The following is a 72,089-nucleotide window of genomic DNA, read 5'->3' as shown; positions in this document are numbered from 1 at the left end:
ATTTATTTCCCTTTCTCAATATTATTAAATGTAATAAAAAATAGATCTTAGAAGCATGTTAAATTCATTTTTAACAGCATTCATAGATCTGTATTGCTCAAAATAAGTATAGACAGTTCTTCTAATTGCTTAAAAATTAACTTGACACAATTTCAATTTGCAAAATTAATAATGAATATCTGGAATATTTTGGTTTGAGGGATATTTTTATGCTGAGATTGATTTACATTGATAGGTACTGTGATAGGTAGAGGAAGAGAGATGTTGCCATGGGTTTTATGGAAGGGAATGTATTTTCATGATTAACTTGGGTTTGGTGGGTGGATGGGCAGGAGGATTCGCTTGCAAATAACTTTGAAGTAAATAACTGAACTGTATATAAGACTACGCAAGAAATACATAAATACGTAGCTAGTGTTATAAAGCAGTTGCTTTCCTATTCTTCCTAACCTATATAACTAAAAAGCGAGAATGCTGAATGCTTAGAGAATGCTGTTGTTGGTTGTTTTTTTAAAAAAAAACATCTCTACATTTTTCTGCCACTACTCCACTTTCTGATCTGTAAAACCTTCATGGAGAAAGTTTCTCTCCTGATATCTTCTCTTGGGAAGTAGGATCTATGACTACTGCTGGGGCTGGAAAAAATAGAACAAGTGAAGGAAACGCTTGGAGACATGTCAGCAGGAAATCCTGCCAGATGATTGAGACCTTAGTAGATCCCATGGGTACCAGGAGTTGGTTCTAGCCAAGATGACTGGATTGACTTAGCATTTGTTGGATGGGAGATATAAAACTAATTTTCTTCAAAATTCCTAACTCATTTTCATGTCATTTTTTTTTCTGCGATTAATGAAGAAAGCCCATTATCTTCAGGAAAATGCATATTTAATTTCAAAATAACCATGTAGATGGGCAAAGAACCACAACCGAATCTTCATGATCTCCTCCCGACCTCTTTTAGATATGAAAACAAAAAGAAATCCTGCACAGGCAGGGCATATAAAGAAAATACATCCATTTGGGTTCCTCCCAAACTGCTCTCTTATCTTTGAAGGAAGTAATGCAAGTTTGAGTAAATGGTCTGTACTGAGAAGATTCTGCTCCCCTGTTACTATCAAAAGGAATTCTGTTCTGTTCTGGGTCACACAAGATCAGTTTGGTCTTTGCCTAAAGAATGCATGGAATATAAAAGAAAGGGTTAACGCGCAATATATTCGACATACATATAAATGCTAATTCAAACCATGATTGTTCTGAAAGACACATTGCTCCAAAGAAAAGAGAAGAAAAAGGAGCCTTTGAATTCAAACCAGGCTTTGTGAAAGTTTGAACTACAATGAAAGCCCAGAGCAATTAAAATGTCTTTATCATCATAGGACAGGAAAGCATTTGTCAGCTACATAGCTCCAGCAAAAATGGTTGTGCCCATGCCGTTGGCTCCACGCAAAATATTTCCAAGAACATTCATTTGGAGTCAGGTCTTAACACAGTGTATGCTTCTAATAGACCAGAGACAATGTGGGACTTGAACAAATGTCTTCCTGATAATATCATTGACAAGTCAACTAGCAGAGATAAATTAGTCTGGCATCAATCCACCAAAAATGTGTGTGTGTGTGTGTGTGTGTGTGTGTGTGTGTGTGTGTGTTTCCAATGGAGTTATTCATTCATTATGGAAATTACTCAATAAAAGTATTAAATGCCATGTGTAAGGCAGATACACTCTGCATCCTCCAAAGTGAGTACTCATAAAGGAAGAAGAAAACTTCCCGTACTGGCCTCAGGATGCTGTGGGTCTTCTTGATTCAGACTTAACTGGCTTGGCTCCTTCTCCAAAGCAAATGTTGCAACCACCGTTTTGCAGACTTTCTCTGAAATTGCAGGGTGGGGAGCTTCGTCCCTGAGATTCCTGGCAGAAGCCAACCAACTCTTTCTCAGCCTTTTTCTTCTGAATAGAGGAGTGCCTTGTTGTCTCACTGACAGTAGCAAGCATTGTTTCTTTTTATTTGAAAAAGCTAATGCTGGAAAGCAAAGAATAGAGCGGAGAAAGACAGTATTGGTTGTTTCCTGTTTTTAGCATCCTTCTCCCCATCCTCATGCTGACAAAGCACTAACCAGTATAGGATGAGGAACTAGGGAACCCCGTTGGAGCATGTGGTAAGGGGTCTTGGACTTGGGATGGTTCAACCGATCTGGTAGAAAACCATTTTTATTTATTTTATTTTATTAATTTATTTTATTAGTTTGTCAAACAAGATAGCAGATGAAGATAACAAGATGAATATGAACATGGACATGAACGAGGGAAATGAATACAAATAAATGAGGACAGTAGGACAGGGACAGTAGGCACGCTGGTGCGCTTATGTACGCCCCCTTTACCAACCTCTTAGGAATGGGGTGAGGTCCATGGTAGACAGTTTAAGGTTGAAGCTGTGAGGGTTTGAGGCTGTAACAACAGAGTTTGGGTAGAGCATTCCAGGATTGACCACTCTGTCGCTGAAGTCCTGTTTTCTGCAGTCGAGTTTGGAGCGGTTTACCTTGAGATTTTATTAACAAAACAATTTTTAGAACTAAACCACTGGACCAATAGGTGAAGTAGTATTTACAACGTGTTAATGTTACAAAGCTCCTTTTTTTCACTGTGTTATATTTTTAGGTTGCTCTGCTATGTCAGCCTCTTAACTTTATTTCTCTATCTTTCCTTGCTGTGTTTGTATACTGTCTTTCATTGCTTTTTGCCAACTCGCTAAGCAGCTTCTCTGTGTAGCAATTAATCCACTGAATGGGAACCTAATCCCTTAGTTGTTAGGCAGTTCTGGTTAATCTGCTTCCCCTTTTCTCTCTCCCTTGTCAGTAAAGACTTCTAGATAATTTTCATTAACAATTTCCATTTCCTATTGCTAGGTGGAATCTATCTTTAAACTTTTTAAAATATCTGGCAGGCTCAATGTGCAAAAAACTACTGTGTGGTTCAGATACATCAGGACAATGGCTACATCCACCTGATCCACTGTGCATTTTATGTGCATCACATGTGTAACACATACATACAAAGAAAGGGAATTTCACATTATTGCAGCCATCTTGACTTCTTTTTTTTTACCAACACAGACAATTTGTAGAACCTTTGGTGTTCTCTTTATACATGTACATAAATAAATACAAAAGTGTGTAAATAAGTACACTAGTATAAGTGATGCTAGGAAGCTAATATCTACCACTTTTGGTCTGCAGCCTTGGTGGATTCTACTTTATTATAATAGTCTTTTCACTCAAATGAGCACCCTTCGTAAGAATTCACAAAATGCTAACTGATGATTAAAAGCGTCAGCCAAAATATGCATTTGATTATGTTTTTGGCACTGTGTGTATTATGTTTGCAGGAAAACTAAACTTAGATGCATTATTTTTTAAATTAAAAAAAATTACACACTTTCTCATTTTATATGTTCTCTGCTTTGGCCGCCATGCCTTCCATAATTAAAAAATGATGAGGCAGAGGAAGAAAACAACCAAAATGATCATTTAAAGTCTGGCAATCATAGAAAAACAAAATTCTAAGATTTGTGGCATGAGAAAAATAATTTATTGACCAAGTTCTCAATATAAACCAACATTGCTAGTTTATTGTTTCTAAATTTTTAAGCTTTTCTTTCATAATTGTTTCAAGTAGCCTTAGCAGTTACACAAACACTGTAGAGGTAGTATTCAGCAGGTTTTGACCAGTTCTGGAGAACCGGTAGTGGAAATTTTGAGTAGTTCGGAGAACCTGTAAATACCACCTCTGACTGGCACCACCCCCATCTATTCTCTGCCTCCCGAGTCCCAACTGATTGGGAGGAAATGGGCATTTTGCAGTAACTTTCCACTGGAGTGGGGAAAGAATGGAGATTTTGCAGTAGCCTTCCACTGCCATGCCCACCAAGCCATACCCATAGAACAGGTAGTAAAAAAATTTGAATCCCACCAATGAAACACTGAGTATGATGCTGTCAGTGATTATAGCACTTCATAGAGTAGAAATATAGAGACATGTAGAAATTATAGCAGCTATAAATAATTCTGTACAAAGATTCTAAAACAGGACTGTGATCAAAGAGAAGGTTTTCCAATGCAGAAGTTAGGATAAATATAGATGACCAGAGACAGTACTTCCTTACAAAAATAAAACAAACCTTGGACTGAGATAATCCCTTCAATTTTGAATTTTGAATTTCAGGATAATTTAGCTTATTATTTATGTATTAACTCAACCTAGACCAGTTTAGCTCAAATGACCCATTTGCTTTATTTGCACACCTTACCATTTAGTGTTCTATTATATTAAGATTTGGCTTTACTTCAACTTTGGTGCAATGTTTACCTACTAAATTTGAAGGGGAAAACATTTTGCACACCTTACCATTTAGTGTTCTATTATATTAAGATTTGGCTTTACTTCAACTTTGGTGCAATGTTTACCTACTAAATTCGAAGGGGAAAACATTTTGCTAAGGAGTTAATTATCAGCAGGAACAATTTAATTGTCTTAAAAGTTCCCCATGTAAAATAAGGTCATCTTTCATTACGAGACTAAATGCAACTAATCAAATGAGTCTAATTATGTATAGTTTGGTCATTATTTTCTGCCAGGAATTAATTTGTCACTAGTTTAGTGTGCACATATAACATATGTTCAATATATTTTGATCTTCTAAATAATTTACCAGAGAATATTCAACCATAGAAAAAGTTAGACAATCTATGAAGTGGTGAGAATTAACTTTCCACCTATCTATAAATAAGTACAGTAACATGAATCTCATGTATACACCCGTAATGTTTTCATACACCTTTCACACTCCAGTAGTTTTAGTACCACACTGGACAGCATGCAGATATAATAGTAAAGTTTCAAATTCAGGCATCTCTCACCATTTCAGAGCCAATAGCCTCCTTCTGAATTCAAACTGCAAGGAAATACATCAGATCTGTCCTAATGAATCTTAATTATAATGGAAACCACAATTTTTCTTGATTACACTTTAACAGCAAATATCAGGGGAATATTTATATACTCCAAAGAGCCATCTGGGAAAGATACCATACAAAACTAACCCTTTTCAACCTATCCTTCACTGGAAAAAGAAAAGTGCAAAGGTAGAGTTTCAGCTTATGCAACTGTCCATTCATGATAATATAAAATGGGTATTGAGGATGACATTTTCTCCAGTGGAGAGATTCAGCTCAGGAATCCAGTACTTATTTCAGTCCCGTTGCAATTTATTTACTTGAATAGGATAAGACATATGGGATGGTTAGCTCCCCATAATGGTACTGTGCATTAGGAATCTTTAGAAAAAAAGATTCCTTTGATTACTTGCAAGTCTCCTTGAATATTATGGAAATGGGGTGGACTTGGGGGATTTAAACTTGGGGACATTAAATTGCTTTTTAGGAGTTGCAGATGTGACTTTAAAGCCTGATGTTAGGTTGCAGGGAAATTGCTTCCTCTCTGCTGCCCACCCCCTTCTGGCAGATTTCAAGCTGCACAAATACAATATTTGTAGGTTAGACAATTGGAACTTTATATGAATGAACTTGGCTTGCGAACTCTCCCCTCTTTGTTCCACTGCAGTAATAGGATGAAAAAAGCATCATTTTCCATGGAATGCCAGAGGACTTTCCTGACGAAAATCCCTTTTGCTGATCAGTAGTTTCACCAAAGGGCTTCCCAGTTAAGGATTGGAAGTGCTCGGCAAAGTCCTCTCTTTCAAGAGCCTGCAGCTTTACTGCCAACAATGACAGTCTTTTATCCCTCTCTGTTGCCACATGGGAGCCAGTTTTTTTTGCCTAAAGGCTTCTAGTTATGCATCTTTAATACATATTATGCACACCTTGTTCTTATTAGAAACTTCCTTTACCAATGCACGCTTGTATTATCTTCAGTACAAATAAATTATTCTCTCAAGAAGTCCATAATGCTAAGCAAAGTGGAAGAGAAGGGAACAGGATGACCAGAAGCAAGATGGATAGGCTCATTACGGTGGCAATGGGGGCACCTAAAGAATGAGATTATACCTGGATATCTGTGTGACCACTAAGAGTCAACACTGACTTGATGAACTATATTTAATCAATAAGTTATATAAATAGAAGAAAATTATTTAATCAAACTGCTATGGTTGCCCCAGACATCTCCATGTTTATTGGAAAGAATCATTTATTTTTGTTAATTTATTTATTTAGGCCATTTATTCCCAAAAAAAGTGGGTGGAAATGTCTATTTTATACAGCGAATGTTGCCGAAGCCCCCCACCCCCCCCACCCCCCCATCCTTTGGTCTCTGCCTCCCAGCAATTTGCCTCCTTGCAGCAAACAATAAACAGCCTGGTCAGCTTCAGCACAGCCTCATTTAGCATGAGCAGCTGATTGGCGGTTGGATCTGCCTCCTGGAATACCGCCTATCAGCTTTTCCAGGCTGTGGGGATCACCACCACCCATCACCGCTACCTATCACTGCCTCTGCACATCCCATTTTTGGCCTTCGCGCGCCCCACTTTTGACCTGTTCCAGGTGGTGGGGATCATTGCCGCCACCTATCCCCGCCGCCTGCAACGGGCCGAAAATGGGGCACGTAGAGGCGACAATAGGTAGCAGTGGTGATAGGTAGCAGCGGCGATGGGCAGTGATGGTGGCAATGGGCAGTGGCGATCCCCACAGCCTGGAACAGCTGATTGGCGGTATTCTGGGAGGCCGATCCAACTGCCAGTCAGCTGCTCGTGCTAAATCAGGCTGTGCTGAAGCTGACCAGGCTGTTTGCTGTTTGCTGCAAGGAGACAAATTGCTGGGAGGCAGAGACAGATTTTTTTTCTTGTTTTCCTTCCCAAAAGCTAGGTGCATCTTATAGTCCTTAGCATCTTATAGTATGAAAAATATGGTATACTGTCCCATGGTGCTTTACAGCAGAGTTTGGGCAGAGTTTGCTTGCAATATTGCATTTTAACCATTGCACTAGGGCTCTTATACATGCAACACCTATAAAGATGGACTGATGCTTCAAGTACCTGGTTGGACCCATCACCTCGACTTTTATGACCTCCTTTGAGGTCTAGCTGTTGTAGCTGCTATTACATTTTCTCTCCCACTTTAATGTTCTCCTCTTAAAGTTAAAAATTCCCAGTTCCTTCAGTGTCTCTACTAGAATTTAATTCTAACCTCTGATCATCCCTTAACTCTTTTCTGTTCAAGCTTAGAGGCTTAAATTTTAACACTATATCTCAAGCTGAGGGCCTAATAAATGCAAAATAAAATGGAGCTGTTACTTCCATTACTATTTGGAAAGAATACTTCTTTTAGGGCAACATAAAATTCATTTGAGTTTTTGCAGCCATATCACACCAATTGTTTTTATTCATTTTATACTCAAGTATTATTCAAAGATCTTGTTCATATTGTCAGCCCTAGGATTCTCTATTCTGTCCCTGTGCTTTGATTCCTCTTTCTTGGGTGAAAAGAATTTCATTTGTCCTTATCAAATTTATTTTGTTTTTTGAAGCTTCTTTCACTAATTCATAAGATGGTTTTGAATTTTATTTCTGCCTTCTAGATTAGTCATATTATTCATTTTATGACATTTACATATTTGCCATCTCTGCCTCAGAGCCATTATTATTTTTAAATAAAATTATAGAACCCAGGATTCAAGCTTAAGGCACCCTATGAGATGTGTCAGTTCATTATGATGAGGAATTATTGATGATCACTTCCAATTAAAAGTTAGACTTCTTACTGGCGTCCAATAATTACCCTTTGTTTTCAAGATTCTCAAAATTAGAGCTTGGTCAGTAACGAGTCCATAGTTAATTTTTGCAAATCATTTATTTTTGAAGACTGTTTACTTATTTAGGAAAGTATTGGTTCCACAGAATAAGTAAATCTTATATAAATTTACTTATACTTTATATATATATTTTTCTAAACTATTTTTTTTTATTTAGTCCTTTTCTATAACTGGATTTTCTGCAACTGATACCGCTTTGCACTACTTTTTAATTAGGTATGTTGAGTAGGCTGTAAACCTTAGAAAAGGGGCTTCATTTGTAATATAAATATAAATAGGTTCACAAAATTGTAAGCAATGTTTTTCAAACTAATAAGATTAGCAATGAGCAGGGGTGAAATCCAGCAGGTTCTGACAGGTTCTGGAGAACCAGAAGCGGAAATTTTGAGTAGTTCGGAGAACCGGCAAATACCACCTCTGGCTGGTCCCCGAGTGGGGTGGGAATGGAGATTTTGCAGTATCCTTCCTCTGCCACGCCCACCAAGCCACACCATGCCCACCAAGCCACGCCCACAGAACCGGTAGTAAAAAAATTTAGATTTCACCACTGGCAATGAGCAGCGATCTGCATTTTTGGTTTGGCCATTCCGTTTAATGCTCTGCAATTTGCATCACTTATTACTAAGAGGCAAATCTTCCAGATGCACATCACTGTAATGGAGGCACACAAAACAGTAAACTTAAGGCAATCGGGAAATTATGCCATTTTGATGACAAAGTAGGAAACCATGGTATTTTTCTTACCAATTTTCTGGCAAAACTGAGATCACAGAGACATAAATCATTATTTATTTTCTCTGCTTTTAATTGTGCATATAATAGTATTTACCATTTGAATCCTCCAGACTTGTTTTAATAGCTTTAATTGTTTGCAACAATTCCAGATCTGTTCCTACCGAACAATCCAGGCAGTAAAATTCAGAGTCCCAGACCCAAGCCAAGTTCTTTAGTCTTCATTCACAGAAAAAAAATGTCTACATGTCAGTTCAGGACTTCGATTTTGAGTGTGTATAGCTTTAAGAGGAATTGTTTAGCAATTCCATTGTGCTAACAGGGCTATATTAGGACAGAGTTCTCAAATGTGATCCTGTGACCCCAAAATAAATGAATTTGGGTGACCTACCCCATAGATACAAATGGCAGGTTGCAAACTGGCAGGAATCCTGATGACTGCAAAAATAATGCGGGTCTATCAAAGTAAGGCCTGGCAATTTTATTGGAGGAACAATAAACAGGCATCTTCCACTTCCTGTTCCTTAGGGTAGCTCCTTCTCCACTAGTGTAGCAGCCATTTAACAGAATAACAGAGTCTTCTGGAGGTCTTCTAGTCCAAATTCAAGCAAGAAAAACCCTATATCTCTACATGGGGCTCCCCTTGAGGAGCACCCGGAGGCTCCAACTGGCGCAGAGTGCGGCCGCGTGGATGGTAATAGGAGCGTCATGGCGCTCCCATGTGACACCTCTCCTGCGCGAGCTGCACTGGCTCCCGGTGGTCTTCCGGGTGCGCTTCAAGGTTTTGGTTACCACCTTTAAAGCGCTCCATGGCTTAGGACCTGGTTATCTATGGGACCGCCTACTACCACCAATAGCCTCCCACCGGCCAGTACGCTCTCATAGAGAGGGACTCCTCCGGGTGCCGTCAGCCAAACAGTGTCGGCTGGCGGCCCCTAGGGGGAGAGCCTTCTCTGTGGGGGCACCTACCGTCTGGACTGAGCCCCCCCCAGAGATACGGAGGATCCCGGATCTGCGCACCTTCCGCCGCGCTGTGAAGACCTTTTTATTCCATCAAGCGGGCTTGGCCTAATCTCCTCCGTCTTTTAATATGTAAATTTTAATCTGTTTTTAAATTATTGGGGTGTTTTAATCTGTCCGGGCCAAAATGATTTAATTTGATTTTATCTGGTTTTTAAATTTTGTGTATTTATGTATTTTATTGCTTGGCTGTTCACCGCCCTGAGTCCTTTGGGAGTAGGGCGGTATACAAATCAAATAAACTAAACTAAACTAAACTATGTATTTCAGACAAATGGTTGTTCAATCTCTTTTTAAAACGTCCAGTGTTGGAGCACCCACAACTTCTGAAGGCAATTAATTGTTCCACTGATTAATGATTCTAACTGTTAGGAAATTTCAACTTAGTTCTAGGTTGGTTCTCTTCTGGATTAGTTTCCATCCTTTGTTTCTTGTTCTGCCTGTTGTACCCTCCCTCAGGCTCCTCCTGGTCATCTCCTACACATGCCTTTTTTATTACCTGGAGATTGTTCCCAATGTTTTTATCAGCTTAGAATTTAGAATAAGAGTTGGAAGGGACCTTGGAGGTCTTCTAGTCCAACCCCCTGCTTAGGCAGGAAACCCTGCACCCCTTGAGACAAATAGTTATCCAACATCTTCTTAAAAACTTCCTGTTTTTGGAGTGTTGGAGCATTCACAACTTCTGGAGGCAAGTTGTTCCATTGGTTAATTGTTCTAACTGTCAGGAAATTTCACCTTAGTTCTAAGTTGCTTCTCTCGATTAGTTTCCACCTATTGCTTCTTGTTCTACCCTCAGGTGCTTTGGAGAATAGCTTTACTCCCTCTTCTTTGTGGCAGCCCTGAGATATTGGAACACTGCTATCATATTTCCCCTAATCCTTCTTTTCATTAAACGAGACCAGAGGTCTTCAGACTTGGCAGCTTTAAGACTTGTGGACTTCAACTCCCAGAATTCTCCAGCCAGCTATGCTGAAGTCCACAAGTTAAAGTCCACAAGTCTTAAAGCTGCCAAGTTTGAAGACCTTTGAACTAGACATACCCAGTTCCTGCAACTGTTCTTCATATGTTTTAGCTGGGAGATATCATACTAGATCAAATTTACATTTGTGGTCAGATATTGTCACAAATTATGATTCAACTGCAGGTTTTCTAATGCATAGTCTTAACCAAAATACTATCTTTTCACAAATGAGTATGTTGTTTTTTTCCATATTGACTTGCCCATTGGGTTATTGCCTAATTTTAACTATGATTGATCCCTTTTTCTTCAATGTTGTACTAACATTGAATTATGGCTATTTTTGCCCATATAGGTAGTCCTCGACTTACAACCATTCATTTAATGATTTCCAAATTATCATAGTGTTGAAAAAAAAGTGTCTTACGACCAGCTCCCACACTTAAAATTATCACAAAATTCTAATGGTCACAATCAAAATTTGGGGGCTTTGCAACTGGCATATATTTATGATGGTTGCAGTGTGATGGGGTCACCTGATCACCATTTACCACCTTCCCAGGGGGTTTCCAACAGGGGAAGCCAGATTTGCTTAATGACCCTGTGATTCATTTAATCCTGACAAAAAGACCATTAAATTGGGCATCACTCACTTAACATTACAATGGAAGTTCTGGTCTCACAAGGTAATTGTAAATCATGGACTGTATAATTTTAAGTAGATGGATTAAAAAAAGTCCTTAGGATTCTGTGTATGTGTGTGAAATAGCAGATACATGGAGGGAAGTTCTTGATGCTTGTTTGCTCTTATTATTTTTTCTTCACCTATAATTGCAATGTTCTTGGCTAACAAGCTTACATAATCCAAATTACTGTTATGAGTATTTGCAAACTCCTTTTTATAGAAGCAAATTATTCGTCTATCTAATTCTGTGTTGGTTGTCTCGATAGACCAGCGTTTCTTAATCTCGGCAAGTTTAATGTATGTAGACATCAAGTCCAACAATTCCCCAGCTAACTCTTTCCAGGGTTGGAAACAAATGTTTTTAGTCCCTCTAACTCAGGGGTCTGCAACCTTAAATACTCAAAAAGCCATTTGGACCCGTTTCCCACAGAAAACACTGGGAGCCACAAAACCTGAATAGGGTGGCCAACTCGATGTCACTCACTTCCACCAGTCACATGACCCCCCCCAGCCACGCCTAACCAGCCGGTCATTAGGGCAGGGAACCAGTTGTTAAAAAACACTGGTAACTACAAAATCCTTTTGACATATCTCTCTGTCCCCTCCCTCCCTCTCTCCCCCCCTCTCCCTCTGTATCTCTCTCTCTCTCTCTCTCTCTCTCTCTCTCCCCCTCTCTCTGTACCTTTCTGTCTATGCCCTGGCCATTTCTCCCATCGTCCGCCGTAGCCCTTACTTTCTCAGGCCAGGCAAGGAGTGACTGGGAAGGAAGGGTGAGGGGCGGGCCAGCCAGTGTTGGGATCACCTGACAGGGAGTCACAGCAGAGGGCCCAAAGAGCCGCATGTGGCTCCGGAGCCACAGGTTGCTGACCCCCTGCTCTAACTGGAGAAATCAAGAACTGAGTCTGGAACCTTCTTGCATGCTTTGCTATAGAATGTGCTCTTATACAAACTTTCACCTTATTTTTAAGGCATGGATACTTTAAGGACACAAACTGTATAGTATCTAAACAAAGCAGAAATGGTACCTAGCCAGAAGTCAAGATTCACATGTACAGCTTCTACAATAACAAGGCTGTTTTATGTTAATTGTTAGTTTGCAGCTCCCAAATATTGAAATGTCAAAGGATCAAAGCAGGCACTTTTGAAGCAGACAAATATCTTTTTACCGAAGCTTTCCTTTCTCCAGAAGGGCAAACCTTTGTGTTTAATTAGGAGCTAATCCACTGAGCTAAATGAGACTGGAGCTTAAAGAATAATCGTATCAACCAAAATAATTTTAAAAGAGCACTATATTGAGCAGAAAAGTTTAAAACAAAAGTTTGAAAGACAGCAATAATGTTACAACCACCAGAAACATATGAAAAAAAATTAGTGATCCATATAATCAGGATGCCCTCTTGTATTTCCCATAATTTTTTACATGATTAAGAAAAAGCTAGGCAAAAATAAAAATCACAAATTTATCAAATAACGTTTAATTTCCCATACAAGGTTACTTTGGAGATTCCATATAAGAACCTCAAAGTCCAGACTGCAAAGTACAAGTGTAGTACACTAAAAGCTATTTTATGATGATCAAATTCAACACCTCTTTCTAGCTCATGTAATCAGATTATAATAGCTATTCCTTAAATTATAAAACACAGCACTGGAATTCCATTACATAAAGTGAAAAGAAAAAAAGTAAGTTTCAGCATCCCAGAAAAGTGCAGGTCAAATACAAAGACTAAATAGAATATTAAAAAAACATAAAGAGAATACATTAAAAAAAAAGTTTGTTAGCAATATGTAACAAAACATGTAAGAAAAGCAAAGAATGTTTCTTAAGGAAGATATTTAGGAAAAGTTTTCTTGTCGGAAGCTGCAACAAAGCAGCATCACTGAGTGGTCCCTTGTCTTGTTAATAAATCAAGTGTCAAAGGTTGATCTGCAATTGATAAGAGCAACTTAAACTTTTTCCAAGGATTGGTAATACTCTGTCAGCACAGTCCACGCTTTAGGAGCCATAAAACCTTCAGGAGGATTTTGACCTTCTCGAGCCAGTTTGCGCATGCGAGTTCCTGAAATGAATTCAAAATCTTCATGGCTAAAATCAAAAGAAAAGAAACCTTTTAGAAGGAATATGCAGTGAGTTTCAATTGAAGCTTGTTTGCATTTAAAGTAATACAGGCTGTCCTCAACTTACGACCACAACTGAAACCAGAATTTCTGTTGCTAAGAAAAGATGTTTTTCAGCAAGTCGTGCCTTTTTTGCCGCGCTTGTTAAAAGAGAATCACTGAGGTTGTTAAATGAATCACACGGTTATAAAACGAATCCCATTCCCCCCCCATTGACTTTGCTTTTTGGAAACTGCCTCGGAAAACTGCAAATGGTGATCACATGACCCAGGGACCCTGCAACCGTCATAAATATGCGCCAATTTTCAAGCACTTGGATTTTGATCACATGAGTGAGGGAATGCTGCAACGGTCTTAAGTACAAATGACTTTTTTTTCAGTGGCGGCGTAATGAATAGTTGCTAAATGAATTGTTGTAGATCAAGGACTACCTATATTGTAAGTCAAATGAGCATCTTACAATCATGAAGGATCACACTAGCAGTAAGAGGCACTGGCACTGCACAGCTGTGGGAAATATGTCATTTGACAACATTGGGATGAATGGGATGTCAGGAAAAAGGGGAGATAAGATTTTACAATTTGCTCTTAGCATGCCAAATGTGCTTACAACACAAAAGAACTATTTGGAAATCCCGCAGAAAGCATTTTATTTTGCACATTCAAAAATATTATAAAAGTAAAGGTAAACGTTCCCCTCGCACATATGTGCTAGTCGTTCCCGACGCTAGGGGCGGTGCACATCTCCGTTTCAAAGCCAAAGAGCCAGCGTTGTCCAAAGACGTCTGTGATCATGTGGCCAGCATGACTAAATGCCAAAGGTGCACGGAACACTGTTACCTTCCCACCAAAGATGGCCCCTATTTTTCTATTTGCATTTTTTACGGGCTTTCGAACTGCTAGGTTGGCAGAAGCTGGGACAAGTAACGGGAGCTCACCCCGTTACACGGCACTAGGGATTCGAACCGCTGAACTGCTGACCTTTTGATCGACAAGCTCAGCATTTTAGCCACTGAGCCACCTCATCCCATATAAAAATATTATACACAAGTAAAATCTGCCACAGAACTGCAGTGTGGCATGATCTGATTCAGTTTCTGGTCAGTCTTGCCATGCCTTGCTGAAGATATGCTTTTCTATGTTATTGCTTCTTCCTTCCTACTCCATATTCTGTGCTTCCAAAAACACCGGACACCCTATGATTTCTTTAAAACAAATTCTGTTGTGTTTCTGTGAATTTAGATGGTTTTCATCTTCCAGAAGCTGCCGATATTTACCTTCTTCTATGTGGATATTCTGCTTCCATAAACATTCTTTCTCAGAAAACAAAATGAATTATTTGTTCGTAAGATACCACCCATTTACTTATGTTACAGCATAAATTAATTAGTAAAGACCACTTTTCCCAGAAAATAAAGTATTTGCATTCAGTCGACAGCATGACACAAATTGTCAAATGGATACATAAGAGAGAAAAACAAAATCAATGAGCCATGAGATAACACTATTTACCTAGGTTTTTATTAAGCAATTTAAAAACACGCAGCCTCAAAAAGTACAAACGCAACACACACAGTTTTCAAGTCTCCGAAGCAAGAGTGATATATATCAATAATAAAAAGAAATGTTTTTACTTGCTCTTTTACTTGCTCTTTTACTTGCTCAGCCTGTTCCATCTATGTTTTAGTCATTTTCAATTGATCCATCTTAAATATAAGCTGAATGCTGACTTCAGTTGGATATGGCTCAAGGCAGAAGAAAATGTGAAGCAAATGTATTTGGGGCTAATTTGCTTGTCTGAATGTTAAGCTATACGTATTACTTAGCAAATGAAGAACAAGTCTTCTCACTGTACATGCAAAAACTTAGCAACATAATCTTTGAACTGGATGGGTACAAATTTGCAAGGATCGCTGCAATTCTCAGAAATTATCTCAGGATTTCTGTGCAATAAACTACTAACTGTTAATAGTAGTGCAAAATATTATTAACAATTTAGAGTTGGCAAGCTACTGGTCCACCCATTTTGAAAAATCTGTGCTGCCAAGTAATATCTTATTCCAAATACTGGATAACAGTTCTGATCTTAAAATCATTAGAAGATGTATAGTGGCCAAAATTCTGGAAACTTTTTGGGAAAAGTGTATTTTCTAAAACTAGCTAATAACACCACTTTTTTTTTGGAGTAGTACCATAAAATTATAATACAATGGAAAGATAATTTAATCAAGAATGTAATGCAATAACTTTTATGAAGGATTTGCTATTAGAATAGCAGTTACAGTATAAAGAAGAAAAGTGAAACATGTAGAAAAAATGAGATATACAAAATTTATCACGTCAGTTAATACTTAGTTGGGTAACCTTTAGCATAAATTACGGCCTTACAACATCTTCCCATGGAGTGAACCAAGTCTTTTAGTTCTGCAGCTGTTATGTGAAACCAAGATTGAATGATTGCTTCTATTAACTGGGTTTTATTGCTGGGTCACTTCTGACTAACAAGCTTCTTTAGTCGGCTCCATAGATTTTCAATTGGGTTAAGGTCTGGGCTATTCTCAGGCCATTCCAGCAGTGGAATATGATTATCTTGAAACTCCCCAAAAAAGTGATGTTATTAGCCATTAAACTTCAAAAATACACTTTTCCCAAAAGATTTCCATAATTTTGGCCACTACTCTATATGGAACTGATCCCCTCCCCAGCTCTAGATAATTTCTATGTCTTGGGCATATTGGATCTGGGGCCCAAAACACCAGGAAAGCATTAGGTTGCCCTCCTCTGAAGCTCCAATCGTGGTGGATGCCAGTAAGTGTATGTCACATTTAAACATCTAACAACTCATGCATCATGTCTGATGCAATCCAGGGACTCTGAAATGTTACCCTGGGTGAGTTAACAGAATAACAGTGTTGGAAGGGACCTTGGAGATCTTCTAGTCCAATCCCCTGCTCAAGCAGGAGACCCTATACAATTTCAGACAAATGGTTGTCCAATCTCTTCTTAAAAGCCTCCACTGATGGAGCACCCACAATTTCTGAAGGCAAGTTGTTCCACGGATTGATTGGGCTAACTGTCAGGAAATTTCTCTTTAGTTCTAGGTTGGTTGTCTCCTTGATTAGTTCCCACCCATTGCTTCCTGTCCTGCCCTCAGGTGCTTTGGAGAATAGCTTGACTCCCTCTTCTTTGTGGCAGCCCCTTAGATATTGGAACCCTGCTATCATGTCACCCCTACTCCTTCTTTTCATTAGTTCCCCATCCAAGATTAAACTTTCTATTCTACTATGCTTTTGGCATCTTGTTCTTAGCCGCTTAATAACTGGTTACTTTTTAATAGTTTTATTTTTTTATGAATTCTCCTTGGTCATATTTAAAGCTTTGTAGAATCTTTTTTGACTTTGAGCCTGACAATTTTTTAAAAAGAACATGAAATAAGAACAAATCTTATTGCAATAGTACTTTCATATATTCAGATTATGATTGATCATGCCATTCCTTGTCTGTTTATATTTATTATTTATGAACATTTATTTGTTATATTTCTGTTCCACCACAGCTGGCCAATCTTGGCAGACTTCAAAATGCCAAGTTGGGTTATTTGGATTTAACATCTAGATGGGAAATCAAAAATGGGAAAGCTGGGGGATATAAACTAGAGAGAGAAGTAGAAAGCACATGCTTCAAAAAGATAATCAAACACTTTTTTCATATTGTTGCTCTGAAAAAAACATGGAAGAAGTGAAGTTCTAATCAAAGAACTTACTACTTGTCCAGTAATTGTAGCTGTCTGATGCAGCTGCAAAATAATTATTTCAAACAAAAAGGTAAATATAATAATATAAATTTTAATAGAAAATTTGTGTGCTTTAAAGTTTAGGGGGAAAAATACAGTATTTGTTGAGGATAAATGTCATTAGTCAGTGTGAAAGAAATCTCTTGAACTTTTGTCAAAGGTTGATATATAGGTACCAACTATATTTCTCTTGTGAGAACATTCCGCAAGCAAGACCTCACACAGTGATTTTCAGTATTATTTTTTTGTTTTATATTCCTTGCTTGCCCTGCTCACTTGCCAGAAATATCTCAAAACACATTTAGGCCAAGCTGAATTTTATATTTCGGTCCTTACCTATTCCTTTCTTTTATTTCCTATAGGTAAAGGTTCCCCTGTCCATTGTTTCCAACCCTAAGGGGCAGCACTTGTCTCTGTTTCTTAGCCAAGGGAGCCAGCAATGTCCGAAGATATTTCCATGGTCACGTGGCCACCATGACTATACACTGAAATGCACAGAACACTGTTACCTTCGTACTGAAATGATACCTATTTATCTACTCGCATTTGCATGTTTTTGAACTGCTGGGTGGGCAGGAGCTGGGGCAAGTAACCAGAGCTCACCCTGTTGTGAGGAGCTCGAATCTTGAACCCAGGCTGTCATCCTTCTAGCTGACTAGCTCAGAGTCTTTAACTGCTGAGGCACTATGTCCCCAAAATTATTCCCTATAGTTTATTAAATTCTAAACCTCAAAGCAATAATACTTTTAGGAGTTTTTCGACTTAAAACCTATCAAAAGGTCTCTCTTCTATATTGCATTTATTATAGCAAAGCAAAAATAAATACATTTTTCCTAGGAATCAAACAACACATGCCATTTTAAAAAATAATATCATGACCATTATATCTCTTACGTTCACTGCCAACTCAAAATAGGAAATTTTGAAATGTTGTGATATATTTGTGATATAATTGGACAATGCTACACCCACAGGTTTGTCACACAGGAGACCTAGTTTATATACTTAATGTTAACTGGTGTTCTATGTTCTAATTGTATTGTTGTATGGAATTTCAACACTGAACTTTTGCATATATTCTACCATCTGTATTCTATAGCTCCTCATTCCTAGGGCTGTTTTCTTCTTACTATTCTTATTAAGCAAGAAACAAATTGAGAAAGGAGTTTTTGCCTAAGTAATGAACTCACAATGGGGCAGAATTATATGTGGTTAGTTTTAAGCCATGCCATTTTATACTAACATTTGTACTGGATAATAATTGTGAATAAATTCAGCTCTCTAAAGAAGAAAGATTACAGGGGCCTTTCAAAAAAGAAAAAGAAAAAAAGCCAACACACGCTTCATAATAAGTATTAATGAGAAACAGTTTATTTTCCATTTAATCTGGCATTCAAAATGTATTTCAGTTTGGGGAATAAACTATACTGAGTTACTCAAAAGAAGTTTAATGGAAGATCTGAACTAGGAATAAACAGTGCAAATTAGAGACATTTCCTAATTGAATCAAGTGCCGAAAGATACTGTTAATGTGTTTTTTATCAAGCATTTCTGTATAACAGACGCAACAGCAGCTAGGGACAATCTGTGTCATTAAAACAAGTGAACAAATGTCTGAATATTCCGCACAAACATAGAGCTCTCTGACAATTTCTCAAATTACAAATCAGTTTTATGTAGCTTCGGGGTAAAGAAATAGGATGGCACAATATGATAGATAAAATCTTTGTTACTAGATGGGAGAAACTGTAGAACTGTATAACTTGGTATCATGAATATTAAATATATAAATAAAACTCCTTAATGGATTAAAGGGAAATTATAGAGGTATTGCAACAGGCTGTGCCCACACAGTAATTCATAATATTATGTATTTTATGACTGAAGTAAGAACTGTAGAATAAATTACCTCTCTATTATCCTGGATTGGGTCCTTTTAATGGCCAGGTTATCACAATGCCAAACAAAGTACATTGCCAAATAAAATAATAAGCATCTCCATATTTCTAAAGCTACTATTCTTCTACATGATGTTAGAGCCATCAACTCTATTTATTTTGGAAAAATCAAAAGAATTGTTTTCAGACAGAGGATTTTTTTATTTTCTCTATTTGCTCCTTTTAAATGGAGGCATCAAGGCTTAAAATTTCCAAAGCTTACACTCTACCAGTGAAGAGCAAATCCCATTATGAAAGAACATACATTTTACTCACATTGACCTACAGACTGTTCCAGAATATATGCAATTACAAATACATGCTGGCTACTATTGTATAAAACCTGTCTAATAGATTAGGAAAACACAGGCATTCTGTCAAGAAACAGAATTTTCCAGAGTTTTTATTCTAAAAAACTTCATTAATTTACAAATCTGTACATTTTGTTTATAATTATAATAATAATAATAATAATCCCAAACTGCTATCACCATTGCTTTTAAGAACAAGCCTCAAGAGTAACCAAATGTGAAACAAACAAAATGTTAAAAAGTTATATTATTTATGGAGTTACTTACCAAACACATCTAAATTATATTAAAGTAAGCAAAATACCTTTACAATTCCCAAGGCACCCCTAATGTTTGGATATTAGCTGAAAAATTGACACGCCCTAGATTGTGCCAGATTTCTGTGAGAATCAATATAATATTTAGGCTATTGTAGTTGGGGAGTTTCTTTGAGTCATTTTATTTTTTGATTCCTGAAAACTGCCTGGAGTATTCCCTGCAATTTTAAGGGGCAAGGCTTCAAATGAGGTTCACCATTGCCTCTTTCTTCCTAGGGCCAAACAAGAGTGAATATCACAAGATCACCTGCTACCTTTGTGTGTAAGGTAGGGCTAGAACTCACTGTCTCCCAGTTTATATTCTGATACCTAAACCACTACACCTAACTGGCTCTCTTTTCATTTGGAACAGCTGACAAAACACAATACTGAAAATAGGGAATAGACTGGTAATCTGTCAGTACAGTATTCCAACACTGGAAAGGGAGACCGGTATGTTGTCATGTAATTTATCTTCTCCCACTCCCAAACTGTGACAGAGGGGAGATCCAAGAGCATTCTAATATTCTTGCCACTCCTACAGTTCTAACCATGGGAGGTCCAGCATGGCTTAACTGGACTAACATCACTCATCATTACAGGCAACAAATAGTCAAACATTCTACTTCATTTGACTTTCAAGCCACTATGCATGTATTTATATAGAAAATCTGGCCTGCTATTTGGCAAGAGACATGAAATAATAAAAAGCCCATCAGTTTGTTCGGTGCTTTTTGATTAAAAGAAAAAAGGCAGACCTATTAAAACCTTACATTCTCCCACAGCGCCAAGTTGTGTGCATTGAATCCAGGCGGCTGTTATGCCTTCCCTTTGAAGGGGGATTTCAAGAGCGGCTCCCCAGGCACCTTCTCCTAAGAACATTTCGCCCTACATCTGGGCTGCATGCTACAGACACCATCCCAAATGGGAGTTCTGCTTTCACATGTTGCCAGCCATCCTTACTCCAATCCAACTACAGTAAACACATCTTTTCGCTCTAATTAATTAGGAAGATTGGAAGAGTTCGCTCAACTTAATGCTTTTCCACACGGTCTCTCATGATGGTGATGGCAGAATACATGGGGACTGAATTCTATGGCAAGGCGATGTACAGGTTAGGCTTGCAAAAATGTGCTACCCATGATCTACAGCAGGGGGGGTCAAACTCACGTCATCACAGCAGCATCAATTGATGTATCGGGACGTTTTTCCCCTTCGTCAGAGTGTGACTCATCCGGCCCGCAGGCAGGAATTTGACAGCCCTGATCTACAGTAAGCTCGTTTTGGTAACTCTTGGAAGGTTCATACACTGTAAGGGTGCTGTCTCCTTGCAATAAAAATGAAAACCCATGTTTTAATAAAGGACAAATGCTTTATTATTATTATAAACTTATTATTATTATTATTATTATAAACTTTTATTCATTAAACACAAAACTCAGTCAACTTTTGAAAATGTATCACAAATATTACTGACTGGCGCTGATGGTTGATACGTGTTGCTGCCAGAATCTTAGATATTGACCAAGTACCTTCTTAAGATGTACAATGTTCCGAGTAGCGGTTCTTTGCAGTTCTGCTGGTGTTATTGCAGGAAGATGCAATTTATTGATGTATTTTGTAAAATTCTTGGACATGGTACCAAGTGCCCAATGACAATGGATATCATTGTTACATGTTTCATCCATAATCACGTAGTTTTGCTGGCCAGTTCGCAATATTTCGTGATTTTTTCCAGTTCTTTTTCTTCAACTCTGGCGTCTCCTGGTACAGCGACATCAATAAATTGTATGCTTTGGTTTTCGATAACTGTGATATCTGGCGTGTTGTGTTCCAAATGACGATTTGTCTGTATTCGAAAGTCCCACAAGATCTTCACCTTCTCATTTTTGACAACTTTTTCCACTTTATGTTCCCATGACTTTTTGGATACAGGTAAATCATATTTTTTACATAATGACCAGTGGATTAATTTAGCAACTCGGTCATGTCTAGTTTTGTAATCAGTTTGGGTGATTTTGCTGCACTCACGTATTAAATGTGAAACAGTTTCAAGTTTGTCATTGCAAAGTCGGCAGTTTAGATTGTCGGTGGATTTTTGTATCTTAGCTTTCATGGCATTAGTTTGTAGTGCTTGTTCTTGAGCAGCAAATATTAAACCTTCTGTTTCTTTCTTGATGATTCTCATTTTAAGCCATGCCCATGTCAAGTTGTTATCACAGTTTCCTTCAATATTTTTCAAGTGCTATCCATGTAAAACTTTGGTTTTCAATCCATTTAATCTGTCATTCAGCTGTTTTTCCTTATATTCTGCCTTTTTTTTTAAATAATGTTCTCCATTTACACAGCCTGTCGCAACTTTTATTTTTATCTCTTTTATTCATTAAACATGAAACTCAGTCAACTGGACATTTAAAAATGTGTTACAAATACCATTGATTGGTGCTAATGGCTGATAACGGGTTGCTGTCAGAGTCCTAGATATCAACAAAGTATCTTCTTAAAATATATGATGTTACGAGTAGCACAGTTTTTTGCAGTTCTGTTGGTGTTATTGCAGGAAACTGCAACTTCTTGATGTGTTTTGCAAAATTCTTGGACATGGTACCAAGTGCCCCAATGACAATGGGTATCACTGTTACATGTTTCATCCATAGCCGTGTAGTTTCAATGGCCAGGACACGAGAATTCGTGATTTTTTCCAGTTCTTTTTCTTCTACTCTGGCATCTCCTGGTACAGGGATATCAATAAACTGTACACTTCAGCCCTCGATAACCGTGATTTATTTTTAATAACTGTGATTTATATAATAATTTTTGTTATTATTATTATTTGCTATCAGCTTTTCCCAGGTGCTGTTGCTAGCAGCGCCTTATTCACACAACACAAACAGCCACACACAAAAGAAATAAAGCAGGTATTGTATAACTATACTCAAATTCTTTGTTGTCATGAACATGTCTAAAGGGATCTTAGCTATTACAGTCTGGATTGGGACATTTTTTGTCCTTCATCTGCCTAGGCCTACCCACTTGGCTTCAATGTAAGACACTGGACTTTGAAGAAGCAGGACAGAAAGAATACTGACACTTTTGAACTTTGGTGTTGGAGCAGCCCTCCTGAGCAGCCCTTCTTGGACAACCAAGAAAAGAAATAAATGGAACAATTTGCAAAAATAATTTTTGCAAAATTCTTAAATAATATATTGTTTCATTGTATGAAACATGTCTTTCATACCATTATGGTACACAAATAGCAGCCAAGATTAAATTATTAGTTTTTATTAAAACTTAAATAAATCAAAATCTATATTTCTTTAGATTACCTCAAGTAAAAATGAGTATCTCATGTAAATCATGAAAATGGCACTATTGAACTGACCATAGCTGATGAGCTACTTGCTCGTTTTATTTGATTCATTTTAGTCAGGATTTGTTTTAATTTACTTTGCTTAGCTGACTTTGATTATTTTTGTTGCTCCCTGAAGAGAACTAAGTAGTCAAAACTTATCAAGGAGAGAGAGTTTGGTGCAGTGATTAAAATACCAGACCGAAAATCAGGACGCCACTACTTTTCCCACCTTTGACACAGAACCAGTTGCGTTAACTTAGGCCAGTCACTTTTTCTCAACTATAGGAAGGAAGCAATGGCAAATCACTTCCGAAAATCTTGCCAAGAAAACTGGAGGGACTAGTCCAAGCAGTTGCCAGGAACAATGACTTAAAGGCACGCACACAAAACAAAAACACAAATACATCCTGAGTGTCTTAGAATTTAATCCAAACCCCTCAAGAAAGGAAAATGGAACAGAGATAATAAAAAAGGGTAACAGAATGAGTCCAAGGTCTCAGAATCTACCCAGATTTGTAAAAACGATGATTATATATCAGACAAGAAATGTTTAAGTAAAATTAACTCTATGCGTGTATATGTAATTAGTAATTATTCACATGCTTCTCAGCACAACTTCAGTTATTTTCATATGGTTTTAATTAACAGCTGCCTTTATTTCATATGACATCCTGCTTCCTAACCACAAAAACCCTAATTCTCTGTTTGGTTTACTCTGTGCAATTTTGTTTTGTTTGAGATGCTGAGCATAAAAAGGTTTTGAGAATTAAGACCCCTAATACCTTTCACTTAGACATGTGAGCTACACTCACTAGAACTAAAGGACAGCAAATGACAATATATTGATTTTTAAGACTCTGGGATGAGTCTTAAAACAGATTTCTGCTGGATATTTTTCTTGATGAGTCTCATCAACAGATTTTCAAGAATCAATGAGATACTGTTTGATGTCAATACCATCAATGCTATTTACCACTATGCTTAAAAGTCACAGGTCTTCCCCATCCCTTGATCTAGAAGTACAGGGCTCCCAAGAATTAAACTTTTGAATCAATTAAACAGGACTGGCGGTTACTATGGTATCCCCATGGTTATGCTCGTTTAATTTAGGAGGTAGAATGATCTGGACTCTGACTGAATTTTGCTTTAAGTACTAAAGCAGAACATGCACTAGACTGCCAATCAAAGATCCAAGTCAATTTGATTAGCACTGAATTAAGGGCTGGCTTTTCTAATTGTTCTTTCCTGTATTTATTGTGTACATATGAAGTTAACATACAAATAAGAAATATAACTCCTTAAAGCTAGTTTCTGTTACAAACATAAAACCTGCAATAGTGAGAATGTTTATTGGACTGCTCATCTATACTTATCCTACACCGAGGAAGAAAAATCACAACACAAAATGCTTCATTTTTTTAAAAAAAAAATTCTTATTGCTAAAATACTTAACACTTTTTAGTAGCAAATACTTTTTTTCTGATGATACTTTCAGACAGTCACATATGATAATGATTGAAGTTTCCATTTGGATCTAGTAAATTGGAAAGTGAAACCGTGAGGCAAAAAGGGATTAGTGAGTGGATTATGTAAACCATCCCATGACTTCCCTCATGGTTTTATGATATGACCAAAGTTAGGGGGTTTATTGTGAAATATTACTTATTATATTAAAAACACAACCCAGGCAAGCTCTGGAATGGCCAGAATAAAAAACAATATCCTGATGTAACAGTAAGAAACTATGGATAATGTAACAGACTCACAGAATGCAATACGGGACTGCCAGACTATAATTATTTTAAAAGGTTGTATTAATAAAGTTGCAGATTTAAGCTCTGAGAAAATGTTGTTTCATCTCCCCTTCTATATAATGCCTTAACAGAGTTAAACTTATGGAGGAATTAATTACTTAAACCACTTTGCTACACACACACAATGGGGCAAACTGATGATCAGTGCAATCCACTTCCAGGATTATGTTAATATTTTAAAGCTGTTCTTAAAGTGTTAAAGTAACTTTCTAATGCAGAGATGGAAGATTTTTTGCAGCTACATTTTGCAACTGTTTTTTTTTTTAAACAATTGTAAACTGACTTCTGTTTTCTGCACTGGTAATGGTTTTCAATCAAGTTTTTCTCCAGTATTGAATTTATCACCCAGTTTTGGAAAGACGAGTTGCATCACTCTGATTTTTAAAGTGTTTTCTTAAAGAAACAAAATGGAGGTTGTTACATAATTGAGAGAAGAGGGGCAACAATTTAATTCCTTAACTGGTTGTAAAAAATAAAAAGCTGAAAATCCTCCCCCCCCCTCCCAAATTAACACAATTCAATCAGTCATGTAAAAACTGTCCCCTTCTTCAGCTATGAAAAATGTGTTGCAGTACATTAAATGACAAGAAGTTTGTTAAAAGGATACATTTCAAATTACCAGACTCTATTCTCTCATCAAAAATAGTGGTGTTAAAATCCATGCAATAGACAATCAAACCCTTGTATAAAAACAGCAGCACTGCAAAAAATATATACTACAAGAAAGCATTATTTATATAGGAAAAAAATAGACAAATTTGTAGTTGTCATAGATGAGAAAACGTCTGTAATAATAAACATGCTAAACTTTAAATATGTACTTCAAAGCTTGTTGAATGGTTCAATGGTATCAAAAAGAACTTTATTCCCAAATGGAGAGATTAAAAATAAAAAAAATGCAATATGATCTACAGTATCATGACAACCAAAATTTTCCATTATAAATGTGAGAACAATCTTTGGGCCAATTCCAGGCCACCCAGAATAGTAAAACAACTATAGATTATTGGAGGTTCAAGCTTTTTAAAATTAATTTAAACATAGGTCACAGTATATAAAAAGTTAAAATGTATGGTATGATTTCAGATTATAGGTTTCTAAATTATACAGAAAATTAACTGAATATAAGGCTTGAGAAATGAGTATTTATTTGGAAAGTAAGCAATTTATGGTGAGATATAAGGGCATATAAAGCCAAATCCCATACCCAAAATATAATGTGGGACATTCATTTTTAACTCCACCTCCCCTAAAACTTACTGTTCTGAGTCGTAGTAATCCATGCACTTCTTTTTCTTATTATACGCTGCCACTCTGAAAGGTACAATTTCCAATGTTATCAATCCTGGTGCCATAGTCAAGACTTTGGCACCATGGGTTGGATCATAGAGGTCTTTCCCAGTCTCAGGATGCGGCATTCCAGCTGGGTCTCGGCCCACGATATAGAAGTTTGCTCCAGCCACCATTCTCGCCCTGCAATGCCACTGAACCTAGAATAAGATTCAAGATATTAGCAAAAAGCAGAACTTGAAAAGAAGGTGCAACTGACATAAAAGATTATCTCTAATAGATAAAAGAAAAGCAGGTGTCCTCTAGGCTCATACATTGTCCAAGGGCACATCTGCTATGATTGTCACCAACTTAGAGATAGAGACCATCAAAAATTCTAATGCACAACATTGCATGGCAGTTTGTACAGCAGCTTTACAAACAAACAAAAGGATGCCACTTATCATTCCAGAGAATCGCACTGGAAGAAACTCTCAAAAATTTCAGTGTTAACACATGTACCCATAAAAGGAAAAAAAGAGGGTGTCAAACTACTAGATAGCCTTGCTCCAATGGAAGCAGAATTCCAGAGAATAGCTTTCTATGTAACAGAGTCCTTTTTAAAAAACTAGTTAAAATGCCTTTTAAAGTTAAAAGAACAATAAGGGGAGGGAGGAACTTATTACTTTCTCAAAGGTGCTTTTGTCAAAAGTCAACTGGACGATGTTTTTTTCTGAAGCAAGAAATGTTTTTTTTTCTCCTTGAAAAAGAAGATGTTTTGCTTCTCATCCACAAAGTTTCATCCGGTCAGAACTGATGAAGCTTCTTGGATAAGAAGTAAAACTTCTTCCACCTCGAAAGAAAAAAAAAATCCATTTCTTCCTCAAGAAAAAAACATAGTCCAGTTGCCTTTAAAAAAAAAAAAAAAGGATCTTTGACACAATCATGACCTGGATGACTATGAATCTCTAATATTCACTCTAATATTAATAAATTAATATTTATTAATTATTTATATGTTAATCAAGAAAAAAATAGCACCTGGGAAACTATGTATTTTCCAGGCTGAGTTTTTGCATGTTTCTTTCAAACTGAGAATATATATTTCACATGGATGCATTTACATGTACGCTAACAAACAGGTTTGTCATTTTTTTGGCAATGCAGTTTCTCCGCATAAGGAACAGACAAAACTTGCAAGACAAACCATACATATGTTTTGTTTAATAAAGGGGGAAATATAGAATTCATAATGAGAAAAGGTGGTAAAAAAGAATAAGAGATGCAAAGTAATAACAGTGGCTTAAACCTCTTGACAAGGGCTGTCATCAAATTAAACATCTGTTAAATGATATGCATAAATTCAATGAAAGTCAAGACAGTTCTGAGTGCGCACATCGCATACTTCTTTCCATTTTAGATTATGCGTATCTATCAGAACACGTATCATCCTAAAAGAATGGTGGTGTTTTCCATGTGTGAAATGGAAATGCTTCTTAGTATATACAGTACTTGTATTTTAAAAAAAACACATTATATAATTCATTAAATATTTTTAGAGATAGGCAATAGATTTTTAAGATGAATAAACATATTGAATATTATAAATTGTGTTATGAGATTTTGTTCTCATTAATATAATATATTGAACATTGCAAATTTACTTGAGAGATGAGGAATAATTAAGGATACACTTGAGGAGCTAAATTTTTTAGATAGTTGCAAGGAAAATGCAAGAAAGTTGACAATTTCTTTTACAATAAGCATTCAGACCCTGTGTGGGAAAGTACAAGTTTGAAATGTATACAAACTTGGTTGTTATCATATATGCATTCATCTTCCCCATGAATTCTAACGAATTTGTTTTTCTAAAGAAATTACTGGTTTTTCGGTACCTTTTGCAGCCATACTGAAAAAGAGCCTATCTGCTGCAAATATAATTTCCTAATTTATTTGATGACATGTCATACTTTATAGAAAGGGTTTTTTTTTTAAAGAGGAGAGAAAGAAAAATGTGACATGTTTAGATTTAGTCCTACGAAACATCACCATTAAATCTTTACTGACGGCAAAGCATGTCCCAACACTCGATAACTATATTGGTTAAGCAGCTGTCTGTTGTTCTGCAATTCATTTGCATTACCGAAACAAATCTGGTACCAATGTCTTCTAAATGACCTAAACAAAATGATTAAAGGAAAAGTCATCTTTTATTAGTTGGCTAAAACACAATATTGGCAAACGGTTTTCTTGAGGTCATTGGAAAACACGGCATAAATTGAAGAATGTTTCTTATTTTATTTGCAATCATGACTTAGGACTACAAGTGCAGCTTTTCTTCATCTCCTTGCTTCCATGCCCTCCAAACATAGGAAAGAATACCCACATACATGGCATGGATTATTTTCAGTAGCCACAATAAAAATGAGAAATACACAAAGAACATGAATGAAAGGAAAGATTCCAATGAAGTTATAATTGGTTTACATCCAGATTAGAGTCCAAAGGGTGAATAATTAACAAAAAAAATATTATTTTGAAATAAGCCATCATTTTAGACATGTAAAACAGAAATAGGATTAATTATTTCCATGCATTCCCCTCTCAAATATTATCTCAAGTCTCCTACAAATGTTCTACCTTATTCCAATAGAAATAGGCTCCTCAAAACTTACAGCCTTGAGGAACTGAGATTCAGGGGTGAAATGCTCCCGGTTCAGACCAGTTTGGACAAACCGGTAGCGATGGTGGCGCGAGGCTCCAGCCACCCGCCTGCCCAGCGCAAGGCTCCACCCACCCGCCCGTCATTACTTCCTGGTTTTAACCAGGAAGTAACCTGGTTTTTACCCTCTGTGCATGCGCAGAAGGGTTTGCGCATGCACAGAGGGTCTGCGCGCTCACGTGATGTGCACTTCTGAAGTGCGTGCATGCACTTCCAAACCGGTTGGGAAGATAAGTAGATTTCACCCCTGTTGCTATTAATAATCTACCTTTCTTCAAAATGTTCAAGGCAGAGTACATTATATTCCCCCTCCAATGTACTTTGTCATACAATAAGCTTTATGGCTGAATGGAAAGTTTAGTCATTATATCATACTGGTATTTTCACTGATTGCATGAAGGAACCAAAAATGCATGCAGCAACCATAACAACAGACACAGCTCTGATCTTTCTCTACTGTAATTATACAACAGAATAGGATAGGATAGGATAGGATAGGATAGGATAGGATAGGATAGGGTAGGGTAGGGTAGGGTAGGGTAGGGTAGGGTAGGGTAGGATAGGATAGGATAGGATAGGATAGGATAGGATAGGATAGGATATCATTATAATAGAATAAGACCTAGAATTATTTCAAGTTAGTATTCACCCTCAGGATGAATGTTTTTAATATCATGTTTTGCTAACTCTGCCAGCAATTGTTGGATCAATAAGCATTATTTTTCATGTCAGAATTATGGAGGAGTATCAGATTTTTATCAGATAGCTTATTCCACCACTGTACTTCCAACCACTGAAAACTGTATCCCATTGTTGAACTCTAAGATTGTGATAAGTAAGTTGTGCACAACTGGAATTCATGTGTCTATTTTGGAGTAGCCTATTAAGAGAAAAACACTTCTGCCAACTAGAGGGAATGATAAGGTAAAAGGTAAAGGTTCCCCTCGCACGTATGTACTAGTTGTTCCCGACTCTAGGGTTCGGTTCTCATCTCCGTTTCAAAGCCGAAGAGCCAGCGCTGTCCGAAGATGTCTCTGTGGTCATGTGGCCAGCATGACTAAACGCCAAAGGCGCACAGAACGCTGTTACCTTCCTGCCAAAAGTGGTCCCTATTTTTCTACTTGCATTTTTTACATGCTTTCGAACTGCTAGGTTGGCAGAAGCTGGGACAAGTAATGGGAGCTCACCCCATTAAGCGGCACTAGGGATTCGAACCGCTGAACTGCCAACCTTTCGATCGACAAGCTCAGCGTCTTAGCCACTAAGCCACTGCATCCCTTTTAGAAGGAATGATAGATTTCTCAAATTTAATATTCTCTCAAAGTACCAGATTTGTCAATCATAATTTCCAGACTACCAAACCAATTTGAGCTGTCTTTCCGCACTCCCAAGTAACAAAGCTACAGCAAGAAACATAGAAAAAAGACAGAAGTATATCAAAAAGAGGTTTGAGCTGTTTTCAGTATACAGAAGTCTGAAACCTACTTGGCAAATTGAAGGTTAGCATGATGTATACGGTGAAGTCCCAGGGTTGTAGTAGTTCACATAAGCTTTCCATGAGTTATCTAGAAACCATCTAATTGTTTTCAATTAATTTTACTTTATGATGTAATGCAAGTAGAACTTTATTATTGAGGAATGACCGTTTTAATTATTTTGAATGTACAGTATGTCATTCCAATTTTAATTCAATTACTGTGTAAATTAAATCAAATTTAGCTTTGTCCTGATTTCACCTATATTGGAGTGTAATACCTGGCACACCCCTAATGGCTATTCTGGCCCATAGTTTGAGAAAGAGTGGAATCATGTGGTGCTGCCATGTTTTCCCTGCCTAGCAAATAGTATTGTATTGCTTCAACCGCTGGCATCAGCAGGAGGAAGCAACAGGATAGGATTAACATCTGAGCAAATTAAGTAAATATCTCATGCTGTCTGGCTGATTTCGACGTGACCTTGTCTCAAGCCTCTGGCTATTCCAAATGTCAGCAAAAGGTAACAATAGCAATGAGGGGGGGAAAAGCTAAAGAACAGCAATATTTTACGTTTGGAACACAATTATATTTCTATTCCAACCGATGATTAAGTTTTTCAGTTGCAAGTTTTTCCTTCATATACATCTATTAACACCTCAAGTTTTAACAAATCCATGCAGTGAATTGCTTTCTTGGCATAATTACGTACAGATTGGAACAACTCTGAAAACAATTCATTTTCATTTCTGGACTAAGGCAGAAGTGAGATGATTTGTTTTCTTAGCAAATCATCTTCCTTCCTTCCTGAGTTTGTTCTGCAAGATAAATGGTAGATTTTAAACCTGAACTGTTTTTATTAAGTATAATATCAGAAAAATTAGATAAGAAAAGTATGTGTTTCATATTACATGTCGTAACAGCAATATTCACACAACATTGGAAAAAGGAATGAACACCGTGAGATGAAGAGATAATTAAGAAGATACGAGACTGTGCAGAAATGGATAGATTGACATTGAACAGAAAGACAACACAGAATACTATCAAACATGGAATCTATTTTATCAGTGGTTGGAAAAAAGGGGTGGAGATTAAGAATGTAACCAGTATTGTTAAGCAAATTATATACCCAGACAACACAATGTTTATTAAGCACTAAGAAATGTAATTAATAAAAATCATTTTTTTAAAAAAAAGATAAATGGTTTGAAGACAATTTAAACACAGAAAGAGAGGAATAGAAGCGACCTTGGTGGATAGGAAGCAAAGCGACAGGCACATGTATAGAATAGTAATGGTAGAGAATTTCAATATCACAAGTACCACCAAAAATTCCAAATAAGATCTGGAAAAAGAGGACAATAATTTAAGCTTTTATGCCATTTCTTCACTCAGTGTGCTTTCAATTGTTTACTCACACTTGTCTCAACTCCACATACAGATCTGAAAGAAAACACTAAAATGAAGAGGAGTTGGGAACCAGCTGTTCAATTCTGGCTATGGTTCAGTATGTTAAGAACACTGTAGAAATGAAAAGATGAAGAAATAGAGTAAGGAGCTTGTCTGTAAACAAGAAACTTCTGAAGATCAACACAACAGGACCTTCCCATTAGGGCTTCTAAACCAAATTTTATAAACAAGTCATGGCAGAAGAATTCTGGAGAACCATGAATCATACGAGGGTCTTGCGGTGAAACAGCGGTGCCTAGGGGAGAGCGTATTGATAAATCAACTCAGGAAATCAGTTGAAAGGAACAAAACAAATGGACGAAGGAATTAGCAAGCTGTGGTATATGACGCCGTACCTCAGTTGGTCCAGCATACATCATAGGAGAGGGAAATATAGCCACAACAGTTGTTTCTGGATTCAATATTCCTTCCTCTAGCACTGCTGCATGTTGCTTCATTCGCCACATCAAAGGAACATCATCATCCTTTGTCCAGCCACCCAGAGGATGCAAAAGCAGAACTGGGCGCCTGTAACCTCGATCCAGAAGCTGCTTATGAGTATCCTGCATCAACAGGGCATGCCCATTGTGCACAGGGTTACGCAACTGGAAAGCAAAGACAGCATCTGAAGAAAGAAGGGAGAGATGTCAACAATTCTAGAAGTAACAAATCAACAATTCTAGTAGCCAATGGCAAGTGGGCACCAATGTTTTATTCAACTGTTTGGCTTGTAATATACAAAAATTTTGAGAAGGATAGCAATAGCAATAGCATTTAGACTTATATACAGTGCTTTACAGCCCTTGCTAAGCGGTTTACTGTATCAGCATATTGTCCCCAACTATCTGGGTCCTCATTTTACCCAGATAGTTAATACTTGGAAGGATGAGTCAACCTTGGATTCCAAGAAACTCAAATTTTCTTTAGATAATGGCTGAGTCAACCTTGAGCCTGGTGAGATTTGATCTGCCAAATTGCAGGCAGGCAGCAGAAATAGCCTGCAGTACTGCACTCTAACCACTGTGCCACCATGGCTCATGGTCAGAGATAGCCAGTTGCAGAGAGATGTGTCAGTGGTTCATCCTCCTAATTATGGCTAATGTTTGGAAGATCAGAATGCAACTTATAGTGTTGAACGCTGCTGTGATGAACTATAATTCTTCAGGTGGTCATCAAAATCCTATAGTCAAGAATATTTGGCTTTCATTTCCCTCAAAGAGGACATTCTATCAATGCTATGTCATCCCTGTTTCATGCGAAAAAACTATCAATCCACTGCACATAAAGTACCTTGACACTGCCTACTAATATAAGCTGTGGGGGGGGATAGTACCAGCAGGAATGTTTAAATAGCTGCCAAGAAAAGTGCAAGCTAGCACTAAGGACATGAAAGCTATCCAGCCACTTAATGTATTTTCTTTGATCAACGTGATTTTTGTACATCTTAAACTCAAACTGAACTGAATCCCACAGCTAAAGCAACAGGATTTCCCATCTACCCTCCCCACTACCAAAAGCAAACAAACAAAAACCCCAAATGAGGGTTATCACCTCTTTATCAAAATGAAGAGGGGAAACATATATGTAAATAAGTGAAATATGGTGATGGCAACATATTCAAAAGCTATTTCTCCATCCCCTGCGGCTGGCCATGGTAGGCCAAGTCTACTATAAGCAGAGGGAAAAATATCTGTACACATGGACTGTTGATGCTGGAACAGGGCCATATTCTTCAACAAAATTATAAACTTGTTTATATTTTGCATGCATCCATAATTGTTTGCAAGTTATTGCTCATATTTACTATGGACAACTTCAACAGTTTTGTTCTGATTTCATGCTTGATTTTTTTTTTGCCCTGTAAGCATTCAAGCTATGCAAACGTGGTTGTTTAATTTTAGACAACGAACTGCTTCTTTAAATTAATTTAGCATCCAGTTTCTATACAATAACTACTTTATCAATTTTAAATAAAGTAAATACTGCCAAGACCTCAATTCCAATACATCCCAGACGTGAGTTTTGAGATTGTGAACCCAAATGCTAATTATTTGAAGGAAATATTTGGAGCCAAAATTCCAAGGGAAAAAATGCACACTTTAAACAGAGTTTGAGATTGAGACTGGCAGTTGTTTTTTTTCCCAGCTGAGAGATGGAGTGGAGGAGGGAAAGCATATGATGATGATGATGTTCCTTGAGGCCAACAAAAGTTATAAAATATAGCCATCTGTAAAGATTTCAAAAGTCTTCATTAAGCACGATACTTAAAAATTTAGGAGGAAAAAACATAGAAGGGAAACGTGGCTACGTTTTAAGCCATATCTGCACCACATTAGCTATTAAAATGTTGCAATAGTTGCAGTCATAAAACTGGGCTCTTGCAGATCCAGAACAAATAACTTTATTTATGTTTCTATTTTAAAGTAGCAACTCTAACTTCAAACTCTCTTACCCACAATTTTTGAGTATTAATCTAGACACTGGTCCTGTTTTCCCCAGCTATGACAGCAGAGAAAAAGCAATCTATCAGGTTGCTGTTGATCTGTTTCTTATTTTGCCAGCATAATACAAACTGGAAAATGCTACAGTGCAAACAAACTGACTATACCATGGTCTTCTTCATTACTAGGTTATAAGCCTAGAAAAGTCTTTCCAAAAATATTTTTCTGAAACACTTTAAAACCATTTATCACCCCTAAGCATAATAATCCTATGTTTTGTTTCCATACGATGGCTGTTCCTTAGGAAGTGAGGGACAAAAATAAAGATAGCTAAAAGATGCTACATAACATACTACAAAAATAAACCAAAATCTATCCAGATTACTAGTCAGCCATTATGGAACAGGAAAGTATTGTGCAGGCAGTCAAAAAGATTTGGAAATTAGGGTTAGTGTATTGTTTTGGAATACTAAATCAGCCAGTTCAGAATGCAGTCAGAAAAAGTAAAAAAAAAAAAAGGGGAGGGGGCAAAACTTATTATGGCTGTGTGTGTGCTTCTCCCCCTTTACAGTTATTGGTTTTTAGGATCGCAACCAGTGTTCTGATGAAAATAAAGATCAGATTCTATAGCAAGGGTGGGCAACTGATTCTCCCAAGGAGTCACATCAGAAACTGGGATTGTTGTGGAGAACCGATACACTACAGCCAATGCTGCCCCACTCCTGAGTTTCCTCTCCCTACCCTGCCTCATCTATGCCACTGCTCTGACCCGATGTCAGCGTTCCAAATTATGATCTCCTCCAGCACTGACATGAATGAGAGAGGGAGAAGCTTTGCTTTAATGCTGAGATGAACTTTTACCTAGTTCCCTGCTCTTTAGTAGATAGCGTTACCTGGGTGACAGAGGGAGGGGGGAAATTCCTGTGAAAAGAAAGTGCTTGGGACGAAGAGATGGATCTGCACGATGGCCAATGAGACATTGGGGTTGAAGAACGGAAAGGGAGGGGTTTGGAAGGAGGTGCCAGTTTTGGCTGCACAAAGAGTTCAGGGATGTCGTTCTTTCTATTCTTAAATAAAAAAAAAAGATTCATTAGAGACCTTGCGTTTGAGAATGAAGTTTATTTAAGATAGCAACGAAACCTGACACCCTACTGATATTACCTGCCCTGCCAATGTTGCGGTCCCCTGCTGACAATCCCTGGCAATGCCCCACCCCTGCTGATGCCCCCACCCCCACCAACATCACGGACTATTCAGGGACAGCTGAAAAGCCATAAAATGCCCCCCAGCATTGTTCAGAGCAAATTTCTGGAAAGAGGCAGCTAGATTTTCTTCTTTATTACCAATTGTTGTTTAAGAACTCACCAGCATTCATATCTTTGAACTTCTGCTTTAAGTCAGCCGGTGTGAGACGGTACTGGTCAAGACCATCGTTCCAATAAATTCGATCCAGGACTTGGAGATCACCACCCACAAGCCAATCCCCTTGTTCCATAACCATCTAGGAAACGTAAGAAAGCAAACAGAATCAATAGCAATATAAATAGGACGAGAGAATGGAATGGAATGGAATGGAATGGAATGGAATGGAATGGAATAGAATAGAATAGAATAGAATAGAATAGAATAGAATAGAATAGAATAGAATAGAATAGAATAGGAGTTGGAAGGGACCTTGGAGGTCTTCTACTCCAACCCCCTGCTTAGGCCGGAAACGCTATACCAATTCATACAAATGGTTATCCAATATCTTCCTAAAAACATCCAGTGTTGGAGAATTCACAACTTCTGGAGGCAAGTTGTTCCACTGATTAATTGTTCTGTCAGGAAATTTCTCCTTAGTTCTAAATTGCTTCTCTCCTTGATTAGTTTCCACCCATTGCTTCTTATCCTACCCTCAGGTATTTTGGAGAATAGCTTGACTCCCTTTTCTTTGTGGCAGCCCCTGAGATATTGGAACACTACTATCATGTGTCCCCTAGTCCTTCTTTTCATTAAACTAGACATACCCAGTTCCTGCAGCCGTTCTTCATGTTTTAGCCTCCAGTCCCCTAATCATCTTTGTTGTTCCTCTCTGCACTCTTTCTAGAGTCTCAACATGTTTTTTACATCGAGGCGACCAAAACTGAATGCAGTATTCCAAGTGTGGCCTTACCAAGGCATTATAAAGTAGTATTAACACTTCACGTGATCCTGATTCTATCCCTCTGATAACTTATGTGAACATGGCTCTGAGCATCCTAAAAGAGACCAAGTTAATCCCAATATCTGATATTGTTGTAACAACCTTTGTGTTGTTTTGTGCCATGAATTACTCACATGCACTGACATACTAAATTGTCCTCAACTTATAACCGGGCGCTTAGCGACTATTCATGTCACAATCTACCTGAAAAAGGGGACCTACGACCCGGAACCAAAGTTCTGACAGTCCCTGCCCATGGTCACATGACCACATTTCAAGTACTCGCCAACATGTTTATGATCATTTGCAATGTCCTGCAATCCTGTCACCACATTGTATGATGGTTTTACCACTTACTTCTGGTTTTGGGCAAAACTACACCATAGCAAACAATGGATTCAAGTTAATGACCATAGTATTTGCATTTACAATTACTGTGCTTGCTAAGTAACTGCTGCAAAAAATGTCATAAAAATCAGGTCAGTCACGTAACCAACCATTTTATGACATGTTACAACTTATGACTGTATTGTGCTCCATTATAGTTGTAACTCAAGGACTACCAGTATTAGAATTTCTTATTAACTTTCCCCAACAATTTCACATTTCCTCAAAATTTAGGTTAGCATGTTATGCTATGGTTTTCCTACAAACTCTTATGTTTTGCATTACGGTACATTGATTTATCCTATTGAAACCTGAAAAATAATCAGGAAAATATGTCTTTATACCTCTTCAAAAGCTATGAGGCCATTATGTCTTTGAGAAGACATGATGGGGTATGGATAATTACTATAGATAAGCCTATTGAGTATTGAGTATGATCAAGAAAAAACAGGAATTATTTCACTGATCCTGCTATAAATTAGCTTGAATCTAAATTTAGGTTCATCGTTACTATTAAGAGACCAGCTTAATGGATAATTTAAACTGCTTGTCAAAATAAAAGATGAATTGAAGTCTGGGCTCTGTTATTTTAATCTGGTGGAGGCCTGAGGCAGAAAGGGCAGATGTTTTTTCTGTCATTACTGCTGAATAATTCATTTCAGAGTGTTTCCTCTAGGATCACAAATCTATATTTATAAGCCAGAGGACAGAAATTGCTGTCCAGTTCAGTGACAATCTATGAGGTTTACATGAATTTCTTTGTACCCAAAGATATGCAATCACTGTAGACTTACTTCAACAGGCTAAGCATGAAAAGACTGTAGAGAAATGATTAATGTAACAAGAGGGTTATCTAAAAATCTAGGTAAAAAGGTTTGTACCAATTTAGGGCGTGTCAAATTTTTCAACTTTCAATTTCCAAACTTTTAGGGGTACTCAAAAGTTATGACATGCCTTGGGGGTTGTAAAGATATTTTGGTTACTTTAATATAATTTAGATGTGCTTGGTAAGTAACTACATCAATATCATAACTTTTTAACATTTTGTTTGTTTCATAATAGGGCACAGGTAGTGGTGCCGTGGCCTAGAGGTGGACTTCTCACGTCACAATCAGGAGACTGTGAGTTCGATCCTAGGTAGCGGCAAATCTCTCTGGGAACAAGGTAAAGATCAGCTGCGAACTCTGCATTGGTGATAGGAAGGGCATCCGGCCAGTAACACTCAGCTCCACTCAGTTGCCCTGATTTCGCCCCACAAAGGATTACGGGGTCATTGAAAGAAAAAAAAAAAAAATAGAGCAGAGGTTCCCAACCTTTCTGGTTCCACAGATCAGCAACAGCGGTGGTGGGTGAGGGGATGGTTTTGTGCGTGCAACTTAATTCTGCACATGCACAAATGAAGCATGGTATGCTCACCCAGTACCGGTCCGAGATCCAGGAGTTGGGGACCCCTGCCATAGGGAACATACTGCAAGCACTCCAATAATCTTATTCACCAAACTTATTTATAACCATATTTACATTATAGAGGACTCCAGATTAATGATAAAATTAGCTTGAAAACATTACCTTGATATATGGGTGCTCTTTGCACGTTGTTCCCCACTGTCTGGCACAACGTTCTTCTTTTCGGTGTTCGTAGAACTCCGGATTGCGAACAATAGCTACGCGCTGATCATCATATAGCAAGGCGAAAGCTGTGCATCCATCCAGTCTCTCCTTGTCCTCTTCTGTAACTGCCAACACTATAGGCACTGATAAATTAATGACTCCACCTTAAAGAAAAGTAGTAACAGGCATTTAAATTACAAGGATCTTCAATTCCCGGGGGGGGGGGGGGAATTAAAATTAAGAATTGGCAAACCAGAACAATCAATTCCAAAAATTCAGAACAATGTACATTTCTTCTTGTGCAATTCATTTCTGGAATCAAAGAACATGACCCAAACCTTCAGATCAGTTGGTTCTGAAGGAGGAATGGAACATTTCAGAGAATAATGGAACATTTCAGGAGCAGACCATATTTTCTGCACACAATTATTCTAAATTACAGTGTTCTGACAATATATCATGCTTTGATGATGAATAGATGAAATCCGTTGCTGGTTCTATTCTTGAGGTATAGACCTGCTTAGCAGTTTCTGGATTTTCATTCCTCACCAATATGATCAGAGTAACAAATAATAAACTACAGTTCTTACTACTCTAGGACAGCAAATGAGAGATTCCTTTCTCTGCATTGCAGAGTATCTTTCATTCCAACATTTCATTTTCTCTAAAAAAGCAAATTGCAGCTGTTGGTCAAATCCTTTGTTTCAGCATTGGTTTGCTGCTGCAATCTTTTCAGGGTTCTGGAGCAGTTGCAATATCACTGAACCCAACAGAAAAAAGATCACATGAAAAGATAGATTACCCATATTCCTGACTCGTGAAGATACAAGCATTCAAGATTGGGTATTCAAGAGTCATTTTACCATACAAAAATGAAGAATGTGATCTTTGAATTCAAATCACAGGCATTTTCCAATCATATATTTCCGTATTATAAAATTGATACAATAGCAGGCTTGGCTTCATGAAATCTTTTATTTATGGAATAGAATTATAGAATTCTTTATTGGCCAAGTGTGATTGGACACACAAGGAACTTGTCTTCGGTGCATAAGCTCTCAGTGTACATAAAAAACACAGTCATCAAGAGTCATAAGTTACAATACTTAGTGATAGTCATAGGATACTAAATAAGCAATCAAAATCATAGGAACCTAAATAAAACAATATAAATTGTAAAGATACAAGCAACAAGGTTATAGTCACAAGTAAAAGGAGATAGGTAATAGAAAGGATGAGAAGAATAATAGTAATACAGTCTTAGTAAATATTTGAAAGTAAACGTAAGAGAAATATTACAAATACACTGATTTATTAATATGGTAAAGCTAATATTCAAGAAATCCATCAATGTTAATATTACGTCAATTATAATACAGGGGTTTTACTCTAAACTGATCAATGTTATTAACAGTTCATCATTATTCCAAAATATGGGTTTACCATAATGATGAAAAAATATGTTTCAGCCCAATAGTTTAAACATATATTAATAAATAAAATTCTCATCAAACCCAGCGCGCATGGCCAATGGTAATGTCCAAAACATCTGGAAGCTACCAACTTGCCTACTCTTGAGTTGAACCTTTACTACTCCCTGTTTACTACTTCAAGTTTCAACAATTGCCAAATTTCACTTTTTTCATGCTTCCAAGATGTCTTTACCTAAAATTCTAAAACCGGCATTAGTTTCCTAGCCTAACATGTATTGTTAAAATACTGGATATTGTATCCAGTATTGATGGTGACCTATGCTTTTAAGACATCAACTCTTTCCTTATAGCTTTGGGGTGGGGGGTTTGTGAAGCTCATAAAGAAGCCTCTTCTCTATAACTCTTTCTTTCAATGAACTTTCCATGTAAACCAAAACAATGAAAAGATATAGTCAGAACACAGGGTCATTGAATAAGAACAGGAATACCAATTTATATTTTGAGGGAAAGGACAAGATGAGAAAAACAGAAAACCAAGACCAAGTTCAGTAAGACAAAGCTAAAAAAAAAACCCCACATGAGACCATAGCCTGATGAATAAGCCTATCTATTATGGTTTGCAAATTATGGATGGACTAGGGCTTAGCCATAGAATTTTGCTGAAACTATTTCTGGATCTAAACCCTATTGCTCTATCAGAAGCATGTCAAAGACTCATTCTCTAAAATTTGTGGGTATCGCCAGAACAAAATTTTTAAAAATGTTTTACATATTTAATTAAAACTGAATATAACCAACATGATTACTCACCAGATGTATACTCAATAATGTCCCACTTCTGTCACATTCAACTTGTAATTTTGTTTTGAAGTCTCCCAGGGCCAAATATAGCCCAGGACCTTGAGTTTCAAATAAACAAAGGCTTGATAAAATATAATGGCCCAGCTCCGAAAGAATGAGGATATTTTCACATTTCTAAGTTGGAGTCTAACCTAATTTTTTCACATACACAACTGATTATTATTAAGTGCAAATGGGAGAATTATATACAGTTTCTCTGCAAGATTAATGGACTGTGTGGCCAATTTGAAATGTCTTACCATCCAGTAGACAGTCAAAATGAAGGCACTGAAGATATTCTCTTTCTCTCATAAAGCCATTAAGTGGGGTTGCCCATCCCTCCGCAAGAACTTGAACCCACTGCATATCAACCTGTAAATACACATTTCATAAGTCCTAGATTTAATGCAAAGTCTGTGCACCATCAGAATAAAAGCATTCATTTAGAAAGACAATATGTGAACAATTTGGTGAGTTATGATTCTTAGTTCATCCATGTCAGGGTGCTAATTAATCCCATTCTGCTTTTGGGTAATCGCACCTTGATTTAGAGACGTGGATCGTGGCGTTTTCCTTGTGTATACGTTAAGAAAATAAACCCTGAAGATATTTTTTCTAAGAAAAACTCATGTATTTGTTATAAAGAAAATAAAACATCTCACTATCTAAATAATTACATTTTGGCAACATTCCTGCCGGCCACCCCTCTATGGCCGGACCTCTCCTGGCAGGAGAACAAAGAAAGTGTGAAGTAGAAAGAAAGGAATGCGGACATGCGTAGTGGATCAGAGATAAGGACTTGGCAAGCTACGGAAAGTCTGAATGTCCAAAAATATGAGCTCATCTGGTAAATACAAAAAGCAGTGACAATCCATATATAGATCATATCAAAACAATACATGAGCAGTGTTTCACAACTTTGGCAGCTTAAAAATGTGTGAACTTCAGCGAGCTGGGGAATTCTGAAGGTTGAAGTCCACACATTTTCAAGGTGCTCAGGTTGAGAAACACTTCATAAGAGGGTTGTGACATGTTTAAATTACCATGTTTTCCCCAAAATAAGTCCCTGTCTTATATTTTGAACCCCAAAATAAGTGCTTGGCCTTATTTTTGAGGATGTCTTATTACTTTGGGGAGCAAGATGGGCTCCTCTTACTGTCTTACCTGATTTCCAGTGTCTTCCTAACCCTAACCAGAGGAAATGGCGAGGACTGGCTGCGCCTGTGTTTAAATATTTTTGGGGAAGGCTTATTTTTGGGGAGGGCTTATTTTCAGCAGGGGCTTATTTTAGCGCATTATCGGGGGATGCCTTATTTTAGGGGAAACAGGGTATTCATCATTACGGAGAATAAGAAAGCAAAACAACTTTCTATGTGTAAGCTGCTTATAGAAATGATCTCGTTCAAGATTTGTTCATATTTGATTGTGTTCATTAAAAATGTTCATTTTAAGTTTTGGGTGTCCACTCAGATATGTATGTAGGAAACACAAGAGAGTAATTAAATTGCATGGGTAGTTTAGTGAGTTATAAAGGCTATAGAAAGGAAGCATCAATCAAATGAATTTGTAAATCTAAAAATACAAATCAATAAGATAGTAGAAATTAAACTAATCGAAGATTTAAAAAACAGGTTAAAAAAACACAGTGAAAGTAACAAATAGCTTGATGGAATTAAGGGAACAAATGCTGCAAATGCAGGAAAGATGCCATAGTAGAAAATATGGAAACACTATGTGATTGGTTAGCAAAATTAAATAGGCCAATCTAATAATGCCAGTGATATCAATACTTATTAAGAAACAGACGTTTTCCAGAATCATTGGCACTTAGGCAAATTAGATGAATTTGAGGGTGGAAAACAATTATCTCTTTTTTATGTGTGTTAAGCCAGGCTCGTAAATAATTATCTGATTCACTCATATAAACAAAGTATTTCTGGCAGTAGAACAAGTGTTTTTGCAATCTGGGATGACTGGGACAGTTTTTCTTTGTAGCATAAAATATGACAAAAGTTTATAGGTAAAAAAAGATGTGTGGCACAAATAACTAAGTCGAGGTATATGTGAACAAATGAGGTATTACTTGTGTAAACTTATTTGCAAGTTCCCCATTACCTTATTTATTTCCAAAGTTGGCAATGTTTCTGCATCTGTTTTGGCCAGTTTAAGCTTATTTTCAGGCACATATAGTTCTTTCACCTCATAAGAGGCATCTACTGGTACAATATCCTATGAGAAAAAAAATGGATGAACAAAAGTTATTTAAGCATCTTTGATGCTAAAAAGCAATTTTCTCATCAGTTGGATTTGTGCTATTAGTTTAGTACTTGAAAGTTCTGAAGAAAACATTGTTTTGGCAGTGCTATTTCTGGAAAATGTAGCACCCCAGAGAATTCTAAGGGATATTAATAAATATATTTGGTACAGATATAGTCTTCGACTTACTACAGTTCGTTTAGTGACCGTTGAAAATTATAAGAGCACTGAAAAAAGAGATTTACAGCCATTTTTCAAATTTATGACCATTGCAGAACCCCCATGGTCATGTGATCAAAATTAAGATGCTTGGCAACTGACTCATATTTATGACAGTTCCAGTGTTCCATTTCTTTTGGATGAGAAGCGAAATGCCTTCAAAGAAAAGTCCAGTTGCTTCTTGAAAAAAGCGCCTTTGGGACAACCATGTCCTGGATGACTGAGAATCTCCACAGAATCTCCCAGGAAAATACATGCAAGCAAGAAAAGACAATTTTCTCCTCCTTCACTTTTAAGGGAACTGGGCCAGGGAGGACTGGGTTTATGTTGCTTCCTTCAGAGAAAGTGCAAAAACCGTTTGTTCCCTCTCAACCCACTAAGTCATATTGCATAAAGTGCTGCTCAAATTGCAGCCACGCCAGGGCTCTCCAACCTTGGCAACTTTAAGACTTGTGGACTTCAACTCCCAGAATTCCTCAGTCAGAAAAGCCAGTTGAAGTCCACAAGTCTTAAAGTTGCCAAAGTTGGAGACCCCTGAGCTATGCAGTCTTTTATTCCTCATCTGCTTTCTCTGGACATTGAAAATGGGCAATAGTCCAGTGAGAAATACAAGTGTGAAGATGAAGCCGTTGCTCCCCAAACCCCTGGCTTGTAGACAATGCCATTGCCTCTCTTTCAAGAGAACGTATTTTGGATTAAACCAGGACCATACAACATAACATTTGCTGAACAGCACATAGAAGTATGCAGACAACCAGAACAACACTCAAGTGGGAAAGGAACATGATGGAGTCACCACAAAGTTAATTTCTCGCCGATGACACATCCCCAAAATTATTTATAACTAAAAACAGTTTTAAAATTTGGTGCCTACGCAGCCTCTGCTCTCATCCCAAATAAGAGCTATATAATCTTTACAAAGCTGTCGGGTTTGCTTTGATTTTGAAGCTGGAAAAAATACCCTGCAGTTTCCTAAAATAATGCAGTTGTTCACAAGTCATAACAAACGTTGTCTGGTCTTTAGTTCTTCCATTTACTGCAAGTAATATGAAGCTGGAATATCTTCAGCGGAATATTCTCAAGAGATACAGGAACTAGATGAGCTGGGAATCCTCTATCTAAGCCTAATTAGTATAGTTTGAGTAAACAGCTTAATAGGATACAGTGGGTACATCAATGAGAAATTAATAAGGGAAAGGGTTCTCAGAGGGAACAGCGACTGTTGTCCTATGAAGCCAGATTGTTTATAAGCAAAAACTGATTATTGGAAAAACATCCATCAAAGCATTTAGAAATCTGCCACAAAGGTTTGTGCTTATAACATCTGGGCAACTGCCATTTGGTCCTCTGAAAATGCACATGACTACCCACTGACAGATGCAAAGACAAAAACTACTGGTTTCAAAAAGAACTGGAGCCTCCTTTTATACATTGTTATTGAATAAAAACTGTTAAGCAACATTGTTAGAAAATTTGGGACAAAATAATATTCCGGCCTGGTTTCAATCTTGAAACAGCTAAAAATGTAGAGCAGGTTCTATCACATTTGTGCAAAAACTAAAGTTAATTTGTATCAAACAAACAAGTCTAAAATAGACTGATATCAGCATCAATTAGGCAGTCATGACATTCATCCATTTGATTTTCAGTATATGAAAAGATGTGAAATAAATATGGCTTCTACTTGCCTTAAAAAGAAGGCAATTAGACTGATACCGTACAAGGTACTCAATGAATGCACAAATTCCATTTCCCAATAATAGAAAATGCAATTGTTTCCTTGCAATATTTTGTAACTATTTAACAGTAAATATTATTTCTTTAACTGACAACTGTAAAAATCGTTTCTGTATCATAATAGGCTCATACCTCTAAAGCAGTGTTTCTCAACCTTGGAAGCTTGAAGATGGGTGGGCTTCAACTCCCAGAATCTGGGAGTTGAAGTCCACCCATCTTCAAGCTACCAAGGTTGAGAAACACTGCTCTAAAGTGAGACTTGAAAGTTACATGACATTATAATTAACAATTTCAGAAACTATTCACATCATTAAACTAATGAAATGATTTATTTACAGAACTTCAATTTTGTACTGGATACAAATTACTTATAAACATATGCCAAAAATTATTATTTATTAAAAGCAAAATACCATGTTAATGTTTTTTATCAAACACAGAAATTAGAGTTGTATAAAGAGAAACATTTAAATGTATATTGTTTTATTTTGAAAAAAATGTGTTCTAAAGAATCTCTTACCAAACTAATAACAATGGGAGATTTTTAGAAACAACTTTATGGGTTAAAATATTTGCTTTTACATAACAAGCTATATTTTTTCTACTTTGTTTCTGGTTTGCTTCAATGTAATTTGCTCTAAGCAAAGAATCAATCATGTCATAAGATTCTTATCAATTCTACTAGTTCAAACATGTGAGCCAATGCATATATTACAGTAATTTGCATTTCAGCAATGCACCATAAAGGTAAACATTGGTATATCAACAAAATTAGGCTGAGAAATGAAATTCGTTCATTTATTCTAAATTTTGAAATATTTAAAGATTTAACACATGCACACATATATAATATATATATTTATTAAATGTAATGTACCTGGTACATATATACATAGTTATTAAATACTAGTTTAGATTAGAAATAAATCCTCAGCTAATACTTCGGAACTGCTCTGTGGAAACACTATCTTAGAAGGCCCTCTAGTGACAATTTGAAAATTGTGCTGATTTGAGAATGAATGTTACTTAAAAAAAATACCCCAAGATAATAACTAAAATACCCATTGCTCCTAATTTCAATGTCCTTGTCATAAGGCACTGATTTTGACATAGGTACAAATGCACTAAACTCATATTATCTTAATTTACCCAGCTAACAATGTTAGGTAGTACAGGTAGTCCTCGACTTACAACAGTCCATTTAATGACCATTCAAAGTTACAATGGCACTGAAAAAAGTGACTTATGACTGTTTTTCACACTTACAACCATTGCAGCATCCCCAAGATCACGTGATCAAAATTCAGATGCTTGGCAACTGACTCATATTTATGACCTTTGCAGTGTCCTGGGGTCATGTGATCAGCTTTTGTGACCTCCTGACAAGCAGAGTCAATCGGAAAGCCTGATTCACTTAAAAACCGTCTTACTAATTTAACTGCAGTGATTCATTTAACAACTGTGGCAAAAATGGTCATAAAATGGGGCAAAGTTCACTTAACAACTGCCTCTCTTAGCAACAGAAATTTTGGGCTCAACTGTTGTCATAAACTGAGGATTATTTATAGTCATTGACAATTGGATAAAAACTGTATACTTTCTAAGGAATTGTATCTGTTATGAAATCCATGCCAGCAAATTTACTCTGCAAGTGCCTAATAACAATCTCACAGCAAGCTTTTGAAGATTCCAGCATCACTGCCCAAACTAATAAGCTTTTGATTAGTAAAAAACACAAAAAGGAAGCTGTATGCTGGATAGTTCATGAGGATGCAGTAGGGCTAGATATTACATATATAAAGTCTGAAGGGGGTTAGAAAATGATTTTTAACTGTCTATAGTTTCTGTATAAAGATTAACTTTAAGACATGCAAAACTAATTATGAATCTCTATCAGCCTGCAGAGTGGAAATATTTTTAGCCTTAGCTTTGTATTTTCTTTTCAATGAACTGGTTGTGACTTGTTATTCTTTGACATTCTCCACCAACAATGCTGATTTTGAAAATATTGCAGGGATGTTGTTTCCAGCTGTTTTTACCTGCATAGTTGAGCGCGTAAGCTGAAGTTGGAAAATGACTAGTATGTGAAGATGTAGAGTGGACTGATCTATAGAATACAGCAAAGCTTACTTGAATAAAAGCCAATTATGGGACTCTAAGAAGTGCATCATTTATATTAGAAAACAGATTTCCCCAAAATCTGATAGTCTGAATAAACCAGTAAAGGACAACTAGCAAAGGACAAATTCTCCTTAATCACAGAACAGAAAATAGTAAAACAAAAGCCAACCATATTTATAATTGATAAGAACATTTCATTCAGGTCTGTTTTCTCTCCTTTGAAATACACTGTTTCCTCTCCTTTGATTCTAAATTGTAGTTTCCCCACTGAAAACAATTTTTCCCATGACTGTATAGACCCGTGATGGCGAACCTATGGCACGTGTGCCACAGGTGGCACACGGAGCCATATTAGTGGGCATGCCAGCTCAGCTCTGGGGCGCATGCGCACGCCGGCCAGCTGATTTTCGGGCCTTCTGGGCCCCCCAGAAGTAGGGAAACAGGCTGTTTCCTGCCTCTGGAGGGCCTGGAGTGGGGGGAAGGCCCGTTTTTCTTTCTTACCTGGCTCCAGATCCTTTCTATGCATCTGGGAAAGGCGAAAACAGCCATTCCCACTCCCTTGGAGACCCTACGGAGGCTGAAAGGGCCCATTTCCCGACTCCCGGTGGGACAGGAAGTGACTTTTTTCCTGGCCCCAACCTCCAGAGACTCCTAGAGAGGTTCCTAGAGACTCCTAGAGAGACTCCTAGAGAGGTTCTGTAGGCTGGGGACAGCAAAAAATGTCACTTCCTGTCCTTTCAGAGGCCCTTTCAGCCTCTGTGGGGCCTCCAAGGGAGTGGGAAAGGCTGTTTTCTCCCTTCCCAGATGCATAGAGAGGATCTGGAACCAGGTAAGAAGAAAAACGGGCCTACGAGGCCATCATTTGCCAGGAGTGGGGGTGGTTGGGGTTGCGTGCGCATGCACATGGGCACGTGCGCATGCGACCCTCCCCCGCCCCCCTCTTCTGGCACGCGATGGCAAAAAGGTTAGCCATCATTGGTATAGACCAAAGAATGGAATATATATTACCACAATCGATGCTGCAAATATCTTAAAGAGCAACCAATAAAATCAGGATATTCTTTCATATTGATACACAAATTGTTAAGGTTGATCACATGCCAACTTTGGGAATCTCTAAATCAACAGATATTTCACGGCTTTAAAGGAATAGAGTACAAAATTTGAAAAATTCAAATGCACAAAAGTTGGTCCTATGGTCTAGAATACTGTGTTTCAGCTCGCAGAAATATCCTAAATGTTTGGGAGGCTTTCTCCCTGCAGACATACCCCAACACATAGACAGAGGTGAGGATTGAAGAGGAAGCCATTTTGAGTACAGGAGAAGTTTAGAATTCAATATTTAGAGCCTTCATACCCGTTCTTGTAGAAGTTCCACAACTTGTTGAACACAGTCATTGACATCACAAGAATCTGTTTTGAGTACCAACTCGGGAGCTTCGGGTTTTTCATACTCTGAGTCAATGCCAGTAAAACCTGCATGAAAAACAAAACTTAACACACTTCAGCACTTCAGGTGAGTGACTTGCCCAGGAACCTTACACATATATTTCAGTTTAAAATAATAAGGAAGTGAACAGCATGCTATAGACTTAATATGTACCTTGATTGCTTTGGCAACTGCTGTTTTTTTTAACCCACTGTATACAAAGCTAAACCAAAGTGTTTGCAATAAATAGTGCAGATGTATTTAATCCTTATTCATCCTGGCAAATAACCTACCTGAATATTTACTAATGTACACAAGTTTGAAGGTCAAAATAATCCAGGCAAATTAAAATGTTAAGTGATATCAGCAAAGATTTTAAAGAAAGAAAACCCCAGCAAGCAAACGTTAATCATTAATGGACGAGAAAAGTAGTAATTAAAACTTTTACCTATATCTATTTGTTCTGCTTAGAAGGGTCACAGTGTTCTGGCTCTGCTAAGGTGTTTGATTTGCAATGCCAGATAATTATAAGGAATCACAATTCGTATATACAATTAATGAACTTTAGTATCACCTACAGAAAGACATCTATTATAATCCATCTTGATTCATTACTCCAATGACTAGAGTGAGATAATATCCATCTAGTGATCTATCTTAACAAAAAGTCAACTAGAGAGCATTTCTATCTGCAGACTATCTCCATCTGCAGACAGACCAAAATAATACTTACAAAAAAGAAAAGAAATGCTTCTAAGCCATCAGAGCAAATGATATAAACTTTCTTCTGTAGCTTTAAGAACTGTGACTTAATATAGCATTTGAATACACGTAGTGGTGGTGGTTTGCCTTGTTTTATTGAAGAAGGCATATAACAAGTTACAGAACCGAGGTGGCGCAGTGGTTAGAGTGCAGTACTGCAGCTACTTCAGCTGACTGCTAGTTCAGCAGATCAGCGGATCAAATCTCATGGGCTCAAGGTTGACTCAGCCTTCCATCCTTCCAAGGTGGGTAAAATGAGGACCCAGATTGTTGGGGGCAATATGCTATTTAGTATACTGTCTTTGGTGTAAACCACCCAGAGTCCTCAGAGAGTAGGCGGCATAGAAATATGACTAATAAAAATAATAATTAAAAAAAAAACAGGTTGATTAAACTGGAAACTGTTTCTACAAATCACAATGACTAGATTTAAACATCATTTTAAGACAAAAGTAAACAAATGATGTTACAGCATGAAACAGGAACTGAACAACAGTCTCTCAATTCTGTATCATAAATGTAAAATAAAATAAATATAAAATAGGGAAACAACATACCAGCCTAAGTATTCTAGAAAAAAGTGGTAAAATGCTGACCGTCAGCCTCACCTTTAATTTCACCAGCACGAGCTTTTTTATAGAGGCCTTTCACATCCCTCTGTTCACAAACATACAATGGAGCATCCACAAATACTTCAAAGAAAGGAAGACTTGCTACTTCATGAATTTGTCTTGCATTGTTGCGGTCCTAAGGACAATGAAGAAAAAAATACTGTAACAAAATCTTTTATTACAATATATCTAGCCACAGCTCCATTACACAGGTGCTAATATAAGGAAAGATTAATACAACCACCTTCCCTTGTAAGCTTAGTTCAAAGTAACCAAACTTAACTGCAGTTAAATTAGTTCAGTCCACTAATCTTGATTTGCAAAAGTTCTGGCTAGATTCCCATTTCTATTTATTTATTTATTTATTTATTTATTTATTTATTTATTTATTTATTTATTTAATTAAATTTATATGCCCCCCTTCTCCCGTAGGACTCGGGGTGGCGCACAGAATAAAAACATGTAACAATAAGAAATCCTAAAAACAGCCAATATAAAACCCCAAACAGAATAAAATCTCATAGCAGATCAGGGAAATTACTGAAACAGCCATGTCTTCAGGTCAGTGCGAAAAGTGCGGAGGTCAGGGGCCGTCTGGAGCCCGATGGGTAACCCATTCCAGAGGGTCAGTGTGGCCACCGAGAACGCCCTCATCCTGGGGGCCACCAGCCGACATTGTCTGGCCAATGGCACCCGGAGGAGGGCAGCCCTATGTGACCGCACAGGGCAGTGGGAGGCCGGTAGGAGGTGGTCCTGCAAGTACCCCAGACCCATGCCATGTAGGGCTTTATAGATGAGAACCAGCACCTTGAAGCAGATCCGAAGGGCAACCGGCAGCCAGTGCAGTACATTTTAAAAATGTATGGTTATTTGAGCAAACCATAGCTGCTTGGGTCACATAGAACTGTAAGGCATAAACCATGGTTTACAAACAGCAAGGTGGGATTTATATATCACTTTAAGCTGAAACCATGAAAGAATTAAATCAGAGCTTATGAAGTCTAAACCCTTGTTTAGTGCAGTTTAACAAGATGTTTAAGCCCAGTCTTTGCCTGCAATAGTCAAGTTCATAAATTGCTCTAAGCCATAAAATCAAAGTTATCAGTCCTTCTACTGAATAAAAGACTAAAGGGTAACATAATATTTTACTGTACTTGAAAATTGTAATTTTCCCAAATGACATTCCAAATACAAACCACAAGTAAAAGAAACAATTTGTAATTCCTTCCATCAGAATCTGTCACTAATATCTAAGTTTATTGTCATTAAGTTTTTATTCAATGCCGCCACTTGGAAAGGTAGAAGTGCTACTGAAAGCTTCCTGAACTATAAGATTGCAATTCTAAACACTCTTGTATTTTTCAGCTGATATCTGTAATTTGCCAGAGTTAAACTGTTTTTATTCATGCCTGAACTTGACAGTGGTCAAAAATTCTAGAGAATCTAATTGCTTAGAACACTGGCCTAGCCTATAATTAAAAATAACAATTATTATTATTAATCCAATAGAAGATAATTGTCTGTAGCCTAGAGTTAAACTGTAGAGTTAAGCAGTGGTGGGTTCTAACTGGTGTTATCACTGGTTCACTTCGCGCATGCGCTTTGCGCACAATCAATGGTAAAATGGAAAGTATGCAATAAAAATTAGGAAAATATGCTCACCTGGGCATAAGGAGAAATAAAGCTAGTAATGCACACCAAGCCAGCATCCGCAAATAATTTAGCAACCTCAGCAATCCGACGTACATTTTCTTCTCTGTCTTCTGGTGAAAAACCTAGATTCTTATTGAGGCCTTGTCTGATGTTGTCACCATCTAAAGTATAGCATGGAATGCCGTGGCATACTAGATATTCTTCAAGTGCCATACTAACAGTGGTCTTTCCAGCTCCAGACAGTCCTACGTGGTTTTCAAACAAGCAAAGTATTAATTTGTTTCACCTATGCAGACAACTATTTTTACAAAAATAAGTTTCAGTGTTCGAAAAAGTGGAAAGACTGGCATTTATGCTTCCTGAAAACTTGAGTCAGCCTACCATATCAGCATAATAGTATCATGATCTTTATTATATTTATGCCAAAATTGGCCACAATGTCCATGAAATAAAGGAACATAAAATCTGCATGGCAAATAAAAGACATTATGCAAAATATATATTGTTTATGTATCTTGTATCATCAATTATAAGCAACAAATTAAAAAGGCTCATAGAAAGCAATCTCGGTCCAACTTTCTACAGTTTTCTTTACCTAAAATCATGTACATTCTGATCCATTCTTAGCCAAAAGACTTTTAAAATATAACTGTCAATTTAGATAAGAAAGTGAGTCTTTATACTGACTCACCATGGGTTAACATTTACCAGTGCAATTCTGCTTGAAATAAGATTAAGAATATTAAGTCACAGGTTTCCTACCAGTATATTAATTTGCCAGTGTTAACTGAGCAAATTTATCTTTCCCAGGTACATGCAGAGAAGTAAGATGAAAGACGTATGATCACTGCACAATATTTTTTTCCTAAGACAAAGAGTCTTCATAAGGGGGTCCTAAATTTCCTGTTTATATTTCCCAGTGTTTCCTCTTCATTTATATAAAAGTGAAGGATATGCTCTACCTTACTGTTTCTGATTCTGAAGTTTCATAATCACTTTGAAATAATGCAAGGGAAAGATAGGATTTTTTTAAAAAAACCTTGGATAGAATACAATACGTCTTAAATTGCAATAATATGTTTTCCCTCTTTTCAATAAAGTGATATCAGAAGGTGATTTGACATTTTATGTTCCTGACACTTGTTAAATTATTAACTTGTACGTACTGCTACTGATGTTGAGAGACAAATGGAAAAGGTTAAAGTAAACATGTTCATTAGGCAGCAGTTTTGTACCTGTTAGCCATACTGTGCATCCCCGAAATCCACTTCTGGTCCCCACCACCTGGCCCCTCTTATTTCTGCTAACATGGTGGGCTTGATAGGTGACATTGGTAGCTCTCTGCATCCCCTGAAATAAAGTAAGATTACAGGATAAAACGATACTGCTTCTTACACATCCATTAATGCCTATAAAATAGGAGAGCAAACATGAATAATTATTATGGGAATATTAGTATAGAACACAAATGTTTTCATTTATATACTGTACGACCTCAAAAATCCTAGTAGTGAATACAGCACAGTTTGATGCATTCATAAAATCCACTGGGCCACAAGCCACAGTATACGAGCCATAAGAACCAAGGTTCATACATTAGGCTATAATCAGAATTTTAATTATGGTTTGGTGACCAAATTATCACACTCACATTCATACATCAAGCTAAAATGTGCAAATGAAGTGAATGATGTGAAGTCAGAACAATGAAAGTAGATCTTCCTGATATTTTTATAAAAGTGAGTATAAAAGTAACCTAACTATGATAATCATTCAACCTTTTGCTTTATTTTTCTTTAGGTGCATTATATAGCATTATTACAATTGTCCATCTCCAAATCATGACTCTAGGTGGCTAACAGTGAAAACAAGAACAATCATGGAATTCACAACAAAAGTAAAAAAACAAAACCACTAGGTCAAGTAAAAAAACAAACCACTAGGCACAACTATTGCACAAACTCTGCCACACATCTGAATCCCTACTGACAATACTATGCTTTTAAGGACTTGGGAAAGGATGACAAGGTTTGGCCAAGTGGTGGAATTCAAATTTTTTTTACTACCAGTTCTGTGGCTGTGGCTTGGTGGGCATGGCAGGGGAAGGATACTGCAAAATCTCCATTCCCACCCCATTCCTGGGGGAAGGATATTGCAAAATCTCCATTCCCACCCCACTCTTGGGCCAGCCAGAAGTGGTATTTGCCGGTTCTCCGAACTACTCAAAATTTCCGCTACCGGTTCTCCAGAACCTGTCAGAACCTGCTGAATAGCATCCCTGGCTTGGACCCATCTAAGCTTGAAGGAATGATGTGCTAAAGGGCAGGAACCACCACCCAAAAAGTCTCTTTCTGGGCTCTGGCAGATAGCACTTCCTAACAAAACCCAGAACATGGCTCTTCTCCCAAATCTAATGAGACAGACAGCCATAATCAGACAGAGAAGTCCCCTGAAATAACCCAGTTAAAGTCTGTGATTTATGGCTGACCTGTTATTGTTCAGTCACTAAGTCGTGTCTGGCTCTTCACGAATCCATGGATCATAGCGTTCCTGTGTCTTCCACTTTTTCCCAGAGTTTGCCCTAATTCCCGACTGGTTTAAGACAACCCAAGACCAGGGTTGACCAACACACCATAGATAACCTCAAGGAGTAATCTCAATAGCCAACTATAAGGAGTAAGTGGAACAAACCATGATCCTAGAACTCACAAAAATGCTGATAATCACCATCAAGACTACATCTCTAAAACAAGTTAGAATACAGGAAAACAAAATTCCAAACCCAACTGCTCAAACTAAAACTCAGAAGCAGGGTGGATTTGATTTAAATCGAGTTGATTTAAATCATGATTTAAATCACTAGTAAAAAAGCTTGATTTAAATCAACTCGATTTAAATCATAATTTTTAAAGAGCAACTGTCATCTCTGCTACTCCTTTGACCCACTGTTGACTCACCGATAGTCCCAGTGTTGCAGAATATACAGCCTCATGCTACATAACTAAGCTCCATTTCATGCTGAATAAACTAAATTATTTATGTATCTTAAATAGAAAACTATCTTACGATAGATTTTTACCCCAAAAGTTTTTTATTAAAATAAATTCGATAATAAAAAAAATCCAATTTAAATAAAAAAAAATCTGATTTAAATAAAAAATATCTGATTTTTTTGATTTTTTTAAAAAAATCATTGATTTTTATCCACCCTGCCCAGAACCAAAGAGGTACCTGAACTTAAATGGGTTGTCAACATCCAGCTGCCCACTATGGTCCACAGAACACAGTATCCTACAGAAAGGTCTTAACTATATAACATAGATGGTGCTAACCAGTTAGAATTCTCTGCAGCTTTGGACACAGCATTTAAAACCACAGGACTTGCCACGTTGACAAAAATTTTAGTTTCCTGGCTGAATTAAAAACGGAACTTTTGACTTCCCAGACATAGTTTGTCACTCAAATCATTAAACCAAAAGTTATCTGCAAAACATAAATATCTACAAAACCATGCATCTGCAATCCTGAACGTGTTCATAAAAAGCAGGATACAATACTAGTAAGACGAGCTCAATTAATATTGTTTTATACAATATGCAAGAAGAAAAAGAAAAAGATACACAAATTAAGGCAATACATTTTGGTTTCAGTTGGCCAAAAGAGATTTTAATATACAGATTCTTACAAATAGAAGCATCAGAATTATTTTAAAAATTGATTCACTGGAATTACTAGAGAACGTAAGAACCTATTAAGATGAAGTTTCTAAAGCATATAGATCAGCAGTTCTACAGACTTTAGTTTCCAAAACAAAACAAATCTCAAGTCAAAATAAAACTCAGGACAAAGAATCTTTATTCATACAGAAAATGGAGGGAATCCAGAACACTGTTAGCAATGCCCATTTCCACCTTCATAAAACATCTATACAGCATACCCAGCAGCAAGAACAAGCAATCAACTGCATACTAATCAGCTCTCCCAAAAATAGATTTTCCTCAAAAGTTATTTAATTCTATCGACCTCTGTCTATTCATTCAGGATCAAACCAAAAAGTCACAAGCTGTCAAATAACTTGACTTATATGTTCCATTGGAATCTAAGGAGTGTTTCAATGAAGACACCATTAATACTGAAAAATAACATCTTTAGTAACTTATGAGAAAAGGGAAGCAACCTACATTACAATAGCTTCCGTGATTTTTTTTCTTACAGTGTCACATTTATATGTAGCTTCTGTTAGAAAACAACCTCACAGATTTATTAAGAATCATTTTTTTCACTAAATAAATGAATCAGTATGTTTTTGACTCATTATTTAATTGGGTTCAAAAAGTTTCACAAACTTTTAACCACCATTGTATTTCAATTGTTCATCAGCTACGCAGAGCAAATCAAATACTTTGTTAACAGTGTAAGCGTGTTAATCAAAAGGTCACCAATCTAGCAACTCCTAATGGGTAAAAATGTGTACAGATTTGTTCTAGTCCGGTTCAATATCCATGCAGAAGATTTGTAGTAACAATGTATAAGTGGGTGCTTTTTTGAGGAATATTTAATATTTTCCAGATTATGGGATGTATATACCCTTAGAATTCCTCAGTGGTCTAGCCAAATGCAAATCAGATCTATCTTTCCTGAATGCAAATGTTGCTTTAGAAAAAAAAAGGTAATTTTTACAAGTTACCACACCATTAACTTGTTCATGTAGTCTGGTTATAGGTTAATTAATTAAATAAATAGCTCTAAGAGCCACATAATTATCCTATACTAACTTAAAAAGATGCAGAAGCCATCATGGTGTACAATAAATTTTAAAACCACAAAATAAAAACAGGTTAGCAATCAATGTTGATGAACATCTTATATGCACTGTGTAGGGTTTTCAGGTACAACTTGAAAGCCTTAAGGGAATGGCAGATCTCATTCTATATTTGATCCTAGTCTATTTACTGGCTCAATTTGCAAATGGGGAACCATGTCCAATGAATTACTCCTAGGTCAGAAAAATACAGTATGCTTCTTCTTGTATGAATTCAACCTTCCTATACATTTTTAACCTACAGAGATGCTTTGTTCCATGTCTGTTATCTCTAGTAAATATGACATCTGGGTTTTCTTCCAGCTAGCTACTCCCTATTCTCTCCCTATTCTCTCCGCTACTATGAGAGTGAACACATTAATGCGTGCATTATATGGACTGCACTATGACCACTAACCAACAGCAAAGAGTCCCATAACATTTTGTTACCTTCTGGTGGTCATTTCTGCAGCCCAGATGTCACTCAGGTTATCTCTGATTCCAGCACATATTTATTTTTAGATAGCTGTCAGATATCACTTTTCCTCAAGATAGTATTTTCATTAGTATAACATAGGCTATCCCAAGGCAGCATGGGACTTGTAGTCCACCACACACCCAAAGAGCACCAAATTGGAGAAAAACTGAACACACTCCATTCGTGTCACTATTTTGTGTCTGGAAAGGCACAATGACAGGGACTGCCAATTTTCTAACCTTGGCTAGTACTGTAAATTTAATCTATCAGAGACACACACACACACACACCCAATGGATGAAATCCCACGTTTGTTCAAACCTAACCTGGAATGAGTGCTCTCATTCAAAGAACAGCTCCACAAAGCGCCTTCAGCATTTATGAATAGCCACATTGTATACCAGAGATTTCAGCCTCTCCACCACCCCCTTCCGCCTATACTGAAAGAAAGTGATACTGAAGGGTGTCGATTCGGCATTTCCTCCGATGTCTCAACCCTGCATTTTTTTTTTTTATTTATTTTTTTGGCCGCTCGGCATTTTGAAAGGAGCAAACAGCGATCCTCCCTGAAGTCCTGCAAACGGATCCTCCATCACAAAGCCCTGCGAAGAGACACGTAGCGAGAAGATCCCTTCCCTCTTTTGTGTTTTGCCCCTTTCTCCAAAGCACAAATAAATAAATAAACTGCTAAAGGCAGCTCACTCAATGGATGCAACTCTTCTCCTACCTAAGCGGATGCAACCCGAATTATTATTGCACCTTCCAAGCAGACGCTGCTGCTTCCCCTTTCCAAGCCTGCCCATTTGGCCCCATCGGAAAACGCAGCTTTATACCGGGGAGGGTGAGGCATTCCCCGTTCAACGGCTGGCTCTAGGGCAGCAAAGGGCTTCCATGCCCCCCAGGTTTCCTTCGCCTCCGGCGGCACCGTCAGCCCGCTTCCTCACCTTGTGCCCTTCCTTCCTTCCTTCCTTCCACCCATCCATCCCCGTCGAACCTACCCAGCTCTGCACTTTGTTGCTCAGCTTGACTTTTTTGCACTGGCTGGTGGGCAAATCCATTCGCGGCGGGCGCGGTAAAAAGCCGGAGGCGGAGGCAGCGGGTGGGATGATGCCGAGAGGACAGAATATAAGGGAGGCGGGGACTTTTTAACACGAGGGAAGCGAGGAGCAACGCTAATAATGTTGCGAGATGCCGGTTTGGGCACTTAAGAGGATCTTTCCCAGGTTGCTCCCGATCTGGTCTTGGAGAGATGCGGAGGGAAGAAAAGGGAGGCGGGGGTGTGCGAGAGGGGGTGGGGCGCGCGCCGCGGCGAGCGTGGACCGAGGTTGCGCGCGCACCCACCCCACCGTTTCCGTCGGCTTCTCTCTTTCCCCCTAGGCCTCCGCGCAGCCCAACCTTGGGGCGGCCTAGCTAGCCGGCTGTCAGCCGACTCTACTGTTAAAGACGGGGAAAACGGCGTTTTCTAATTCAAGGAGAAAGGGCCGAGGCTTCCGGTTTGCCGCTCTAGCCCGCACAGGATCGTCTCGTTCGTGGGGAAAACGGCCTTCGCAGAGCTTGGGGTGGGGAGAGCGAGGGGTTGGGATGCCCCGGCGGATCTTCGGGGAGGCAGGGAGGGATTTTTTTTTCAGCTGCCTCAGCGCGTCTTCTTTTCTGTCTTCTAAATTAGGATGATAATTAAGTTACCCTTCAGGAATAGATTTGTTTTTCTTTCCAGGACACTAAATGAGAGGGCCAGCAACTTGGGTGTCCTTCTGGATTCACGGCTATCTTTAGAAGATCATTTGACGGCCGTGGCCAGGGGTGCCTTTTATCAGGTTTGCTTGATCCGCCAGTTGCGTCCCTTTCTGGATCGGGACGCCTTGCGCACGGTCACTCATGCCCTAGTTACCTCCCGTATGGACTACTGTAATGCTCTCTACATGGGGCTCCCCTTGAAAAGCACCCGGAGGCTCCAACTGGTCCAGAATGTAGCCGTGCGGGTGATTATGGACGCAGCTCGTTATGCCCATGTAACACCTCTCCTATGCGAGCTGCACTGGCTCCCGGTGGTCTTCCGGGTGCGATTCAAGGTGTTATTTATCACCTTTAAAGCGCTCCATGGCTTAGGACCTTGGTACCTATGAGACCGTCTTTTGCCACCAATAGCCTCCCACCGACCAGTTCGTTCTCACAGGGAGGGACTACTCAGGGTACCGTCAGTCAAATTATGTCGACTGGCGACTCCCAGGGGGAGGGCCTTTTCTGTGAGGGCTCCAACCCTTTGGAATGAACTGCCCCCGGAGATACGGAATATCCCTGATCTCCGTGCTTTCCGCCGTGCCCTCAAGACCCTGATGTTCCAACCGGCGGGGCTAAACATATGAACATGTGAATGATTTTTTAAATGTGATCTAATTCTGGGTTTTATTTAATTGACCAAACTAAGTAATAATTTTAATTAGCAATTTTATGATGTTTGTGTGTCTATATTTTTCTTGACTGTACACCGCCTTGAGTCCTACGGGAGAAAGGCGGTATAGAAATTAAATAAATAAATAAATAAATAAATGGAAACCCTGCTCTTAAGGCTGGAGTTGTAGTTCAGCACATCTAGATCAGAGGTCTTTAAACTTGGCAGCTTTAAGACTTGTGGACTTCAACTCCCAGAATTCTCCATTTCTGGGAGTTGAAGTCCACAAGTCTTAAAGCTGCCAAGTTTGAGGATCCCTGATCTAGATAGGCAGCCACGAGCTCCATGCTTATGACCTGGAATTGGTGTAAGTCATTCCTGAGTCATAGCAAGCATGGCTGAGCTATGGTTGTCTAATTCAGTGTTTCTCAACCTTGGCAACTTTGTGATATGTGGACTTCAAGTCCCATGCTAGCTAGGGAATTATGGGAGTTGAAGTCCATGCATCTTAAAGTTGCCAGTGTTGAGAAACATTGGTCTGGTTTGGCTGTCGATGTGATGTATGAACCAACCAACCAGTAAGATGACTTTAGAGTGAAGGGTGAAATGAACATGAAACCCAGTTAACAATTATTTAGGAAAGGGTTTACATCTAGTTTAGCTTCCATTGCTGTAACAAGAGTCTCGTAGTGCTCAAATTCAGCTTGAAAAAGTTGTGTTTTGGAATACAGTCACTTTAAAAAAAAATCTTCCTTCCTGACTTATCCAAAACATACTTGAATCCATGGTTTGTTAATCATGGCTTATTGAATGAGCCACAAGTGATTGGCTTCATTCAGTGTACCAAGCCCTGACATGCTTGGTAAGTTGCTTGGCAAGTGACATTGGGAGGATAAAATGTGCTTTTTTACTGAGTCTTTTAGATTAGCTTGAACAAATCCAGGTATTTTACTAGGATACTTCCTTGGTACAGCCTCTTTGCTAAGGAGGAATGGGGCACATTAGTTCTTTGGCAGATAACTCATGTGCCATTCTTTTTTTTATTATTATTGAAAAGTTTTATAAGAAATACAAACAATTTTCTCCTTCCACTCTTTCCCCCTCCCCACATAATAGAAAATGTACATTTTCTTATACATAATAAATCCTACATATACATGTTTCCCTTAAAGAAAGCATTAAAATAAGACATTTTAATTACATTCGGAGTTGCTCTTCTTCTCTTTCTTCCCATTCCACAACAAGCCTTCTTCTTCTCCTCCTTTCTTTCCCTTCCCTCCCTCCTCTCCTACTTTCTCCTTCCTCCTCTCCTACCTCATCCTACTTCCTTTTCCTTTCCCCCACTTCTCTCTTCTTTTCCCCCTTCTCATCTTTTCTCCTACTCCTGTCCCCTTCCCTTCCTCCTCTCCTTTCTTCCATTCCTCTCCCCCCCTCTCCTCTTCCTACCCTCTCCTCCTCTCTCCTTCTAACTTCTTTGCTGTGGAATATTCTCCTCCTTTAGTATCTGAGCAACTCCTGTATTCTAATCGTAGATACTTTCAGTTTCTTTCCAGATTTATTCTATCTATCTGCATTATCCTCCTAATTGTACATTTATTCTTATAATCTTCTAACTATCGCAACTTAATATTATCATTTCATTTATTATTACATTTCCCCCACATTTGCTTTTCTATTAAAACATTTATCTATTCAACACTTTTATCCCAACCCAACCTTTGTTCCTCCCTCCGCACCCCCCCACCGCCGACTTCCCAGGGCAAAAACAGGGTATTGCATTTAACAAGCATAAGCTAAAATATACTAACTAACTACAGAGTTCAAAATACCCTCACGCTCCTTAACTCCTCTTTTACAAATTCATCAACCTCCCTTTTATATCCTCCTAAATATAAAGACCTTTCTTGGATGTATAATCCAATAATTTTACAATATTATCAACATTAAAAATCATAGATAAGTTTCACTTCCCCAGCCTCAAACACCATTCCTTTTCAGCATTACTCCCTAATAAAATTCTAAATTTAACATTTATCCTCTTTAATCCTTCATAAAATTGAACATTTTCAAACCTTAGACATTTTCTCTCATATACCTTTTAAGATAATATAATCTTGTATTAAACATAATCCTCTTTGCTTCAAAAAGTTGGGCATCTTGAAATCTTACACATTTTATCTCATATATCTTTTAAAATAATATAATCTTATGTTAAACATTTTAAAAATCTCTTAATACCATTAAAACACATATTTGCCAAATGCAAATGCAAAAACTTCTCTTCTTTCTATATTTTTTCCAATCCTTTTTCTTTATTAATTCTTTCAACATTGTTCCTTCCCCCAATTTTATTTTCGAAAATTTAAAAATGTTAATTTGAGGTTGATGTATCTGGAAAACTCGCTCTCTTCTTGAATTCACTTTTTCTAATTTAAAGTCTCCATTTCAACTCTTCTTGCTTGTATAATCATTCAATTCATTCCTTTGTCCATAAAACCAAAATTTGTTACCATAAAGTTTGTCAGCTTGCAATAAAGAGTCTATTTGTTGCTTTTCTATCAGTTGAGTGGAAACGTCTACAAAGACCTCTGTTCCATTTATGCCAATCTCCCTTTCCGTCCTGACAGCCTTTTGATCCTCCAAAATCAGAATCCTCTGAATAGTTTCGTCTTTTTTCCCATCCAACAAATGATTATGACTTTCCAAGCTATATTTTTGAAAAGCTCTTTCAACTGTTTTCAAAAGAGCGGAGGTGAAAGAATCTAAAAGTTCTTGAAAAGCTTTAACAGTCACTGCTTGAAAATTTGCTGATTCACCAGGCAGTGATCCTCCAGCCTTATTGTCAGCCATGTTTCAGACAGTTTATATTTATCCAGCTATCAGGACGACAATTCCAACTATTTTCCACAGTTTATAAATGAACCTTAATTGAGATCAGTACCAAGCTCTTTCCCTTGCCGCTTCCACTTTAAAACTTTCTCTTAAGGTGTAATCCAGGAGCTGTATCAATGTTACAAACGTTAACAAGCGTTAACAAGCACTTTCCCTAATAGCTTCCTCCTCACGCCCTCAGGCGCCATTTTCTCATTTTAAAACGGAGTTAAAGTGTTACTTGCAATTGTTTTCTTTTTTCTCCTGATTCGCTCTGTCTGCAATCAAAGTAAAGATGTTAAAAGTCCCCTCCTTTGTTATAAGCAGAATTTGGTCGTGGCTTCTAGCTCCGCTTCAGCGGAGTCGTCCCAGGTCTGGAGCAGCTTGACAGGCTTCTATAGGGAGCCCACACCCTTCGCGCCCCAGGATTTCTCCTAGTGCACTTGGGGGGGCTCTACCTCCACCTGTCGGCTCTTCTCTCTCCCCTTTGCCCAGGGAGAGGGTTTTTCGCCGCCAGACAGCTGTTTTTCGGCTGTTCTGGTGGCATTTACGGTGCCAGGGATCGGGCGCTCACGAAAGAGCGTCAGCAAAGCTCGCGGAGCCAAACCGGAAGCTCATGTGCCATTCTTTAAGCACATGTATCCACTACTACTTATATTATTGAGAAATTCCTATTAAGTTCTAAACTTACATTATCTAGAGAAAATTTGAGTTTCCTTGGAATTCAAAGTTGACTCAGCCTTCCATCCTTCCGAGGTCTGTAAAATGAGGACCCAGATTGTTGGGGGCAATATGCTGAGTCTGTAAACCACTTAGAGAGGGCTGTAAAACACTGTGAAGTAGTATACATCTAAGTACTACTGCTATAGCAATAATTTTCAAAGAAAAAATTGTACAAATCTTGCAGATCTAAAACATAGATGAGAAGAGTGATAAAGGAATTTGTATGTCATATTGGAACTCCCTGAAGATATTATTTTCAATCGAATATTTTTCTACTCAACAGAGTAAATTGAAATGTGGTTACTGAAAGTTCTCAACAACTTTATTATTCTGATATTCCAGACTAAAATATAGTACTTCCTATGGGCAGGTGTCAATAGGATCTAAATTAGAACATGATTTAAGGCAAATTACAATCTTTCCTTGCCTTGGGGTATAATTTCACTTTTAAGTAAATCTGTTATCCTTTTAGCTAAATCTTTTCTAAGCCCAGAGATAGAAAATATTTCAAAGTATTCACATGTTTTAAATGAAGGATTTTTTTTAAAAAAAAAAAGTTTCAACATTGTAACTGGGATTTTTTTCCCTTAAGATTACTGATGAAGGAAATTCACCTTTTCTGTGTAACTGTTTTCATTGCATATGTTTTTAATTTCCCAACCCTAAATGTTTCAACCTATCATATCAGTCAGGAATAACTCTACAGTGAACAGCAAGCTTTCAAATATCTTGAAGATAATGTAGAAATGGTCATATCTAAGCTAAATAAGTATAGTCTGCTGGGTAGTCACCACAAATGGAACCGTTCAGGATACAAAGGTCCAAGCGTACAGTCATCTGTTTTACACACAGTCCTGCCCGATTTGCCTTAGTGTCTTTAAATTGTCTGGGATGCAGGGGTTCTCCTGGTACATTCTCATCATAATGGATCTTAAATTGATTAAATAATGCTTGATCGTTTGGGCCCATCCTAGCATTTAAGTCCCCCCCCCCAATAATTATTGCTGCTGTAGGGTATTTATCTAAGCAGCCCAGGATAAAATCTTCTATGCTGTCCCAGATCTTGTTGATCAAATTATTCTTATTGAGTGGGGGAATGTAGATATTAAAAAGCAAAATCTCCACCTGTTTAAGTAAGAGTAAGGTAGTCATAACCCATGGCTGCAAAGGTGGCAGTGATACACATTTAAATTGCAAGGATGTATTCACTAATATTACAGTACCCCCTTTAGCTTTTCCCCTCACCTTACTTGGGAGAGGTGGGATAGAGTTAACCCAATAACCATCTAATTGTATCTCTGCAGAGGCCCAGGTTTCCTGTAAGAAGAGAATGGTGCAGTAGACTAAAGTGGTGGTGCAGCAGACTAAAGTGCTGTTAAGTAGCACCAACTGCCTGCAATTACTGCAATTACTGCAGGCACCAGCTGCCTGCAATTACTGCAAGTTCAAATCTCACCAGGCTCAAGGTTGACTCAGCCTTCCATCCTTTCGAGGTAGGTAAAATGAGGATCCGGATTGTGGGGGCAATAAGCTGACTTTGTATAAAAAAGAACACAGCTTAGGGGGTGGGCGAAAGCCCTACTAAGCAGGTATATACAAAAATATGAAGGTTATTGCTTAACGCATTGTAAGCCACCCTGAGTCTCCGGAGAAAGGGCAGCATATAAATCGAACCAATAAATAAATAAATAAATATCCATTTATTTAAAGTTTGCATTTGTCTGCATAGTTTGTGAGAAAGTTAGTTAAAATATATTAACAAATCAAATTAATGATTCTTGAGGCATTCAGGTCCCACAAACCATCTTGTGTAATCCAGAAATTATAACTTAAAAATAAGATGTATTTGTGAAGGAGGGGTCCCTAGAACAGTGAAAGGCCTTACAATGATGGAATTGCATCACTGATGGATCCAGAGCCAAAAATGTTGGCCCTACAGTAGTTTTCTGTTTGGGTTTAAGGAGTACAGGTTGTTAAGCCTAGTGGATATTGGTACAATTAGGAGGGATTCAGGAAAGTAACCATATATGATTTTTAATCAGAAGAACTCATTGGGTAACTCCCATAATTGGAAAACAGTAATTGAAGAAGTACAGAAAGAATTGAAACATAGAAAGAGATGCACTCTATGTTAAAAGTATCCATGTTTGCTCAAAAATCAAATGGAAATTGGTAAGATTGTAGAGCACAATCTTGGTTAAAACAAGGGGAGAAATAAATAAAAATATTGTCACTGCTGTCTCGATTATGAACCAAAAAAATTATTCTAAGAACAAATTGTAGATCTTGCAAAAAAAAAAAGGCTTAAAACGAGCTGAGGTCAGTAAAGGAGATCAAACAACAAAACATTTGCAGGTTTGTTTAAAATTAAAAGTGGAGAAATGAATAATTGTGTCATCAGCTGCATAACTAAAGCAAAATGTTAACAAAGAGAAAAGCAGAACCATTCAACTATTTTGGCTCAATTTTCTCCAATAAGAAAATATGTATTCCCAGACAATTATGAAGATTGAAATTTGAGATGGGTAATAAATTCAGGAAATAGTTTCCATATTTATCTTAAACAAACATGTTCCTGAATCTAGCATCCAACTATAACGAGTAGACAGGAAAGAAAAGGAAAACCTTTTCTTTCACAAACCACAAACAAGAATCCTGTGCAATGCCTGTTGCTTCGCCTTTGACAGTTTAGTCTTTCCAGCATCAGTGGAAATCAGTCCTGGGGATTTCCATCCCTGCACTAAATCTACATGCTGTGTATGCATTTATCTATGTATACCTGACCCATTTTTTAAAAGGCCTTTTCTAACAATTAAAATTAATTTCATCTAAGTTAAACAGCATTTATAACTAATCTCATCTATATGTATCAACCATTATCTCTTTCATACACAAACTCATGTATTCCATTTTGTTTTCTTTCCAGCAGGAACATGTAATGATATTTTAAATTAGATTATGTTTTCAGCAGAAACAATTATTTTAAAAAAATTGAGGTGAGTTGAACAACAAGGGATAATTGTCCTAGGAATGGAAGGAAATTAAAAAGGAAATGATGGTTATAAAGAAACAGGGAAACAGATGGACACAAAAAAATGGAAGTGGAAATGTGAAAGAACCACAATTTATTAGGCAATCTAGATCAAAAGATTTTTAACAGAGTTTGGTAGTAGCACTTGAGGAAAACAAATTGAAAGAATAGTTGTGTTGGGTTTCCAGAAAACAAACTTGTTATAAAGCTTTTTTTTAAACTTATTTTGATCACCCAATACACTTTGTGAAGCATTTCTTTTGAATGCTGTTGCACTACCATATAAAATCTGCTTGTCTTCACCAAGCAAATGCAGCCAAAAACAAAGTACTGAACAATGACTGAGCTTGCAGTTCATAAAAAGCCATATTATTGTTGCTAGGTTTGATTTAGGATACATGGTCTTATCCAATGTGCCTTCTAGAGCATGATTTATTGTTATGTGAGAATTTATCCAATTATGTTTATTGCGTAAACCAAAATTAAATCATGTTCTAGTTAGGTGTGGGTATCCAGGCTTCATCTGGATTACTCCATTAAAGTATTCCACTTTGCTACCATATGTCTCCATGTCCTTCGGCTGAACTAATATGCTGGCTCTACTGCAGCATCCAAAGACGATCTGTTTTCTTTTACTTTGAAACCTACATTGCCGTCTTAAACCAAAAAGTGAATTGTTTACACTTTTCTTCCAAATTAATTTATTTTTTAAATAGGCAAATAAAACTATTTGTTGACTGTATAGGAGGCTGCACTGCTTCTAGAACAGGCATCTCCAACCCCTGGTCAATGGACCGGCACCTGTCTGTGGCATGCCAGCAACCAGGCTGCACAAACAAAGCCCCATCCACGGGATGCAGTCAGCATGTGAAATCATGCCTCTCTGGTCCGTGGATAAACCTCTCCACGGAACCAGTCCCTTGTGCCCAAACGTTTGAGCAGCGCGGTTCTAGAATACATATGTGCTCATTACTTGGAGGCTTGCACCTGTTCTGAGCAATGGGAAATCATACAGAAGTAATCTTGTAGTTCTGGATTTTGGCCACCAGAGGCCTCAGTAAAGACAGCTTCTTGCTTTCACTTTAATCCTAAGTGAATCAGGAAGTAAGCCTGAATTTTCAAAGCATTTCTCTTCCTGCTTTCATCAAATAAAAGATAAATGTATTAGATTATCGTTCCCTTCTACAATCCAGTGTAAACTCTAAGCTTCAGAGAACAGGATAAAACTGTTAGAATAAAACATTCCTTCTAACATTGGATGCTTTCAAATCAGCCTTTAATTGTGTCTCATTCACAACATTTTGTTAGTTCCCCATCAAACTGGGGAAAAGAGCTGTCTCATTCATGCATCACTGTATACAACCGAGCAGATTTAGCAGAAATGAGAAGAAAACACAAATCCAAAGAGGCGTGATCAAGGATATTTAAACTTTAAATAACTGCAAAATTGAGCATTTTGTGAGACAATCAACAGATTAATATGAAAAACAGCATAACAAATATAAACTCCTGCTTGCTAGAAAATATTTTTCCCTTAGCATTGGTTGTAGAAAATGGCAGACTTACTTAACATAGTACAGTACAGGTAATCCTCAACTTATGACAATTAGGACCAGAATTTTCACTACTAAGCAAGGCAATTTTAAACTGAATCATGCCCAATTTTACAACTTTTTGCCCCAGTTGTTAAACCAAATCAGTTGTTCAATGAATCACCACGAATTAAGCAAAACTGCTTTTCCCTGGCTGGGAAGATCATAAATGGCAATCACAAGAGCCCAAGCACTACAATAAATTCTGTATAAATACTGTACAAGATGGATGCCTGAATGTTGATCCTTTGACTGTGGAAGCTGCAACAATCATAAGTGCGAGGACCAGTCATATGTGACTTCAATGCTATTGTCACTAAACAAACATTTGTAAATTCTAAGATATAGTAAGGTAATCCCCAATGCAACAATTTGTTTAGTGACCATTTGAAGTTGTAACATGCCACTGACAAAAGTGACATGACTTTTTTACATGACTGCTACAGCATCCTTATCATTCACACGATCAAAATTCAAATGCTTGGCAACTGGCATGTATTTATGACTGGAATTATTAGTATGGAAGATGTTAAATATTTATAAAGTAACCAAAATATCTTTACAATCCCCAAGGCATGTCAAAAGCTTTAATCACTCCTAATGTTTGGAAATTAAAAGTTGAAAGTTGAAAAATTTGACACACCCTACAAGTAGTGCATGACAAAAAACCAAATCTTTGGTTTTACAGTTTTACTGGCCTTTACAGAAGGCTAAAAAGGTGCAGCCTGCCAAACTTCAAAGGGTGTAAGGCAGCTTCTTAACTCCCATTAAATGGCAATATTTGGGGCAAAGAACCAGGACTGTGCCCACCCCATCTAACCTGGTAGGATGGGTATATGTCCTTAGGGAAAGCCAGTCCTGCAGATAGCCTGGCCCTGGGCCATATAGGACGTTAAAGGTGATGACCAGCACCTTGACTAGCACCCAGAAAAAAACCGAAAGCCAATGCAGCTCAGACAACAAAGGTGTTACATGGGAAAACCCATTGCCACATTCTGGACCAGTTGAACTGAATCGTTAGTTCTCGATGGGGTTGCACAACCTCTAGGTTCTCCTAGACTCATGACTGCTGGCACTTGGTGTGGGCCAGCAGTCATGCCAGCTAGTGTGTGTGCAACTTTGTGTTATACACCATGTAATGTGAGGCCCTGCACTCACTCATCTTGCACTACTGCAGTGCACTCTACATGGGGCTACCCCTGAAAAGTATTCCGAAGTTACAGAATGCAGCAGCGCAGACAGTTTTAGGGGCCCCTAGGGTGGCCCACATTACAACATGAATTGCACCGGTAGCCACTTTTGCTTCCAAGTCCAGTTCAAGCTGTTGGTTGTCATCTTAAAGCCCTTTATGGCATGGGTCAAGGCTACTTGAGGAACTATCTCACCCCAATGGAATTAGCCCACTCCATTTCCTCTGGCAGAAGAGACATGCTGTAGACCCTGTGGACCAAGGACATTTGGTTGATAGGTTCAGGAGAAGTTTTTTTACTACCATGGCTCCCTCCCTATGGAACATCATGCCCCTCAAGGTGAGATCTTCCTCCATCTTCTTGGCCTTCTGAAAGAGCCTGAAAACCTGACTCTGTCAACTGGCTTGCTGCTTCAAAGAGGTTGTCCCATTTTGGAAGTGATGAATAAATGAGGAGACAATCTCAGTTTCCCTCTGTTTTGGTATTGGTGCCTTTTAATCCAGTCTATTGTTAATTTTAGTGTTTTGACTTTTAATGCTCAATATTTTAATGCTTTTTATGTTCTAATTATTTTATATTGATATTTTACATTGTAAGCCATCCAGAGTCTCTTGACAAGAGAGATGGGTGGCATATAAATTTATTAAATAAATATTTGTACCTCTTACCATAGTTAACGTAACCTTGGATCAGTTACTTAATCCAGTTTTAAGGATTCATAAAGTACAGTCAGTCAAATAACCACAGACTTGGTTCACATAATATGTGAGCTGATCTATGCTTGTGTAACTAATGGCCCAATATTTATAGATTTATATTGACTGTTTCCCTATGACTATCATTAAGTGTTGTACTTTATGATTCTTGACGAATATATCTTTTCTTTTATGTGCACCGAGAGCGTATGCACCAAGACAAATTCCTTGTGTGTCCAATCACACTTGGCCAATAAAGAATTCTATTCTATTCTATTCTATTCTATTCTATTCTATTCTATTCTATTCTATTCTAATGGCCAAATATATTAGTCAAACAGAGATTGTAATTTACGTTCATGTTAGATTTAAAATGTAAGTCAAAAAACTTAGAATCTTCAGAGATCCAGGACATTCAATTTTGTGAAGAACCGTGTTGAAGAGACACAAGGAGGGAGTGTGAGCCTTCACATTGAACAGCTGGGATGCTATAATGTATTGTGCAGATATAAATATCCTTTCCCAGGCTGATACTTTCCCAAAAAAATGGACTTTAACTCCATAATACACAGCTAGGCTGCTTTTTACCTTCTCACAATTTAATCCTGTGTGTGTGTGTGTGTGTGTGTGTGTGTGAGGAACAGATTTTTCTTCAATTTTTTTAAAGACTTGAGTTAATTTGTTTTCAAATGTTTATGTTAATTCCACTCCAAATTGATTTTAATTTTATGGAATTTTTAAAAAGATCCCCTGAAAATGAGATAACTGATTTGAATAAAGCCGAAGGAATTATGTTTGCTTTTATTCACTCCCAGGGCAACAGTTTTGACAGCATATTCTATTTCAGGTAGACATAAATCAATGTGAGATGCTTTCCAAGATTGTTATTTCACCAAGCAAGTACACAATGTCCTGTTAAATGAGATGTAGAAAACTGTCATTTAAAATATGTTTTACAAAATGGCTCCAAATTCCTAAGAAAATTGTCTAACGAATGCTGATCACAATGCAGCAGTACTAGACAAGATTATAAAGGGCTGCTTTTTAAATTTAGTGCCTTCATTCTATCTTCAAAAAAATTAATTATTGCATAGGATAGCTAGCACATTCTATTGCTGTGAGTTTAAACAGACATAAGCAAGGTTTTTGCAGCCAGGCAACTGCTCTTGTTTTAATAAATTAAACAGACCTTTTGCAGAGGCAGATCCAGCCTGGCCCCCGCCAGAGAGTACAAGGTAAACATTTTTCTATCCTTTTGGTGTGGGGGGTGCAGTTTGATTTAGATTTGAATATTTTACAGGAGTTCAACATTTATTTTTAACCTCTCAACTTGAGGAAGCATACACAGCAACAGTACAAAAAGTTCAGTAAATTTGCAACCAGAGATTGGTTCATTTCTATTGAATTTCAGTGGCCCAATCTCACGGTCCATTGGGGACAGTTGCACCGCATTGCCTAAACTCTGAAAAGTAGGGCTACAGTTGTCCTAAATCCTGAGAGGAAATCATCACATCCTGTCATAGTATTGCACATGTGAAAAGTGGCAGTTGCCATAGACCTATGGAACTATTTGTATGTTTTTTTTCTCCTTCGCAATATTGTGTAATCTTTTTTCACCTTGCAAACCACAGCTCAAAGTTCTCAGCTGCTATTGCTGCTGCTACAGTTGTTACTTGCTTCCCACAATTTTTTTTAATGAAGAATTAAAAGTCATCCCTCACCCATCTTCTAACAGTAATTTGCTTCACTTGCTTTGAGTGATGGAAATTTATGCAGGTTTCCTCATTTAAATTCCTTCAAATATTCATCCATCCATCCTGTGTTTATATCCTGATATTATTTTGGTTTTACTGGTATAATCTTAAAATGCTGCGGCATTACAGTAAATGCAGTCAGGAAACTTCCATTAAGAACTTACTGAAATATTGCAGAAGCAACAGATGAGCACAACAATATACCGTAGCATGAAGACTTGTGGTCAGCGATTCACCTGTAATAACTCTTTTGTTTCTTGTTGTGTAATAAATATTAGTGTCCTGTTTAGGTACAATAATCCATAGGTCCAGTTGAAGTTGAAACTGAGGACCCAAATATTATTTTAGTAGAAATAAGGTATCATTAGAATTTTTCTAAATACTGTCTTATCTATGTTCTTGATTGAATCTGGGTCCTCATTTTACCCACCTCAATGCTATTGATATGCCATAAAATTAGAAAACAATACATTAATTTCCCAAAAATTGCATTCATGTGCTTCTTTGTCACTTTCATAACATTATATGCTTCCTGCTTTAACAAGTGTGAAAAGTTAGTAATAGTGTAAACAACTTAACTTCCCTAAAACGACTGAAAATATTTAGGATAGGATGTATCTATCATACCTATATTTTTCACTTATAAATTTACAAACAGAACAAATTTGAAACAAATTGGCTCTAAAACTAGGAAAAGAGTTCCCATTAAAAAAAATCATCTCTTTATCAGGATGTAACAATACCAAAGCGTAGAGCTTATTACAGCAGCTCCAATAATCATCTTATGTGACTAGACAATTGTTTTTCCATTGGAGTAGCTTCATTAACCAAGCAAGATGGTTTAACAAACATGCAAACATACTCTGTACCTAACTGTTTGCTAATATAGTTGAATAGCTGGATTTCATTTGATTGACTAGATGAGTTCATCCATTGTGTTTTCAGGAAACCTTATTAGTTGTGTTTGAACAACAGCTTAAACTGGAAACGTGGTTTAGAAACTATAATAATGTGGTTCACCAAACTGTATTTGTGATTACAGGCAGTATGCAGGCTAGAACATTTATAGAACAGAAGCAGGGATCTTTGAAACCTGAATGGTTAAGGCTACACTATTATGCCTG

General features: G+C 37.6%; 1 protein-coding gene across 2 annotated transcripts; it reads right to left on the bottom strand.

The window, feature by feature from the left end:
* Nucleotides 1–12,491: 12,491 nt before the first annotated feature.
* On the bottom strand, nucleotides 12,492–57,991 carry PAPSS1 (3'-phosphoadenosine 5'-phosphosulfate synthase 1). 2 transcript variants are annotated; one of them, XM_070948186.1, is made up of 12 exons: nucleotides 57,719–57,991; nucleotides 52,677–52,791; nucleotides 51,451–51,686; nucleotides 49,786–49,924; nucleotides 48,344–48,462; nucleotides 42,769–42,882; nucleotides 40,914–41,025; nucleotides 38,339–38,544; nucleotides 35,563–35,698; nucleotides 32,113–32,381; nucleotides 26,102–26,331; nucleotides 12,492–13,306 (listed from the first exon to the last, which is right to left on the bottom strand). In XM_070948186.1, exons 1-12 carry the CDS (start codon nucleotides 57,776–57,778, stop codon nucleotides 13,168–13,170), a joined length of 1,875 nt encoding a protein of 624 aa, XP_070804287.1. In that variant the 5' UTR covers nucleotides 57,779–57,991; the 3' UTR covers nucleotides 12,492–13,167. The 2 variants fall into 2 exon arrangements, with proteins under 2 accessions (XP_070804287.1, XP_070804288.1); XM_070948187.1 differs by lacking the exon at nucleotides 12,492–13,306 and adding an exon at nucleotides 20,800–21,002.
* Between the last annotated feature and the right edge of the window lie 14,098 nt (nucleotides 57,992–72,089).

Source organism: Pituophis catenifer, unplaced genomic scaffold, assembly GCF_029215685.1.
Source record: "Pituophis catenifer annectens isolate HBS135680 unplaced genomic scaffold, rPitCat1.0.hap2 SCAF_8, whole genome shotgun sequence".
Lineage (NCBI taxonomy): Eukaryota > Metazoa > Chordata > Lepidosauria > Squamata > Colubridae > Pituophis > Pituophis catenifer.
This window is presented reverse-complemented; position numbering and strand designations above follow the sequence as displayed.

Excerpts from the sequence above, each read along its gene's own strand:
- PAPSS1 (XM_070948186.1), bottom strand. The coding sequence starts at position 57,778 with ATGGATTTGCCCACCAGCCAGTGCAAAAAAGTCAAGCTGAGCAACAAA. Across the intron at positions 51,687-52,676 it reads ATGCACAGTATGGCTAACAG|GACTGTCTGGAGCTGGAAAG; the intron begins GTACAAAACTGC and ends AAAACCACGTAG. Across the intron at positions 26,332-32,112 it reads TGTATGCTGGACCAACTGAG|GTTCAGTGGCATTGCAGGGC; the intron begins GTACGGCGTCAT and ends ATCTTATTCTAG.